We start from the raw sequence: 71,030 nt of genomic DNA, 5'->3' as shown, positions 1-71,030 counted from the left end.
TTCTGACTGAAGTCTGCATAAGCATTGGAGCAAAGGGAGGCATTTGAAAGGGAGAAAGGAAGCAGAGCTTTCACTATGAAGCAGCGTTGTTGTCAAAGGCCTATAGAAAATAATCTGGTAATTCCAGCCCATAATCATCGCTGCTGCCTTTGACAGCAAAGGCCTAAGGCTGAACAGACTGGTGGAAAGGTTTGGAGTCCCTCCTCCTTCCCAGCAATAATGCTGAGAGTGCTGCAGCTTTTGAGCACTGCCTGGTATCTCTGGGATTGCTAATTAAACCATCAGTCTCTGTATTTTCATGGTCACTGTGGGAGGCAGTTAAATGTTCTCGTGTATTTCATGGCCAGTGATAACTTTCCAATTAAGGATTATGTTCAAATCTGGTACCATAGTCACTCCAACACTAAGAGCAATCATGTATTTCTTGCAGTTTTCATTTGGTAACAATTATTCTCATCTTCTTTGATGAAGAAATAACTTGCATGTTGTGAAATAAGTCCTTTCAGAGAGGGTTAGTTTAATAAAGTCTTGACATGGCATTTGATGTCCATTATGGAAAAACAAGAACAAGCAGTTCCAGATTAAATAAGTCATGAATGCCTTGGAAAAGTGGTATGTAATGTTATAACTTAGGACATCTATAATTTATATTATTAATGGAAAAGTAAGCAAAATCTCCAAGGCAATGACTGTTGAACTCTTGGTTATCACTAAAGCTTTTTATCACACAACATTCATATCTTATACAGCTGGTTTTGTGGAAAAGAACATATTCTTAAAAACCAGAATGGAGCTAAACTGTTTTGGTCAGTTCTGTTCTAGGCCAGGTTCTGCCTGATGTTGCCTCCAACCCTTGAGACACTTGTGGAGAGATGGCAAGCAAAGTGCCTCTGGTGAAGTTGCATGAGAGCAATAAATGTGCTGGGAGGAACAAAAGCCAGCTTAGGTTTGGGATGGGGATTGACAGATTCTCCTATTTAGGGATAAACCTCGGCCTTATTTAACCCTGGCTTTACAAACTGAGGGGCTGGGCTCTGTTCTCACAGGGCAGCTCAGTTATTCCCTGTGCTCTGGGAATAACTCCACTCATTTAAATTGTCCTTGGATGACAAAGGAGGCCTCCAACTGTTATTTTGGAATGAGAATTTCCATTTTCACAATGAGAACCTTCTCACTGGGGATGGGTTGTGAGGAAAGGGTTTGGATCATGCCCAGATCCCAGAGAGGGTCAGTGGGTAGGTTCCCCATGATCCATCAGTCTTTATTTCAGATCACAGGACATCCTGAGCTGCAAGGGACAAGGATCAAGCCCAACTCTTCAGTGAACATCCAGGGATTGAATCCACACCCAGGGTGTTGTCAGCACCACGCTCCAACCAACGGAGCCAATCTCTTGGGTGGGTGTTGCATTGCTGGGTCCAGAGCAGCTGTGGCTGCCCCTGGATCCCTGGAAATGTCCCAGGCCAGGCTGGACAGGGCTTGGAGCACGCTGGGACAGTGGAAGGTGTCCCTGCCCTGGCAGGGGCGGCACTGGATGGGCTTTAAGCACCCAAACCATGCCAGGATCCTGGATTCTCCAGCAGCCCCGCAGCTGAGGCTCTTTCGCCGAGGTTCTCTGGGCCAGGGGAGGCACCAGCCTGTCCTCGGTGGCATTCTGGTGGCTGTGGTCCCGGCTGGCCGTCCCCGGAGCCCCGGGATGGGCAGGATGCGGTTCCACATTCTGGAGTGCCATCTGCTGGCTCCGCACCCGCCGGCAGAGCCGGCACCGCCGCAGCCTCCCTTTTAATAAACCCCACTCCATTAATTAATTCATTAATTAACTGCCTTTCATTTTCACTGCTGTTTTATCAACAGGAAGGTTTTCTTCCACAGGAACCCACTGCAGTCTTTGCTTTTCCATCACAGGTATTGTTATCCCAGTTTTTACATGGAGCCTCATTAGAAATTTATATATTTTCATGCTCCATTAGATGATAAAACTGCTTTATTAATGTGTGTTAGTCATAATTTATGATACTTTACATTAATTGGGTATTAAAACACCCTTAAAAATTGTCTGGAAATCAGGGCTAATATTACAAAAATGCAAGAAATACTTGGTTTCTCAGGAATATAGAGAAATAACTTCATTATCACTTGCTAAAAAATGTGTCTTGACATGGCTGAAATGGTTTTGTGCACTGCTTTCTTCTCAGTGTATTTTAGTGTTCACAAAAGCTCCTCCTCTGACCTCTCTTGGGACTGAAATCCTCTATTTAGCCACAGAACATGAACATCATGAGCAGAGGCACTGCAAACTTCCTCCTGTCTTGCATCACTTTCATCATAACATCACCTTTATTTTCAGCTGCCCTTTAGCTGTTGCTACACTTCCTTGACATCAAGAGTAGCTTTTCTACAAAACAGGTTCTCTAGATTACACATCTTGTGGAAAAAAGATCACTTTTTGCAGCTCTATCCAGAGTTTAAAATGCAACTGAAGTGTATTAATGTCGAAGAAATAATGCAGAAAATTAACCAAAAAATATAATTCTTCTCCAAGAGAATTCCACTGATTTCAGTGAAGACACTATGAAGTTACAACATGGGTAATTTCTTCTCATAGAAGATGAACTTTGTGTTCTTTGACTCAGACTACAAATGAGCAGAGAACACTGAAATACTTTCATATTAAGGGAAACAGGATCCTCTGTTTTCAACCTGTTTGTTATCACCAAGATGTTTAGAGTCTCCCAAAGAGCCCCAAATAAGAGGGAATGTTCCCATCTGGAAATCCCCAAAACAGTCTTCAAAGCAGAGATACAAGTGATGCCTTGTGAAGGCTGATCTAGAGCAGGAACTAGATGGAGTTACAGAATAAAGTAGGGATTTATCAAAAGGATCTCCTCCATGGATGCACCTTGGGCAGCACCAGAGCCCAGCCAGGGCTGCACCCAAGATGACCCAAAATGGCCCCAAAATGCCCGGCCGGGCACGGGGTCTCTCCCTGGGATCAGCTCTGCTCCATTCCCACCTTGCAGTTCATTGTCCCAGCCCAGCTTTAGCCCAGCCAGTCCCAGCCTTGTTTTTCTCTCTCCAGCCCACGGGGTTTGTGCTCCTGGGCTGAGATTGGGATCATTTGTCCTTGGTGCCCAGCTGGAGCAGGAATTGTTTTGTCTCCCTGCTCTGTGCAGAGCTCACCATGCCCTGATGTGAACCCAGACCCACACACTAAAGCAGCACAGAACCTGAAAAATAGAAAAGCCAAACCTGAGGCATCACAAGAAGAAAGTCCCTTGAAGGCAGTGCCAGGGGAAGAGGCTTCCACCTTGCCAAGGAAGTTTCCATCTGGGGATTTGTGCCACCACCACGAGTCACAGCTTCCTCCCCAAACAAACTTCCTGAGGACACAGATATTGGGGTAAGTCTTCCCTTTAACTGCTGGGAAACACAGAGCACAGGGGCCTCCTCTGCTTCACTGATCTCTTCAGTTTGCCACCACCAGTTTGGCAAGCAGGGGAAAGCTGCAGACAGATCCTTTGCTATCATTTTCCTGCACAGAATTCCTCCAGGAACAGCTATAAAGTTCTGCTCAGTTCAGAACTGACTACAGGAACTAAACTAGGGAGAAACAGGGAAATACCATGCAGCAAGCACTCTGAGCCTCTCATGCAGCTTCAGAGGGATCCTCTAGCACTGTGCAGGCAATTCTATGCTCACAATGGATTCACTCTCTTAATTCAGATTTCCATGACATGGAGCTTACAGTACTGACAGTCACAGGGTCAGCATGAGAATTTCTGAGGGCAAAACTGGGCAATCTCTCCCAAAATAAGTTCCAGCTCGACAGAAATCATCTGTGTGATGGCAAATTTATTACATGTGGATCAATGGCCTTTCTTTTGTAGGTATTATGGAGATCAGACTAAATTTTCAGAGCTCTCCTTTTTGACCCTGAAATCATAGGAATTTTAAAATTTGAGTGCTGCTAACTCCAGCTCCTTTTCTTTGAGGAAAATAAACTGTCAGAATATTTATTACTACAATATGTTTAATTTCCTGTCAATACATCCATATTCATTTATATACAATATCATTGGTATTTGCCTTTCCCCTTCCTCTAGTAAATATTATGGAAAATATTTATTTGATAAAAATGGAATAAATGTTCAATGTACTTCCTCTGCAAGAATCACATAACAACTTCTAAGCAATAAACCATCTGCTTCTCACTACATCAGGTAAACTATATTACTTTGGGGAAAAAAAACCCCAGTAATAATGGAAAACTTGACAACAGTAATAAAATTTCCAAACTATTGATACCAGATTCCCTTGCAATTCATTATTTGCTGGCTGGAAAGTTGGCTTTGAAGCACAAGTGCCTGTTGATTTTCCTAAAGCATTCAGAGAAACAACGGAGAATATTCAGTGATTCTGTGAAACTTGGGCTGTATATTCTGTGTGACATTTATGGTGTGAAGGAAATACACAGCAATGTTGGAAATGGACTTGTTTTGCCATTGAAGGACCCTCAGCGTGGTGGGAGAGGAGGGACAAGTTCATGTTCAAGTGTCCAGGAGAGCCTGGGTGCACTCTGGGCAACGATGTGGAGAACCATTCCACTGAGAAAAAACACTTTATCCTTTTGTGTTCCATCATTATCTCCTTCTCCACCATGCCACAGCAAAATGTGCCTTACAGAAATGTCTGAGCATGGACTTCAATATTCAAAGAGTCATTTTGCCTTGCAGAGATATCTGATGGGGTGACCCAGGATGTGCTGGCACGGGCAATGTCAGATTCATAAAATTGTGACAATTATTATCATCCCATCTTCATTTTCCCCTGTGATTTTCAGTCCAAGCTTGTCTTTCATGCTGCCAAGTGACTGGTGACAGCAAAAGCTTTTCTTCAAGGCATTCTCAAGATGGCTTTTTCTTTATCTTACCATCTCTGCAAAGCCCTGCTATTATTAGGTCTTCCTAATGCCTTGGTTAAAACCTCAGAGATTATGCTCCTGCTGTATATTCCAGCAGCCTCTTCATTCTCCATGTTTAGTTAGACTCAATATTTGCTTGGAGGACTGGCTGTGACTACAGAGATATTCCCAGTGTGTGACTGGAGCCAGGTTTTGTGTTGCTTTAATACTGTGAGCAGAAATTGAGATGCAAGAATCTGAAAGCTTGAAAAAGAAAATTCGTGTGAGCCACGAATACCTGCCAGGCTAACCTGACATGAAAAGATCTGCTGCAGCCTTCACCATGGGCACTGCAGAGAATTTAGTACATGAGGCTTCCTGTCCTGCCCTTGATACATCTGGGAATGAGGAAACCTCAGCTCCAAATGCAGAGCTGGACATTTTCCATCCTTTCTGCAGCTACACAGAGTTAAACATTGATATGAAAGAAGGATGCAGAATAAAAAGGTCTCTTCCCTTCAGCCTGTCTCTCCAAATTAACTTGATTTGCTGTTTAGGGACTGAGGAGATGATGGTGATGTGTCCTGTCGTGTTTTCCTCTGCATCCCAGCAGCATGCCCTTTGCTCTTAACCAGGAGCTTTGCATCAGCAACCCGCTTTCCTCCTGTAATTAATTTCTCAGGGCTCTTCCCCTGCTCTTTCCATTCCAAACAACTCTGCTCTCTCTTACATGCAACAGTAACTTTATTTTCAAAGGGCCTGGCAAGCAAACAACACGATGTTTTCCTTTTGGACAATGTGAAGCCATGTTAGATGGTGACAAGGCGTGCTCTGATCAAGCCAAGGAAGGCATAAACTAATTGCCAAGAGCTGGGAAGCTCTGTAGCTCGGCTTCAGAACCAGCTTTCATTTCTCTCTCACTTTCTTGTCGTCACAAATTGCACCAGCTCAGCTCCAAAATAAAGGCCTGCCATCCAGGAACCTTGTTTGTAGGAAGGGCTGTCAGAACCCTCAGCCATCTGCAGCTCCTGCTCCCCCTCCTGCTCCCGGCACTCCTTCCTTCCTTCCACATCCCAGCAGCTCTCGGTCCTCCTTTCCCTGGAGGGAAGGACAGGATGTTCTGCAGCCACCAAACACCAACCACAGCCCTGCCATAAAAGTCCAGGGATAGATCCCTTGGTTTAGGGGTTTTCAATAGTTACTGCAACAGCAGTTCTTTAAATGCTCTCTGATTTCTGACATATCAGATCCACTGTGCATCTCCTCAGGATCTGCATCCTTCAGGCCTTCCAGCAGCTACTCTCTCCTTCAGGTCTCCATGAGGAGTCTGTCTTCTCTTTTTCAGCCTCTTCAGAGTGAGAAAGACCTGCATTTTTATCTCTTCCCTTAGTTGGGCTTGTTTTGCCCGTGAGTATGATTAGAAATGCACACATCAAAATATTTCACCCTAAAACAAGGAGCCAAGGCTTTTAACACAAACATGACCACGACCAATCCTTGCCCTTGGAGTCTCCTGCACGTCCACCAGCAATTCCCCAGCTCACTGAGTTTCACCAGCTTTGCTCCTCAAGCTTCTGTTCTTTCCCCAGCTGAATCCAGTCCACCAGCTCCAGGACTCAGCTTTTCAAACCTCTCCTGCAGTTTGAGCTGCTGTGGGTTTATTTTCCGTGCAATAGCAGCAGCAGCAATTTCTGGCTACAAAGGCTCTCTGCAGGTGTTACTGCTGTGAGCCAGGGCTGGGAAAAGGTGAGACAGGTGAGAAACCTGTTAAGGACTTGCCCTTATTTCCTGGTCCCTGCAGGCAAGGCCCTGTGTCTTCTGCCTGGAAGAGCTCGAGGATTTTAGCAACTATTTCAGCTTATAATGTTTAAATAAAAATCAAAGTCATATATTCCAACATTATTTCCCTCTTCCCCATAATTCCTCCAAGGCTCATCTTGGGATAATAACTTTCCATCATGTGAGCTACCCAGTTAACATTTTCTTAACTCTTTGGGGAAGGGGCATAACTGTGCAGCTGTCTTAAATTAATTTGAAAGAGTTAGAAAAAAAATTGGTTCCATTAATCTATCTAAAACTATCCATATTATCTCCATCTATTATTTATAAATTCATTTTGCATTCTAAACTAAACCCCACACCGTCACTTATGTTTAATGCTGCCTGCCCATTTTCCTGATGAAGTGCCACATTTGCTGCATTTCTGCATCACATCTTTTTAACAAATGTCTAATTTCTGCAATCATGTATCTTGCTAAGAAAGTTCTTAGTCCTTTTGTATAGCTCACCAGTTTTGCTGTATTGCTGCTCTCTCCCAGTACATCATCATGAAACTTAGCAGGACATTTCTCATGTTAATTGAATGTTCTGCCCAAATATACAGATATTTATAATCTCCTGGGGGAAAAACTGTTTTAGTGGCTTTTCACAGCACAATTCATTTTCTTATTTCTACATATTCACTGAAAATTTTAGGATTAAAGATAGCTTAGGCTGAAAATTTTGTTGAAAGCTTTTCCCCCTAAAATTATAAGTGACATATTTTCACACTTAAGCAAAATTATGTATCATTAGCTGTGAAAAAAGCTACATAAAAAAGAGATTAATTTTTAAATATATTAACTTATTGCAAAAAATTTTGTACAATGTTTGTTAATAAATCTCTGATTAACTTTTCTGGTTGGGATTCCAATATGCAGACTAGAATACAGAAGCTAATTATTTTGCTGTTAAATTGCCACCAGAATCAAAACTTTTCAGGAAATATGACTCACATTTTCCTCTCTTTCCAGCTTTGGGTCACTGCTGGCAGACTGTGACCCTGTAGATTGAAAGAGCATTTTCAAATTCTACTATTTATCCCAAATGTATGTCTTGGACACTAAAATCTCCCCCAGGCAAATAAATTTTTTATGTTGAATATAAGCATTCCCCTTTGTACCATTTGATCTGTACCAAGTTAATAGCTCTAAAATGTGACTTGATTTGAATCTCAATTTCCAAACACTGCTTTGCCAGTGCAACACCCAGAAAGTGATACAAAATCAAGGTGAGCTTTCACAGGGATGTGACAGGGAGAGGATTGACATTAGAAAGCAATACAGAATCGAATTCCCATTTCCTGGAACTCAGTTCACCACTCTTTGTGGGCCTGTTGAGTCACTCTTGTAATTAAAAGCCAATCATGATTATTTGCATATTCCTTTTGAGTCAGTTGTGTCCCTTCTGTGCCCCAGAAATTTCAGCTGGATCACATTTCTTAGTTGGCTCAGGAAAACAACATCATTCTGTATTAAAATTGATCATAGCAAAGTTACATTTATGTCCATGAAGAAGGGACATTAATGTCCATTTTGTTGCCTGGGATAAAAACCCCTTTGGACTCGGAACTTTCTCCTCCTACAGACACAAACGTGGGGCTGTGGCAATCACAAAGAATTCAGGTATTAAACCACTTAAGCACAACATAAGGGCCTGCTCTGACTTGGAAAGTGGTTATGTTAATTAGCTGAAATTTGCAAGAATTTGACTAAATAGGAACAACTTGACATTTAGTTTGAAAGGTCTAAATGTTTCTGGAGAGTTCAGACACCAGTACTGCAGGTAAGGTATTTCTTTTTTATTTTTCCCTTTCCCAAATGAAGCCAGGAACACAAAAAGTTCATTTGCAAATGTTTACCCAACATAAAGGACTTACAGGGGGCCTATCAAGGAGGCTGACACAGATCCTGATTAAGTCGAATCCCTGGCAATAGACTCTGCCATGAAGTTGGGCTATTTGCTTTTCTTCAATCCTCCCTGGCTTTAGATGCTTTCAAATCTTTCCTAATCCCTGCTGAAGGGCACAGCTAATTAACCTGGGAAGGGGCTGCTGCTGCCCTTGCAGCCTCCCTGACACACCTGCACAACACCCAGGTGCCTGCAGATGCTCGAGGAGCAGGGCCACATCCAGGTTTGGGGAATGGCACAAGGGCACCTTTCTCACCCTGTCTGAAGCCCTACAAAGGACAGAGATCCTTTTCTGCTGCTCTCTGGGCTGCAGCTCCCACAGCCCATTGAGAAGGACACATTCATTCCTTCCTTTCCTCGTTTCACACTTCCAAAGCACATCCTGGACGTTCATTGCCCTGTTTCACTGCCCTCTGCAAACCAAGTGATATCTGGCATCTCCTTTGTCCCCCAATTTTCCTGCTGCTGTTGAAATGCTGCTTTGAGCCCCGCTCCTCTGAAACTGTACAAGTGACCACAGCTTCCCTCCCTGGTTTTTAATTCCCAGAGTCAGAAATTGATTAGTTAATGGAGCTTAAGCTCCGTGGCTTGCAGCACCCTGCACCCTTTCATTAGCTGGGAATCCGAGATAAACACAGTGATTTAGGGCTGCTGAGCAAATCCATCAGCTCTGTAGCATGACAGCTCACTGCTGCTTTTGCTCTGGGAGCTTTACTGAAATACACTGCTAACAGCTATTTCCCCCCCCCCCCCATATTATATCAAAAAGCTTTTTTTATAGGATGTGTTAAGGCACATTGGAAGCAGCTGCTTCCAGGGAGCCAGGAGTGGGTGCTCCCACAGAGCAGGGTCACAGCCAGGACTGAGGTGGCCCAGGGGGGCTGGAAGGGGGTCCTGGAAGAGGCTATGGGGTTGGGAGAAGAAAGACCCCAGAAGAACAGTCTGGGGGCAAAATGAAACAAAATGTCCCTGAGAGTGTAAAATATATTATTATAATTTTATAATTAATTGTATGAAATATATATTTTTCATTGGAAAATACAGAAACCAAAGTCAGTTATTGATACTGATGAATGCTGAGGAGTAACGTTAATTAAAGTTTGATAACTGGAAAGTCTCTGGTCAGCAACACTTTGATACTGTCAGGAGACTCAAATCCCACAGCCCATCCTTGGTGCACTAAAACATGATAAATGCAGCATTTCTTTCATCTCAAATACTGACTGCTGGAATTCCAGCTGTGGGGATCACTCTCTGTGGGAGTTACTCCTGTGCTCTAACACAGAACACCCACCAAAAAGCCAGGACTAAAATGGCTTTTGATATGATCCAAGAGCTTTGTCCTGAGTTCCTGTGCTCTTATCTGGCATTTAAAAGGAGACACCTCTATTTGTGCCCCAAATGCTGCCCCAAGTGCCTCACCCAGAGCTCTGCCTCATGGGGACAGCTGGGTGACAGTGGCTACACCTGCACCTGAACCAGACTGGGCATTTTGCCTCACCTCAAAGGAGATTAAAGGCATTTCCTGGGTATGGTTGTTCCTGAAGAAGCATCCATCAGGAACCCCAAAGTACAAACTGCATCTCCAGGGATTGGGAAATAACCTTCCCCTCTTCTTACAAAAGCTTCCCTTTAATGTCACATCATTCCATTTTATCTGGGCTGAGATAAAAGAAGATTAAATGGAGAGGAAGTAAAACAGGTTGGAAACAATAATGTAGTGTTACCACAAGTACCACTAATTTCCTTCATTTAAGGAAATTACTTAAACAAATAGTGATTCATACAAAAGCTGTCTTCTTTCATGAAAGAAATAATTTGCATTTAAACAAATTCCTCTGTAGATGAAAGAAAACAAGGTTACAATAAAAGGGAAAATATTTGGCATCAAACCATCGATACTTCAGTTTTATTGTTATCTCAAAGACAAAGATGGAAGATTACTTTGTAAACATATTTAACAGGATAATTCTGTAATGAATGATAGCAGTCACTGATAAACTTACAAAGTCTTGTAAAATAAAAGTGGTGTTATGGGACTGAATAAATATTTGGATATTTTATCTACAAAAGAGAGTGGCTCCTTCCTAAGGAGGACACTTCCCCTGACCAGGATTCTCTGCAACTCTTTGCCTTCTCTTGAAACCCCACCTGCAAAGTGATGGATGGATCAGCCAAGCAGGGATGGGAATTGTCTCATGGATTTCCATCCTTGCTGAAACCTGGCACTGCCAGAAGTGGCATTTTTAGCTGCTCTTGTACTTTGGGAGGTCCTGTGAGGAGCATGTTTTCAGCAGGACACCCAAAGGGCTCCCAGGGGGGTCAATATTGAGTAGTTCTGTGCTTTCCTTTCACCACTGGTGAAATGATTTCCTTGGAATCATTCAGATCCTCACCTTTCCTCTTCAACAGGAATGTGGAGCTGTTGAGGACCATCAGGTGCTTTGTGCTGCTATTTTATTTGTAAAATTGATTCCAAAGTTTTTGTCTTCATCTCTGCTTTTAAGGCACTGTTTCCTTTAGAACTAAACCTACATTTTATTTTATTGTATAATTTCTTTCCCTTACTTTGACTTACTGTAACTGGGGAGAAAAATGAGCTTGACTAAATCAAACAAGGTAAGAGAAGCAAGGAGAAACACTTGAAGGAACTGCTGGGTGATGGTTATTTTTATTCCAAAGGATTAGGGACAACCACTACATTAAAGGGGAAAAAACCTCACTTTTCAGGCTCTTTCAGCCCAGTCAGGGGTACAAGAGAAAAAATAAGGACTGGCAGCAAGGGGGAAAGGCACAAGCTTTGGTGGAGATGGAATAAAGTGAGGACCCACAGGTAGAAGAGAAGGAACAGAGAAATGTTTGATGTTGGGAGACCTGAGCACATGGAAAAACCATCTTAACCTCGGGAGAAGTACAAGTCAAAGAAAAGCAAAGTGCTGCCTAAACTAATAAATGCTTTGAAGATTCCAACTCAATGTTTTCTTGGCTGCTTTTCTAAAAAAAATCATGGGAAATAAGAATTGCTTGGACATCACCTTTAGGTGAATCATCTCACCAATTTTATTGTAGGGGAAGATAAATGATGAGAGAGGGGCTGTATATGTATCTTTTTTTAATGATGGTTCTCTCCCTGGTTCTTTGCCTCCTCACGCCTGGTTTAGTTTGCATTTTTATTTTAAAAATATTTTAACTTTTTCTTTTACTATAAAACTCTCTATGCTAGGAATACTAATGAGTGAAAAATAAGCACACAATAATTATCTCCCTCTTTGTAAAAATTTTTGGTGTATTGCATTTTGTATGTTCCTCGAGTTCATCATTTCCCCTGCTCAGTGTGTGAAAAATTATCAAAGGCAATAAAAATGCAAGGAAACAGCATCCCTGATTTTCTTAAAAATATCCCAATAAGATAAAAAGTGGAACAAATCCTTAAAATATCTACCCAGCCAGGCTCTTTTCCATTTTTTTCCCATAAGCACCAGCTGTTTTTTCCATACCAGCACAAAGGACATATTTACAGATTCAGTTTATGGGAGCTTTGTTTATGCACTGGGTGAGGATTAACAAGTAATTTTAATTAATATGGCAAAACCAAGTTCAAAGAAGACAGAAAATTTGTAAATCTTGTAAGACCACTAATTCTGGCTGGGCTTTTAGATGCAGAAAATGTGCTGCATGGAATTTTCCATATTAACATTTTTCCTAAGGTTTACAAACTGTAATCCTTTCTCCATCACCATTTCACACGGAACCTCCTGATTCAGTAGATTTTTAATTACACCCTTGTACTCCCAATATTGAGTGTGTCTTTATAATATTTCTGTAAAATGAGCATTGCTGCTGTCATTTTGGGTGTTCATTCAGCAGAAAACCTGGGAAAGAGCAAGAACCTAAACCAAGAACTTGCTTTTCAGAGCAACTATTCCCCCTGGAAATCCAATGGCATCACTAGGAAAAGAAGGACATGCATATGTTGGTGGAAACAATTTGGATTTTAAAGAATAAATCACTTCAAAGTTTCCTTTGTGGCAGAATAAGGAGCCTTGTAGAGATATGAAGCAGTAAATATTACATATCTTGGCTTTAGCAGGGTTTTTGGAATGGTCAGACACATTCTTGGAGGGGACAAAGCCTCAGAACTGCCTGAGGAGCTCCTCGGGGAACTGCTGATACTCTTTCCCAACAAAATGAAAGGACCAGTGGGGTTTTCCTGTGGCCACTCTTGAACCTGAAAGTTACTAAATCTATTACAAGGGTTGAACTTATCAAAGATTCAGGATGAATAATAGCAAGAAGTTCCCAAAAGGAGCTTGGTCAAGCACCAGATCAATTCCAGGTTTTTCCACATTGGATTCTCCATACATTTTCCCAAGAACAAGTTGGACACTTTGGGGACAGATTCAATCCAGGTCCCTTTTTGGCTGATGCAATGCATCCCCATGATTTCATGCCTTGGAGCAGCATCACAGCCAAATCACTCAGTGGGATGGAGAATTGCAAATACAAAAATTCCAGGTGAAAATGGGCTCTTTTCCACCCTGCTTTCACTCCTTTTTGAAAGACCTCTGACTTTATAAGTGAGCCCAAGGTCTGGTTTAGAGCTACATTCTAAAAAACATCCCCTAAATAATGGCATAATACGTCTACATCCTTTAAAACATCACCTCGAGAATGGCATCCTGAAGTGAGTCAAGCTGTCCTGGGAAAGGGTTCTGTGGAGTGGGGTGGGTTTGCCCCTGTGGCTGCCTCAGGTTTTTCCAGACTCCATAAAAAGCCAGAGAAATGGAAATAGCAGCTGTTGCTCTAAATTGTGTGACCAAAGCTGTCACACAGCAGCTCCCAAGTTCTTGTCCAGGAATTCTGAGCAATCCCTACAGAAACTCCTCTCACCTGCTAAAAGTCTGAGAACCTACGAGCTGCTGGAAAAGGGAAAGGTCTGGAACATTTGTGTGATCCTGCAGCTGGGTTCCTGAAGGTGGAATCTATTCCCTGGTGCACCAGGGAGCGATGCAGATGTTCCCAGCTGTGGCAGGAAATGCCCACAGCCAGCCCTGGCCCCAGGGCAGAACCACACGGGGTAAGTCACTAATGGTGAGCTGGGCTCATCAGTTTGATGAGCTCCTACACAGGAGCTGCAGCACAGTCTCCCTTTGATGCCAACTCCCTCATGGAAGGACTCCTTTCATGTTCCAGGCTGCTGTTTAAACCACCAGACCAATCTGCCAGCCCCTGTTAATTTAAATCTGTCATTAATGAAGGAGGAAGCATTTAGATCTGGTGGCAGGTTTATTTCATCCTGAAATAGTTTTTTCCTCAAGGTTTGGCTCCTTAAGAGGCATTGCCAGGGAAGGAAATAGATAACATGAGATTCTTTCTGGAGCTCGTCACTCCTCTGCTGCAAACAGCAGCAGCTTTGTTAACCTGTACATTCCTTTATTGTAAAGAACGTTACTGTGATCAATAAATCTTCTTTTGGGGCTACAAGTCTGCAAACTGGTTTCTTTGACAACTTAACACCTCATGTCTCCTTCAAGAACGATTCTATGAGTTTTTTGATGAAAACTATAGAAAAAGCACCTGTAAGCCCATTGATAGTCAAATTAGAGCCCTTGAAATATTACTTTCTATTATTCCCCATTTTAAAGGAGTTCAATAAGCTGCGTATTATCAAACACCACTATATTATTTTTCAAGGGATGTTAGAGAGACTCTCACCGTTTTTGTTTCCCAAGCTGCAGATAATGTGAGAACAAAACATACCAAGTTTCTTAGGAATTGTTCCATAGACAATTCCAAACCAATTATTTTCTATAAAAGCAGTGGTGTAGAGGTTTTGTGGTTGCTGTATTTAATTTTTACAGGGTGAGTGTTGATGGCATACAGAGGAAGGGAACATATCCAGGAGACAAAGCAGCACAACAGAAGATTTAGGGTTTAAATGTATGGGCTCTCCCTAAAATCCTGTTACTAAATTCAGGATGTTTACTACACCATAGAAATATAGAATGGTTTCAGATGGAAAGACCTTACAGATCATCTGTTCCCAACGCCCCAAAGGGAGGCCACCACTAGTTCAGAATCTGTGTTAAAATTTTTAAACCATGTAAACATCTTCTTGCAATTTTAAAATAAACATAAACAGTCTGCTTTTCTCCTCCCCACCTACAGAGAACCAGCAGCAATTCTTTCATTTCAGTCCTGCAGAAATATTTACTGGTACTTCTGATTAAAGCATCGTACAAAATTCATTGCCCGTTTAATATTTTAACATCGCGACTTTCAGAGGAAACTATCTGGAGTAGGGATATGGCCTGTCTGGAGGCTTTGGAATGACCACAGGTCTCAAATCTGATTCTGACTTCTCAGTGCTCCTACAGATAAGCTAATAAAAAGTGATTTTAGATGATTTCTACCACAGAATCCATCAGAATGGGTCAGCAGTGTGCTTCCTGCTCCTTTGTTGAGGAGGTTTCCATTGGAAGGGAAATGGAGCCCGAAGGAGGGCTGGCACTGGTGCACCTGGCAGTACCTGGTCCCTGTAAGGACACAGGAGTGAGGGTGTGCTGCTTGAGCTGTCATCAACTCCAGCCGAGGGCCTGAGGAGGTGTCTGGCCCCACCTGCCCTGCACTGCCCACCTGGACACACTGGCATTTCCTCCCTTCCCAGACCAAATGTATCCATCCTGGGAAAGAATTATTTTATTTCTTGAGTGCCATAATATTGATGCAAATGAAGCCCTGGTCCTTCATGGAGCTTTTTGGGTTTCACTGGGCGGTCTCCTCGTGAGCCCAGGCTGCACAATGCAGTGGGGGCACAGGGACGGCCACCACAGAATCACTGGATGGATGGGGCTGGAAGGATCTGGAGATCACCCAGCCCAAGGCGGGGTCACCTGGAGCAGGTGGCACAGGAAGGTGTCCGGTTGGGTTTGGGATGTCTCAAGAGAGGGAGGCTCCACACCCTCCCAGGGATCTGCCACCCTCATGGAAAGAAGTTCTTCCCGGTGTTGAGGCGGAACTTCTCGCGTTGCAGTTTATGGGCACTGCCTCTTGTACTGTCCCCGGGCAGAGCGCGGCACCAGCCTTCGGGGGACATTTACACGGATTGCGGGCTCATTCCCTGTCTCTCTCCCCCCCCGAAATCTCAGGGATGGCTTTCCAGAAGCACTCGCAGGGTGATGCGGCCCGGCCGGCGGTGCGGGGGCGGTGCGGGGCTCCGGGGCCGCAGCGAGGCCGGCCCTGCGGCCGCCCCGTCCCCTCACGGTGCCGGCGCTCCCGTGCGCGCCCCCCCGGCGGGCGGCGGGGGCGGGCGCCGTCCGGGCCGCGCTGATCGCAGCGCGCCATTGGCCGCTGTCTGCGCGCACGTCACGATCATGATGAGAATTAATGATCGGGGCCGCTGATTTCATTGTGTGACGCCGGGACCGACCCAGCCGAGCCCGGCCGAGCCCGGAGCCCCCGCGCCGGCCCCGCGCTACACGGTAAGCGCGGGGGAGCCCTCCCGGAGGGGGGGGAGCGCGGCGGGGCCGCCAGCGGGAGGGGCGCGGCGGGAGGGGAGGAGGAGAAAGATGATGATGATGGTGATGATGATGATGATGGTGATGATGATGATGATGATGATGCCGGCGATGCCGCCCCCCCCGGGCCCGGCGGTGGGGGTGGGGGGAGGCTCGCGCGGGCTCGCGCGCGCGGACCCGCCCGGCGCGCGCAGGCGCTGCTGCGCCTCCCGCCCCCCCCCCGGCGCGGCCCCGAGCCGGGGGGAGAAGCGCCGGGCACGCGCCGGGAGCCGCCGGGGGAACTGCGCGTGCGCGCGCAGCCGCTCCGCGCGCGCCGGGGGAGCACCCGCGCGCCTGCGCCAAGCGGGGCAGCTCTGCGCGTGCGCGCCGGGCCCGACAGCGGCCCCTCAGCCGCGGGTGCCTCCGACAGAGGCACAGGGACATGGCCGTGACAGAAACACCGCGGGCACGCAGCCTGGGAAACACCCCGGCATCCCCAGCACAACCTGTCACCGGTCACCGCCCCGGCCGATGAACCACGGCACTCAGTGCCACGTTCAGCCTTGCCTTAAATGCTTCAGGGACGGGCACTCTGCCACCTCCCTGGGCAGACCCTTGCAATGTCTGACCACTCTTTCTGTGCAGGAATTGTCTATTACGTCGATCCTAAACCCCCCCTGGCACAGGTCCTGTCCTCGCTAATTTCCTCATTCCCTGGTGCAATCACAGAATCCCAGAATCACTGAGGTTGGGAATGAGCTCTGAGATCACCGAGCCCAACCTGTGCCCGATGCCCGCCTTGTCAGCCAGCCCAGAGCACTGAGTGCCACCTCCATCCTTCCTTGGACACCAGGGACGGGGACTCCAAACCTCCCTGGGCAGCCCCTGCCAATGTCTTATCAGATGTTCCATGAAGAATTTCTTCCTAATGTCCAACCTTAACCTATCTTGGCAAAGATTAAGACTGTGTTCTCTTGTGTCATGTGTGCCTCAGTCCTTAGTGCCCCGGTGTCCCCAGGGGCTCAGTGTGCCTGTGTTGACAGGGCTGTGGAAGAAGATGGACTTTAAGGTCCCTTCCAACCCAAATCCTTCGGTGATTCCACGGTATTGGCCTGCTGTGGTGCCAGGCACATCCAGTCATGGTGGTTGGACAGGGAGCTTTGTGCTGCCAGACTTTGGTCCCTCAGGTCTTTGAGGATGAGGAAGAGGAGGATGTGTACTGTGCTCTTCTGGAGGTCTCACCCCTGGAAGTGCTTGTGTGGCATTCACCTGCCTGAGCAGTCCCCAGCCCTGTCCTCTGTCCTCTTAGCCTGGGGTTTCTCATTCTGTGGATAACATCACACATAACTCACCTAAAGCAGTGCTGTGTCCTCCCAACTGCAGTCCTGAAGCAGCTCACATGTTCAGACTAACACTGCATTCTAATGTTTCTTCCCTTTTTTCTGACATAGGTCTTACAAAACATGTACACGCTTTATTTAAAACATGTGGCTAATCCAGCTGCAGTCAGGAGTCTCATTTGCATCAGTAAAGGAGGATGGGATGCATAAACCTGCAGTGTTGTGGTCATGGGTTATTATGTTATTAAGTTACTGAGGGCTGTCTAATTTGTCCCTAATAAAGGGCTGTATTTTATAGGTAGGGCTGTAATGCAATCCTACAAACGCTGTACTTAGAGGAGAGGGAAGCAATTATGCTGCGAGTCACGGATATTTAAAAGTAGTTTTACACGCTGGTGTGTACTTTACACTCACCCAAGCATCAGCCTCATCCACTGCCCTTGGAGTGAGTAGTTGTAACTGGTTTGGCCTGTGTAGGAAAGAGGCACCAACCTACAAATTCAGATTATTAAAAGTTGTTGCTTGATGTGCGTCCAGTATCTCCACATAGTGTGTAAGGTGGGGGGTTGGTTGGTTGATTTTTTCTTTCCATTTGGGATGTGCAAAAAATGGTGAGTTTTTGGCAGCCATGGCAAGTGAATGAGATGGTTTCAGTTCAGGTTTCTAAAGCTGGAGGAATAGTGTCACTACTGCAGTCTTGTTTTATTTATGTCTATAGTAGTTTTCTTTCCATAGTTTCAGTTTTGTCTCAGATTTATATCGGCACTAAGACTTGTTATTTTTTGCCACTGGAGATCTGTGGAGGGAACAAAAAACCCATGAATTTGGAGTGAGCCAATTTTCTTGTACCTCTTACAGATGGAGAGACTAAAACAGAAATAGTTTTTGTAAGGTGACTTTTTTCTTAGGAAAATGCCTTTTTGGAGCTGAAGTTAAAAAAGAAAACTCTCAGAAACTGATTGTTCCCTTTTATCACTCTGTGTTGATCCCTGACAGTTTTAGAATGTGTTATACCATAAATATTTTTATGCTTAGTTACTTCTTGGTGGCTTGTACTCTTGAGTTAATTGATTTATTTATTATTTATTTGACACCTAAGACTAGTTTCTATTGCTGTTTGAAGTGAGTATAATTATGGGTTTGTTTCCTATTTTTCAAGTTAAGTAGTATTAGCATAAAGATTTTCCTTGTAAATGTTTACTTGATTCAGCAATCCAAACATTTAAGGACTTTTGGAGAATAAGACCATACTGGTGTACATTGTAGGCAAAAATTATTTTTCCTTCTTATGCTGCTCCTTTATTTTTTCTTTATTTTTCCCCCAAGATCTCTGAAGTAATTCCAGAACAGCTCAGTAACTCCTGAATTACTTGATTACGTTATTTTTCCCCATTTCCTTATAGTTGTTCTTTCTTCTGTGGCACTCCTTGACATCGACTTGTTTCCATTAGTTGCTAAAAAGGAATGACCTGGCTTCCCCAGGTCTCCCTGGAGAGATTCCTGATTTGGGAGTGTGGGATGAAGTGAACGGGTTGGAAGGGCTGGATTTGCAGCAGACACTGGGATTGTGCACTGAGTAGCTGTTCCATGAGGCAAACCATGGCTTCAGGAGCCAGCTCTGCTGGAGCCAGCTCTGCTGGAGCTCTGCATGCTCTCCCCTCATTCTCACTCTTCCCAGAGAAGGGATGGAAGGGAAATACTGGGGAGAAGTTGCTCAAACCACTAAAGAAGCCTGAAAAAGTTCAGCTGTAAGAACAACCCCAATGTCATCTGCTGGGGAGCTGGTGACAGTCACAGGGTGTCCATGGAATTGTCCTTGGGACAAACTGAAGGCCATGGAGTTCCCATCTTTGTCCTTTTCAGTCACAGCCTGGGATCTCCCAGTGTCCCCAGTGCCTGACAGCACTTGGATTCCATTTACACCTCCCAAACCATGACACAGCAGAGGGATCTTACAATGAGCAGAGTTTTAAATTAGTGTTCAGTTCAGAAAGGCAGTGAAAAAACATCTTTATATTGTTGGGTTCACAGCAGGCTGAGGGGTGGGAGACCATGGGAGTGCAGAGTCAGAGTTAGCAGTGATGGTTGGCCTGGGAAAAGTAGCAGGGGCAAGGGGAGCCTTGGAAAACCTGCTTTTTCAGCTGTCATGGGTTATTTTATCTCTGCACTGCCAGAGACACCAACACTTGGCCATGGCTGCTTTATTTTATTAGAGCAGGCAGATGTTAAATCCTTAAATACATCTTTGCCACCTCTGTCTTTTATTAAAGTGGAAATTCAGCTTACATTCATGGAATTTGTTTACATAATGCTTTACCTGATTTTTATTAAATTTCACAGAGTTCTTTTCTGTAACAAACTCTCCTTTCAGTGCCAATGTGTTGCCAACCAGCTGGACACCTAGCTTCCCAATAGCTCACATGCTTGTTTGCTAAGCTTGGCAAGTCAAGATCAAAATGAAATTATGATAAAAATCCATGTGGATTTCTAACTTGGAGTCTGAGGTTCAAGACAAAGGTGAGAAATCAATGACCTGCTCGTTCCTTTCACACTGATGCCTCAATGTTCAGTTAATTTAGCACTTTGCAAGTTACTTCCTGTGATAAAGAAAATGTAAGAGCTCATATCTTGTTCTAATTATGAAAACAGATGCTGAACATGTAATACTTCCCCAAAAAATAATCAGTGTAGTCCTTTGATGAACATATCCTGTATTAATTTGTCTCAGAGACAGTAACATTCTGTTCTCACAGCTGTGTGAATACTCAGTGGAGGTGAATTCCCAGGTGTGACAGACATGGGCAGTGAGCAGAACCTGTTGCCTGTGCAGCTGGGATGTGCAGAGATAATCCAGCTCTTCCTGGATTAATGGGATGGCTCTGGACTCTGTGGTTTTTCAGGGGAGATCCCAAACATCTATCAGTTGGTCTGTTCAACACAGTGTACTGCTTTAGATATTCAGAATCAGCACTTAAGAACTGCTGATAGCATCTGCACTTTACAGGTGACATAATAATAATCAGAGAGCTTTGAACCTGCCAGGGACAGAATATTGCCAGCTGTCCTTCCACTGGTGTGAAATTGGTGGGAGGTGGTACAGAACTGTCTGTTGGCTGAGGTTTTGGTATATCCATGACACAAAAAGCTTTAATAAATCTCACCTGCTTGTTTGAAGATGTTGTAATGTAAACTGCAGTTATGACTCAGTTCATAGCTCTGTGGCTGGAGGATCCTGTAATCGGTTTATTTAAATCAGTTTCTAATGGTCTCTGCAGGAAACCTTTGAGTTCTGCTTTACTGGATTCAAGGCAGAGGCTACCAAGGAATCTTACCAGGACTTTGGTTGGCAGGTGTAGTTCATGAGTGATTAAAATCCACTGTAAAAATGAGTTATTAAAACAGAGCATGACCTCTCCTGAGCTTAGCTGGGCCAAGCCTGTCATGCAATGCTCAAGGGTTTATCTGAAGTTCAAGTGATTTAATCAAAATGCTCCACCCTGTCTTTATCTAAATTACAGATGTCAAATGCAGCAATGAAAGTATTTTAACAGAGAAGTGACCTTGGATACAGAAATCCACATAATTAAAAAGCATGTCAAGGACCTGACATGGGTCTTCCCTCGCAGGTCATCGTGTCTGGCTTTAAAAATTTATCTTGCCAATGGAAGAGTCTTCACAGCAGTTGGTGAATTGTTTGGAGAGCATGGTGTGATGGGCCTGTGTATGGGAATGCTGGAGCTTTGGGGTGACTTCAGCAGGATCTGGAACGATGGAAGTTTCAGAACTGTTTCTGATGAGGTCATTTGTGGGAACTGAGCTCCACTAAATAAAAGAGGAGCACTGGTACTGAAGGAGGAGTAGACAGGAATGGAAGCTGGGGCCTGCCAATTGTGCAGGAGGAAAAAGAATCACAAAATTAACTCTTCTGTGTTCTTTCAAAGTGATGTAAATCATTCAGTGGCCTTGTCATTGTGTATCCAGAGGGGAGATCTGAAGGCAGTTCTCAACATGAGAAAGTAGATTATGATGAACTTTATTGATTTGTTAATGGACTAATAATTGTCTCCTCTGTTGCTTGCTATAAATTTCTTTAAGGAGTAGATTATTCAGAGCAAGAGTCTCCTCTGGCTGTGAGCTCTGCTTGTGACTGAATAAATGTTCAGGGAAGCAGAGCTTGGGCAAACCTGACTTGTAATGCAGCTGGTGCTGTGTTTAATAATGCACTGGATTGAGAGGGTGAATAAGAGAGCAGAAGTAAAAACGTAATTGAAAAATCATCTTCTATTTTATCTGTTATTTCAAAGAAACAGTAACTTTTGCAAATTGGTAATTACTGATTTTTCTATTGCCTGTTGACATAGAGAGGAAAGTAAACTCTGAAGTCAAAGCTCTGGCCTACAAGCATTTTACTCGAAATTCTAGTTTATTTGCTTTATATTAAAGCAGCTCTTGTGCAAAGATTAGGTAGATCACCGCTCTCGTCCTTTCCATTCAGAATTTTCAAAACTGCTTGCCTACAAGGGCTTCCCTCATCCCCTTTATTTTCCTACTGGATGTTGGCAGGTTTCTGCTCCTTTGGTTCATTCTGTACTCTTGTGATTTATGTACTGCATTAAAATAACTTGTGCCTGGTGACGTTTTTGCTTCCCAAGGCACCATGTTGGATGCAGGCTGTTCCTGGCTGGCACTTGCATTGTCTAGCTGGTGGCCTCCTGTCAGGGACAAAAAAAGGCCCTGCCTTGGAAATCTGTGATGATGAAGCTGTTCTGATATCTGCCCAGAGGATTGCATTCTTTGCCTGTGTCGATGGTGTAACAAGAGCACCAAGCTCCAGTTTGCCATTAGGATTCTGCTGTGTGCTTGATAATATTGATAATACTGCCAATAATGTTTGCCTTTCCCAAGCCAGGAAATGAATTTTCACACATAACAAAGCAATATCTAGTTGAATGTGTTCATCAAAGTGCTGCCCTGTCCAGGCCACCTCCTGTGTCCTCACAATGAAACTCAGGGGGACCCAGTGCTGGGAACTGACCTGAGGAGTTGCTGCTGGCCTGGGAGGAACCTGGGCCTCTTGTCCTGGTTGACTTCCTGAGCACTGCTGCATAGAGGTAAAACCTTACAAAAGAAAGGCCTTGTAAGATCAACCCTTGCTATTTCAGCTGAATTAACAGCTAGCCTGTTAAGTTCCCATGAGAAAGAATCATAAGAATGGGAATCAGTTTGCATAACAAGGCAGTTTGCATCTGTGAAAAATAAGAAGTCTATCCCATGAGAATCCACAAAGAAAATATGTAAACACTTGTGTAAAGAGAGAGCCTTAGCTTGTGCACACACAAGGACCTTCTAACCAATGAATTGAGTGGCAAGAAAGTTCCTAACCAATTAGAATTAAACACAATAACTGGGAAAACTGACTAAAAATAGGCTGTAACATTACAGTGGTGTTTTTGCTGCTGGAACTTTGAAGTGTTCTGCCCGTTGTTACAGAACACCACTTAGGACAAAGCCAAGGAGCAGGAACACATCCCAAGGTTCTGAAGCCAGCATTGGTTATATCCCAGGAAAACAACCCTTACATGTTCTTAAAAATCCAGTTTTCTAGCCTTCAGGAGATGTCACAGCAGCAGAACCTTTCTCAGCCTGGGACATGGGTGACCCTCCTCTGTTAAACTGGGTGGGCAGCACCAGGGCTGCCCAAAGCCCTTCCTTGGGGGTTTTTCCCCAAATTGGTCTTTGGTCCTTGATCCTTGTAACTTTGCAGCTGGAAGTGCCAGTACTGACACACCAGAAGGACTGGCTGTTGTGGAGTGCAGGAATTGCTGAAGTCGGAGACACTGGAAACTTTACTTGTGTCAGTCACCTTGATTTTGTACCAGATTGTGTCTGTTTTTTGTTGTTAGAGGTGGGAAACAGACCTGCCAGTATTGGAGCTGCTCATGTTTCTCTGTTTTACCTAATGCCTTTGTTTCATTTACATTTTTAAGGGAGAAACTTTCTCTTTGAAACTAGAGCCTCATGGGCTTAGCAATACCATGTAAAATTTATTTATTTGTGCAAAGCAGTCGCTGTTGTTCCAAACATCCAGTTCACCTGTTCAGCTTGACACAGCGCTGATTGCAAGAGGCTTTCTTGGAAAGTCAGCAAGAGTGTTGGTAAAAGGTTCTGTAGAGAAAACATGTCAGTCCTCAGCCTTATCAGAGGCCCAGATGAGAGGCTGTGCCTCCTGCACAGTTCCAGTTCCCACCCAGCTTTCAGAGTGTCTCCTTTTCCTTTCAGATGAATCTGCGTTCTGTATTTACTGTAGAACAACAAAGGATATTGCAGCGTTACTATGAAAATGGAATGACAAATCAAAGTAAAAATTGCTTTCAGCTCATATTACAGTGTGCACAAGAAACTAAGCTGGATTTCAGCGTGGTCAGGGTAAGTACAGAGGCCTCCCAAATTTGTTAAGCATACACATTTATTGCTTTACATAAAATATAGAGAGGTCTGGAGTCTCTAACTTTATCCTTGTCTTAAATCAGATTCCAGTGTGTGTGTGTGACATTCATTTTTACCCAGTGAGCCTATTTAGAGTTTGTTTTCACTGAAATATCTTCACATGACTGTTGAATTTAGCAGGGGCCTGGGTTGCACAAGGAGTGATTTTTGTTGTCTTTTGTTGGAATTTTTTAAGTTGTTATTTATTAAATTATAGGGTGGGTTGCCCTATGGAAACTTTGTATGATGTATTATATCAGAGCAAGGTCACGCTATTAAGAAACTATTTTTAAGCTAAATAAGTTTCTATCAATTATTACATTTAGGGGAAACAATTGTGGAGCTATTTCTTTTGATGCACTCTGTCACACTTGTATTCCACATCACAATCATAAATATTGTGGTCCTTTGTGGTTATTCACAGTGAGGACATTCTTTTCCTATAAAACAAGAATGTCCCAGTGCTAACAGGAGCTCTTCCAGAGTCTATGAATTGCACAGAAAGGGAAATAATAATCCCTTTGTGAAACACTAGACAACAAAATGGCTGTTGTCCGAGAGGGAGCAGAAATAGAAATCCTGAGGCATGAGATGGAAAAATAACAAAGGGTACTGGAGCTCCCAGGAGCTGCTGTGACACTGGACACTGAAGAGGAGCAAGTGGGACCAGTCTAGGTTGGTTTTTAATTGGTTTAACAGTGGCACCTTGAAAATAACAACCCTGCTCCCAAATTCTTACCTGGATTCCCCTCCCTCAGAACACTCTGGAAACATTAAAAGTTACTTTCTCAGCTGGAGGTGGTAGAAGCTGTGAAAGTCAGCCAGGGGTTCAGGCTCCTGGGGCAGTCAGGCAGTTGTAACAGGAATCTGGATGCTGATGGTGCAGCCAGGGCTGGTTTGCTATTTTTGTGCTGATTGAATGTCCTAGAGGAGGCAGCCCAGCTCCCCTCTCATTGCAGTTCTCTCCATCTTCATGTTTCCCTTCCCTCTCCATTTTCCTTCCTGCAATCAAGTATCATTCCTCGTGTTTTCTTCTCTTCCTGAGCCCTGATTTGCAGCACTTCAACTTTTTCTTACTTAGGAAGTGCAATGGAAACAGATCCAGTTTCTGTCCTGCATTTGTCATATTTTAGCATGATCTTACCTTTCTCTTCCTTACACTCATCATTTCTGCTTCTCCTAATGCCCCCCCTTTTCCCTTTTTTACTTTTTATCCTATAAAACTCTTGGTCAGTGATTAGTTCTTTGCAAAATGATACTTGAGTTGCAGCTGGCACTTGCAGATAGCATTATAATAGGCACATGAATTCCCTAAATACAATTGGTCAGGAGAACGGGACTCTCAGCAGAGGCAAAGCTGACCAGTTACATTTTACTGCATGTTACAAATTGTGCCTCAAATTAGACATTTTGTAAAATTTGACAAAAAATTAGTTGACTAGAATTGTGTATGGCAGGGATGGTTTTTTCCCTGTGTGAAATTAGTCACAGTGGTGTCAATGAAATAAATATTGAGGGTAACTTCAAGACAGGAGGCACGAGAGTCTCAGGATTTTTGAGAAGCTGGGGTTTTGGAATTGAGGCTGGGGTTGTCCTGTGTATGAGTTGTGGATGCCAAAGAGGAGAGGCCTGCATCTCTACCCTGTATTGTTCAGGCCTGTATTTCCACCCTGTCATGTTCGCTGCATAATCAGTACATGATTTACATATTTGTAAACTTACATCTCAACTCAAACGCTTAACATGTCATCAGACCTGTTTAAAAATGGAATTGCTAATTTTTTTCTGCCTCTTTGACACCTGGTTTTGTGTTCCTTGTCTTGTTTGCAGACGTGGGTTGGCAACAAGCGGCGGAAGATGAGCAGCAAGATCGCCGTGGAATCTGGGGGCACCCCCCCAGGCACTGCCCCTGCCACTCCCTCCGTGCCCCCGGAAGCAGCAGTGAGAAATGTGGTAAATATTGCTCGATCCCAAAGCCAGCAATCCTCTTGGACCTCTTCTAACAATGACGTGATAGTGACTGGTATCTACAGCCCTGCCGGCTCCTCGGGCCGCCCGGGAGCCGCCAAGCACACGAACGCCTCCGTGGCAGAGCTGCACAAAGCCTCCATCCCGCGGCTCCCGGGCAAGAGCGACGCGGACTTCCAGCAGCAGCACATCCCTCTGGGACGGCAGGTACCCCACTGTAAAAACGCTTCCCTCTTGGTGGGGGAAAAGACCATTATTCTATCCAGGCAAACGAGCGTGCTCAATTCTGCAAACTCCATCTACAGTCACACGAAGAAAAGCTACGGCAGCTCCTCGGTGCAGACGGCGGAGCTGGTGTTACCTCAGAAACCCATGATTTGCCACAGGCCCTGCAGGGCCGAGCCCTTGGCGTGCCAGCGCTTGCACAAAGCCGAGCCCGCGGCCCTGGCGTCGCACGTGGCCCCGGGGCCGAGGGCTCACCCCAGGGACCCCGGGTGCGGCACCCAGAACCTGGAGATCCGCGAGGTGTTCTCGCTGGCCGTCACGGACCAGCCGCAGCGCCTGGTGCCGGGCGGCGCCGCGCAGAAAGCGCCCTCGCTGGAGGGCAGCTGCCTGTCCATCGCCATGGAGACGGGAGACGTGGAGGACGAGTACGCCCGCGAGGAGGAGCTGGCCTCCATGGGGGCGCAGATCCAGAGCTACTCCAGATACTGTGAGGGCAGCGGCTCCGGCCGCGGGGACAACCAAAGCGCGGCCGCGGCCGGGCCGGGCCGCAGCGGGGGCTGTGGGGCACAGCTGGGCACTGCCAGGGACGGGCCTGACAATCTCCTCTACCACAGCAGAGAGTTCCACCTGCCTGCACGGACCTCATTGCACACAGCATCCAGCACGATTTATAACCCTGCCAACGCAGCCAGAAGTACCTTTTCTCCTCATTTTACATCTTCAAGTCAACTGAGGCTGTCACAAAACCAAAATAATTACCAGGTAATCCCTCGGTTTATCTCTGTCTTCAAGCCTCAAAGCCGAGGTTGTAGATGATTGCTGTTTCCTTTCCGAGTTGGTGGCTATTAAGCAATAGGTTCACCTTTCTGCAGGCTGTGCTCCTTTTATGCCTTTCAGTGGAGATAATTCCTTCTCAAACCCAGAGCAGGCAGCACTGCAGTGTGGTAGCACTTCTAGCACTTCTGTCTAATTGAGCCCCTGGTAGCCATATATTGAAGATCTCATGAGGATTTCATGGATTCCAGGGCTAAATTTTGGCTGCAGGAGGGTCTTACCCATGAGCTGGTGGTTGCTCAAGCCTGTGTTGTGTTGCTTTGGCTTTCCAGCACGTTCCATGGCTGTACCCATGGGTATTCTCCTGTGGACACACATCACACCTGGCACAAGACGTGGTTTCAGGCTGACATTTTTGTATTTGCTCACCCCATTGGTGTCAGCTTGGAATCCCATACCCCCTGTGCAAGTGGCAGTCTCTGTGTTCTGTCAGGGATTAGGATCCCCTGTGATGGAGTTAACTCAGCTTCCTTTCCCACAGCATCTAATTCAAATAATCAGTTTTACATTCAATCCCTTTATTCCTTTTCCTGTACTAAAATCCCTTTAGTGATACTGAGGGGAAATTAAATGCAGATCATTGAAGAACTAGAAGATGTTCAGGAGAACTGCAGCACTTGACACTTGACATTTTTTTAGTTTTTGGTATTACAAAGGGAGAGATACTTGTGCAGGAAACATCCAAACTGGTATTTTTCATGGATTTTTACACCATCTGGCATGACATAGCCTGGAGACACTGAGCTAAAAGTCTTTTAAGGCTGACAGAATGTGATTCTGTGTGTGTCACCTGCATGCATTTGCCTGTTATTGCCTTTTTATTTTCTTCTGAAAATAAATCATGTCGACAGCATATCAGCTTTTCCTGTGCTTTGCTCACCAGGGTAGAGAACAAGACTTTGTGAATCATGGTTTTTTAGGTTTTTTTTCATTTTTCTTTTCCTTTTTTCCTGACTTGTTCCTATCTCATGTGACCATTTGAAGGAAAACTTCTGAGCCCAAGTCAGTGCCACTTTTCACCTGAATTATTACTTCTCTGGGTAAAGTGGAGGTTTGATGCACAGAGGGTAAATTCTGGGGAGTAGATGCAGATCAGATGAGCTGTTCTCTCCTTTACTCTCACAGTCTCTCAGTGTTTGCTGTTACTTTTCTTACTTGGTCATAGAATTCCTGAAATGCTGTTTACCTTTGCCATCCCAGTGTCACAGGAGAAGGAAAGCTGTAAATGTGCAGATCAGTCCAATAAAGGGTTGGTGAAAGTGCTGACAATTGAGTTAAGGACATTTTATAAAGTTTCATGAAGGGAAATCCATTACTGATGCCTCCATCAGCTGTGTGCTCATGGTGCTTTATTTCACTCTTGAAAAAGCAAGAGAGAGATTGATTTATTCTATTTTAATATTTTTAAAATGAAATTAAGAATAACTTTGTTTGGGGGTTTTATGGGGTAGGAACTGAGTCTTTTTGAAGAGCTAGAACAGTTCACAGTATGATATTTTATCTGCTTGTGTGGTGTTTTATGGATCAGAATAAGATCTCTGGAGTTTTGTTTGGGGTTTTTTTTTACTTCCCCCTGTTGTAACAACACATCTGGTTTTCTGGTAAGTGAAGAACTCATCTGTACCCCAGCTGATCTCCATGCCTGTCTCAGACACCCTGCTCTTTGGATTTGTTGTGTGGATGGAGGGAGCTTCTGTTTCCTGTCATATCCCTTGTCATTCCAGAGTTTTAAACCTTGGAAAAGCTGAGCAGGAAGCTGTTAATTCCCTTATTGCTGTGAGCATGCACCCTGTGAACCCCTGAGGTGACACTTCTGGATATTAGAGACTTTCTAAGGTGCTGTCTTGAATCCTTTTAGGCTTGTACAGGATGACATTTCATTTTTTGTAGTCAGTTTATGTTAATTTTATTGCCCATGTTTAGCTAATTTATCCATCAGCACAGAGATGAAAATCCTTAAACTTGGGGAAATCTTCTTGAATTTAAAAGTAGATTAAACCTGAGCTAAATGATTATTGGAGTAGTTGAACATCCAAGCAGATGCTTCTTCAAAGTCAGGACTGTGTGATTCATGTTTTGATGAAGCAATTACTGTCATATATTGGTGGGGTATCTAATTAGCAATTAGTTATAGCTTCCTTACTGGTTCAATTAATCAAATTCATGTTAGTGTAACTTAAGACTAAATTTAATTAAGTGATCAATTTTAATGCCTGAGCAGTTTCAGTAAACAAATTCTTCAGCCTACTTGCTTGTCTTAGTTTGACTTTGAGTGTGTAGGAGTGGAGAGGTTACCTGTGCTGTCCTCCAGGCTGAGTTGGGATTTAGTCTTGGTTTCTTCCCCCAACCCTAAGGGACAGGAACACTGTTGAGAATCTGTGTTTTTATTTACTCTGTTCCCAAGCCCAGCCCTGGTGCCTGTTTCACGAGGGCAGCTCGGAACAGTGCCATGCACATTGTACTCCAGGGAGTTCTCTTGTGATGAACTTGGCTGGTTTGGCCCTGTCCCTGTCAGAACTGGCTGCATTTGTCTTCCCAGCAACCCTTAATGCTCTGCCAGGTAGATTTTGCTTTATTCCCATAGAAAATCACTTTTTCTTTTTGTAGCCCCCTTTAAATGAGTGAAGAGGAGGCACCTGGCTGGTTCCTCAGGGTGCCTTTGCAGTGGATTCTGTGGTGAGGGATAGAGGGTTATAACAGACAAAGAGAATTTCTAAAATGTGTGTGTGCAGTGCAGAAATTAATATTTTAGGCTCAAACCCTGATGCAGGTTGGCCCTTGGCGGGGGAGGGTGCTTCTTTCATCCCCCTCAACCCTCTATGTGCTGTCATGAGAAAGTGTCTGACTTTGGGTGACCTCCAAGTACTTCCAGCTAAAAGCTTGAAGGATAAAAGTGTTTTATGTGCTTGTACAGCAGCCACCTGTACCAGGGCTGCTGTGCTTGTGCTCATGCTGCAAGAGCCTTCAGTGAGAACTCTGCAAATACAGAAACTCTCCGAGCAGTTTGGGTCAGTCAGCAGAAGTGCCCAGGTTTTTCCCTCACAGGTGACTGATCTCTCCAGAGCTGTGTTGAGTCTCTGGAGCATTGCTTGTCTGCAGCAGAAGATGAACATGGAATCTTAAATAAGCCTAAAATATTCCAGGCTATGACATCCCTCAGATGATCAGGGAAAACTCTGAGAGGTGTTTTTATGTAATAAAGTCTGACCTCTGGGAATGATGGAGAAGCCATAGGAATGGAAGCAGCTGTCCTTTGCCTTCACACCCCTTCTCCTTCCTTCTGCATCCTGAAATCCCTATAATTTCTGCTGGTACTCAAATCTTTAACATGAGACATTGAACAGCTCAGAGACAAACATTGAGAGCATTTTTTTGGAAGTTGAAGTGAAGCAATTGAAAAAGATGTGAGGGCAGCTCAGTCCTCAGCCCTTGTCTGACTCCAGTCTGCTCATCCTGCCGGATGGAAAGGGAAACTGCTGTTGTGAAATACGAGTTTTGGGGTACCAAAAGTACAGAAACACCCAAGTTGTCACTGTGTGTCACTGTGTGTCACTGTGTGTCACTGTGTGTCACTGTGTGTCACTGTGTGTCACTGTGTCACTTGCCCTCACCCAAAGTAACAGTGTTTTATTCTTGGCAGTAAAGGTGAGTGTGACTTTGGTTTTCAGTCTTAACCTGTTTACAGACATTGGTGTCAGAATTGAATGCACAGTGCTGAAATCTCAGTATTGGCTCTCACAGCAATTTAAGCTGCTCTTGTTTTCTGTTCTGTTTCTTCCTTCCCCTCTGCAGATTTCAGGAAACCTTACTGTGCCTTGGATTACAGGTTGTTCCAGAAAAAGAGCAGTAAGTACATTTCCATTTAAAGTATCTAATGCATCAAGTGAAGCAATGAAAAGTTGATAAAAATGCATTTTTGAAAATGTCAGTTCTATTTACCTTGGGTGGGTTTTTTCCCTTTTTCCTTTGATCCTAACATTATCTGCAGGTGCAGTGTTTCAGTTGAGGTGAAGTTGATGTCTGACTTAAAAGGGGGTCAAGGTTGTAATCCAGTGTGAGGTGATGCCCAGGTAGGAATCATGCTCTTAGCTCAAACACAACATCTGAATTGATCAGGACTGAGAGTTTGGAGGTCAGAATATGTTTTTTATATTGAAAGTGAAGTGGTTGTTAATTGAAGTAACTGAATGCTTAAGAGAGTAACTCCCTCTGCAGCTTCTCTGCACATACACAGAATTAGTGCTGGCTGTAGGAACTTGATCAAGTCTAATTTTATCCACATGAATGTCATTGCACAGTAGCAGAATCATCCAGTTTGGTGTCCTCAATTCACAGACAACTCCAAAACACAAGGTATGAAACAGCTTTTGTCAGGGGAAAAAAAAAAACCCTGCCCAACTCTTTTGTTTAGTTAGTGCTCAGCATTTCCAGCTTGTCTGAAGAGGTGTCAGTTGTGCCTCTTTACCAGCAAATCCAGCCTCAGGTGGCATGGTACAGCCAGGCTCTCCAGGGCTGCTCTGTCACTCCTGCTCTGTCAGAAGCAGCAACTGGGGAAGTGTCTGTCATGGAAACCAAGCTCCCCAGTCTGTGGAGCTGGCAGTGCCCTGGCAATGCCCTGGCAGTGCCTGCTCTGTTGGCAGTGAGGTCTAGGCAATGGAAGAGCCTTTCCTTGCTTTCTCCTGCTGTAACCAGAACATTTTCCTTTATTATTTTCAGTTCTTCAGTCTCCAAAAAGTGTGAGTGTGGCAGTGTTTCCTGTATAAGTAGGAATCTAAGGACCATCAGTTAATGGTGTTTTCTCTCAGACGTTTTCTAGGTCTGAGCTGAAGCACTTCCCATTTCTGCAGAGTTTGGTACAATGACTTACTTCTTTTTATACAGAGAGCACTTTATAAGAGCATCTCCCAGAGGAACTGGTACTTTTGTACAAATCCTGTTGTGCTCAATCCATCTTCTTTCTTTCCTAAGTGCTAATTCTCTTGAGGAGGCTTTTTAAAATGCAGCTCTTTTCTGGAAGGCTCATTCCCTCTATCACTTAATGACCTTTTAGAGCATCTCACCAAGGAGCTGGGGAGTGTCCTGGGTAGAGTTTCACAGCTAAATGGGGAGGTTTTAGCCAAGGTAATCCAGGTCGGGTGTGTGACCTGACAGGTACAAATTCTGCTGCTGAAGTTGTTTTTAGAGTTCAGTGCAGTTCTGGGGGTCAGGTGTGTGCCAGAGCCAGCTCAGATTTGGCAGTGGGAGCACAGGGCTGGGAGTGGGGTGATGCTGGCCCCTGCCTGCAGCCCTGGGGGGTTATTGGGTGTTGTAATCATGCTGAATACCTGACCCCAGCAGTAGAAGACATTACTGGAGTAAAATCTAAACTTTCAAGGATCTGGAGGTGCCTGTTCATTAATCATAGAGTCCCTGAGGTTTGAAAATACCTTTAAGGTCATTGAGTCAGCCCAGCATCAGCATGGTCACCACTGAGCTGTGTCCCCAAGGGCCACATCCACACGTTTTGTGAACATTTTCAGGGCTGGTGATTCCAACACTGCCCTGGGCAACCTGTTCCAATGCTTTACAGTTCTTTCAGTGATAAAATATTTCCTTATATCCTGGTTTCCAATAATTCCTGATGTCCTGATTTCCTGAGCCTCCCTGGCCCAGCCTGAAGCCATTCCCTCTCCTCCTGTCCCTGTTCCCTGTGGGAGCAGAGCCTGACCCCCCCAGCTGTCCCCTCCTGGCAGGAGCTGTGCAGAGCCACAAGGTCCACCCTGAGCCTCCTTTGCTCCAGGCTGAGCCCCTTCCCAGCTCCCTCAGCCCCTCCTGGGGCTCCAGACCCTGCCCAAGCTCCATTCCCTTCTTTGTCCCCAGCCTCTCAATGTCCTTCCTGCAGTGAGAGACCATTAAGGATGGTAATTAGAGAATTCTTTTTCCTTAGTCCTTTACTCTTTTGTCTTTTTAATCAATAAAATGCATAAACCCCATTGCTTAACACACTCTGTTTGACAACATCTGTGTCCAGATTTGTGGGTGCACTTTCCCAGCCTGAGTGCAGAATCAGCCTCCTTCAGGGGGCAAGTTGAGGACTTGGCACCCTGAAACTGCTGTGTGCACCCAGGGGTAAGACAAGCAAAGGAGAAAAAGCTCTACTTCCTAGAAACTTTGATTTCAACTGCGAAATTCTTTAGAATAAAGAGTGTGAGGGAACAGAAATAGAATGGATGGAGTTGTAGAAGTGCCATTATGGCAATTACTGCCATTCAAACAGGAAAAAGGCTAATCTGTATTTTGGTTAAAATGGAGAAGATTGTCTTTTAGATGCTCTGAATTTTTAATCTTCTGCCTTGATGTTTTGTTTCCCTTGCCCTGTCCTTCAACTGTATCAGGAGAGAAATAAAAGCTGTGCAGTTCTGCAGAAACTCTTTCTTGTCTGCTCAGCTCTGCTGTAGGATGATGTAATCCTGATTGTTAATGAATATTAGTCTAGAAATATCACCCTCTCAGTAACTCATGAGAGTGTCTTTGGAAATGACAGAGTTCTGTGTTCTGTCCTGGTGCATGTGCAGTGGCCTTTATGAATGCATTGATTTTTGGTTTTTCACAGGGTGGTGGAAGGATAACAAGGATTCAAAAATAGCAGTGAAGGTACCAGTTCAGGAGAATTAAAAGGGAGAAAATATCTGCACTCTGTTCTTAGGTCTTGAGTGTACTGACTGTGCTTCAGCTCTGTGCCATCTGAGGTGTGAGCAGAATGGGCAGTGTTTGGGGTAGATTTAAAGGTACTGGTGTGCTCTGGGGAACATTTGTCACACAGGTGCTGGCTCTGGACAAACTGGGCCTTAGTGGTGAAGTTTCATTTTGGGGGAGAGGGGGGCTTGTCTGCCCTGAGCTTCACTTTGGGGTGTCTGGGCTCTCAGACTGTTGCATTTGGGGACAGGAAAGACCTGAAATGGGTGGAGAGTGCTAGATGTTGATTTTTGTGTCACTGTTACACAGATAACTCAAAATTTCCAGAAAAGTGAATTGTCAGTTTGTGTGGTTTGAGGGTTGGTTTGGAAATCAGAGTGAGATGAGGCTGGGGCTTAGAGTGTAGTTTCTTTGCTAGACTGTTCATTGCATTGATAAAGCTATTTGGTTTTTTTAATCTTTTTAGTTGAGTTTGATTTAGAAACAGATATTAACAGAATATCTGTAATTTTGGCTCCATGCTGAAGCAGTTACAGCTCTTCTCACAATGGGGTGCTATGAAATATTTATCACCTCTGCTTCCTTCAGAGCAAACTTCACACTTACCCAGCCAGTGGGGAAAGATGCAAAAAGTCTCTGCTGCAGAAACCTGGCAGTGTGTGAGCAGCAGGAGTGGAAGGGTGCCTTCAGACACCTCTGTGCCTGAGTTTGTGCAGCTGTGTGTGAGCAGCAGTGTCCAGCCTAAGCTCAGGATGGCTGTCACTGACAGGGGGCAGCTTTGTGGCACTGGTGAAACCTGAAGCTGAAACCTCGGGCTGAAGGAATGTGTAATCTGGAACAGCTTTAATGAGGTTAAATATCTTGATGTGTTAGGGGAAGATGCAAACCTTCAGAATTTGTATGTGGGAAATCAAGAAATAATAAACTGAAAAGTAAGAATGATACTAAATGGTGTAGATGGGAAAGGAGAAACATAGTGGAATGATTCAGAAATCACTGTAAATACATATAAATAAGATCCTGAGGTGGAAATTGATAATCCTCTGAAGAAAACAGATATTAATTCGTGTCAGGGTTCAGAGAGCTCCATGCTGGTGTCACTGGGAAAGGTGAATAAGGCAAAATGACACTGTGCTTGGACAGAAGAATCTGGGATTTGTTCATACCTTGAACACTTTGAGTGGTTCTGATCTTCCCTTTCCTCCCAAAATATAACAGAGAAGCAGTGACAGGGATCAAAGGCCTGGCAAATTTGTTTGTGAGAGGTTTGTTTGCTAAAAATAACCATTACCTCAGCCCATTTCATCACCAAGTATCAGAACTGAATGTTGATTTAATATGATTTCACTGCAATTGAAATAACACCACACACAGTGCTCAGCTGCAGCATCAATGCAAGTTATGTATAAAACCTCAAGTTCTTCCATTTTTTAGCATGTCTTTGATTAATAATCTGATATTTGTGTATAGCTTTTGTGCACGTGGCCTGAAACATTTTCAAGTGCTGCCTGACAGCCGCTGTGAAAGCGCAGGCTCTGAGGAGAGGCAGGATGAGGACACTCCACCCTGTGCAATTATTCACCCCAATTATAGACACCGGATTTGCACCACAGAAATTGCTGCACGGTGGGGGGGATGAGGGGCTGGCAGAGAGCCAGGAATGTCTCTGATAAACTGGGTCATCTCCTCCAAGGATGGTGGTGTTCCACTTGGGAGGTCGGGGATAAGCCGGGTTTAACCCTGCATGGCACAGCTGCGGATTCAATTTGCTTTTCCTTGGGAATGGATAGGCTGGATTCTGCTGGACAAAGCCTCTGCTGCTTCTTAAACTGGGGCCAACAGAAGTGGGAAATGTAAAGGATTCAGCCAACAGCCAGCACTGTCAAAGCCAAGCCTTGGATCAGCAAGCTGGCTATCTGAAGAGAGGAAATGAGAATTGTATTCAGAGCTTAATGATGTAAAAAATAAGAATTGAATTTCTGGCTTGCCTTCACCTATAAGTATTGTCATAAATATGAAGCTTTCCAATATTATCTTCTGATATTTTGTCCTGTAATGATGAATATTATGATATTTGTAGGGCTCTGAGGTTTTCCTCTTGGTCCCTCATTTCCTCTGATGATATTAAGCATGAGAAGGTTATTAACTAAATTGATGGAAGCTTAGTTACATGTACAATGTAGAAATTCCATCCTTTATTTTCTGACAAAAGTCATTATGTAATTTTTAAGCAGTTTATAATGCAGGAGTCAAACTTGGGTATGATCCATGTCAAGGGGATGATCCTGCAATTGAAGGTGGTTTGTGATTTCCCTAAGAAAGTGCTGATAAGGCCCAAGGCACAGCGTGTCACATGAAGGCAGCTAAGCTGGAGCTGAGCTTTGGACATGCTCAAGTGTCATTTACATCTACTGAGCTTAAGGAGTGACACTGATCCATGATGCTGGTGCAGCTATTGAGAGCAGGGTGTGTAAATGATGATCCTTCAGGATCTCTGAGATCCCACAGAGCTGCTCACTTGGCCGAGCACAGGGGCTCCTCGTGCTGGCCTTAGCAGAACAAAATGGCTAAAACGAGACAGAGCAGAAAATATAAATTATATTAACATTATTATTCAGCAGTTATGAGGTGAAACTCATTGAATAGTGATGTGTCTAATAAGATTTGTATTGAAACATTTGCAGTAGGTCATCAGAATTAACTCTATCCTCTAAAATGAAAAAGATCTGACTCGTTTTTAAGGAAAACTTTTGAAGGCCAGGTGCTTTTGCTAAATTCTGCTTTTTCCATCTAAAGTCTTTGTTTTGAGTAAGTAAAAGGTAAACAGGCTCTGCACCTTCCTGAGCAGCATCTCTTGGGGAGCTCGAGGCAGGCCCTGGGTGTCTTTAGTCCAAGGCAGGATCTCTTGCAGATCACTTTTCCTGCTACCCAGGCCTTGTCCTGGGTTCTTTCAGGAGAGAAAGCATTTCTGAAGAACTGAAAACCGTGTGGCAAGAAGAAACCTGAGCTCCCTACAGCAGCAGCTGCACTTCCTTTGGGTTTTGTTCTAATTTAGCCAACCCAGCCACCGGGGTGGGAGAAGACAACCTGAGCAAGGTTCTCCCTTACCTGTGCTGTAACACCTGACTCATTTCCTGGTGCCCCACAGAATCCACAGACTGTCCTGAGCTGGAAGGGACCCCACGGGGATGGTTGAGTGCAGCACTTCAGTGAATGGGCTGAAATGAGAGAATTACACCTGGGAGGGCAGATTTGGGTGTTCCGGGGGGGTTGAGGCTGTGGATTTTAAATGTTGCACTGGGAGCTCTGTGAGTTCACTGTGAGGGCTTCAGGAGGTGAGGTGGCCCTGAGCAGTCAGGAATGTGGAGAGGCCAGGGTGCCTTGTGCAGTCTGAGTGTTGCTGTCACCCCTCTCTGCCTTCCCTCTGCCAGTGCTGGGCTGCAGAGCAGAGCTCTTCCCAAGTCCCAGTCTCTTTTGCCAGCAGCTATAAAAGGAGCTCTCTGCAGTGATCCAGGCTGTACTTTAGTTCCTTGAACACATCTTGGTGTCAGGAGGAGCTCAGGTCGGGCGTGCAGCGAGAGCGGCGGCAGCTCCGGGTGCTCGGCTCCGGGGATTTGGCTGTGCCCGGCTCTGGAGCTGCACTTTGCTCAGCCTGGAGCAGCCTTCACTCAGCCAAGTGGATTCCTGGTGGCTGAACGGGGCATTCTGCCCAGGAGCATTCCTGTGCTGGGCTGCCTCGGGCTGTGCAGCAGCTCAGGGGTGCCCAGGGTGCTCCTCAGCAGCCCCGCTCTGAGCCGGCACCATCAGCTGTGGCATGGGCAGGGTGGGAACAGCCCCTCGAATCCCAGGCTGGGATGGTGGAACTACAGCCTGGAAAAGCTCTGAGTGCCTGGTGGGCACTCAGTTAATCATGGATTCATCAAAGTTGGAAAAGACCTCCAAGGTCAGCAAGTGCAACCAGAGCACATTTGAATTTATCTGGGGCATCTTTTTACTGGGGTTACTTTAGGAAGACAAAGGTTTGATGCCCCTATTTTGTGTTCACACATTGAGGAGACTCAAGTGCTGCTAACATTTTGAGAAATAGTAATTTTTAAGAGAAGAAGATTGCAACAATTACAATATCCTGAAGATTAACAAAAGCTGGAACTGGGAACTGTACAAGATTGTCAAATCAACCTAGTTCTGAAAAATTACTTTCTATTCCACTTTAAATTATTTCTTGCTAACTTTTAACAGTTTTTAAATGAGCAAACACATAATTCAGCTACTGAAATCATGAACCCAGTTGAGCTACTGAAATAATGACACATGTGGCACATGGGCTACAAGTTACCAGTGCAGACTTTGTGGTTGATTTTCTGCTCTCTGAATAGCAGGAAAAGTGAAAAACATGGGTTGGTGTAATGAAACTGTAGATTTTAGATAAAATTCTGTATGAAAAGCTTTTGTTAAAGCTTGGAAACTCTACCAGAGAAGTTCGTTCTGTGCTCACACCAGTTCAAACAGTGGTAAGATGTTTAGGAATTCTTTTTCAGTGTTACTCCTTTTATCACTGATCCACTATCACATGTTTTGATAAACGTAGACAAAGAGTTTGGGAGCTCACAGATAAACAGTGGAACCAATTTAAACTCAAGCTCACCACATAAACATTAAAGTATTCCCTTTAGGAAGTCAGAATCCTTTGAATTATGCATGTGTTGTAGTTTGCAGTAAGATAAAAGAACTTTAAGGGGGGAGGGTGAGAAACTTGAAAAGCCTTTAAGGAGTAATTTGCATAAATTGGGTGGAGAGAGTAAACAGCACAAGGGGGAAAAAAAGTTATTTTCAGTAAGGCCTTATAGAATGAGATAAAACAAATTACCAAAGAAATCAGGTGGAGTTAAAACAAAGCTGAAGTGCCTTAAACTTGTGGTAATGCTGCCACTGCCTTCACAGCAAATCCCAGGGAACTCTGAAGTGCCCTGGATAAAAAAAAAAATCAAAAAAACCCCAAATTCTTAAGAGAGACTTAAAAGAGAAGAAGAGCCATGGAGACAGTAGAACGTGTGTGTTACTGAGTGGGAGACCTGTGGACATGAATGCTCAGGATAAGCAGATTTTTTTTCTATCTAACAGTATTTTTTTTATCTTGCAGTTACAGGACCGCACACAATTTAGTGACCGAGACTTAGCTACCCTAAAGAAATACTGGGACAATGGCATGACCAGCCTGGGCTCAGTCTGCAGAGAGAAAATTGAAGCTGTGGCTGCAGAATTAAATGTTGACTGTGAAATAGTTCGGGTAAGAAATCCAGAGTCTTCCCTTATCTTGTCGCAGGAGCAAAAATAGGACAGATGAAAGGCTTTAAAAATTTCATGAGGAAGCTTGAAATAGATTTCACGTATTACATAATGAATGGCCATGTTGGGAAGTGCTCTCCTGCTCTTTCTGCAGTCTATATTTAGTAAATGCCCTCAGGTCAGGGTCTTATTGATCAGCAGCAGAAGCAGCACTAGGAGCTGTTTGACATTCTCTTGAGTAAGATTTTAAGTAAAAGTGTTACATTTTTGAGGGAGATCCTAGAAGACTGAAAGGTACTATTTACATTGCTAATAAGATGCCGAAAAAGGGCTTTTCTAAAGATACAGGGAAAATACTTCTCATTCATGCTTATAGGGAAAATTGCATGAAAGAAAATGCTCCAAAACACGAAGAAAAAATACTTTACAAGACTGTCTTGAGGTTGAGGTGTGATGGAGGAATTCTGGGTCAGCTCTGTTTGATGGTTGCTGTAGGTGGCTGAGGGAGGCCCAGGTGTGCTGGAGATGACCTGGCTCCCAGAACCTCTGCACATCATCTCCTCCTGAGGCTGGGGTGTTGTGTCACTGTGTCCTGGATGAGCAGACACCCAGCAGCACCTCTGGGGTCTCTTTGCTCATCCCAGCCTCAGGAAATGACCCATTCTTTGCAGTCAGACAAGGACAGGAGCCTTCCTTTCCCTTGTGACAGGTGTGACAATTGGGATTATTCCTTCCAGGCTCATCCTCTTTTTGCAGCTGTTTCCTGAATTCCTGGCGGTGCTGCAGCAGCAGGGCTGACAGCCCTCAGTGGAGCTCTCCTGCTGTGGAGACCTCTGGCTTGGTGCATCCACATGCTCCCAAAGCTGCTTTCAGGGCTGAACAGCAATCTGGTTGTTTGTTTGTGTGGGCACACAGGAATTCTAAAAAGCCCAGTTGTACTTTTGGAGGGTGAAGAGAATCACTTTTCTCTGTAGAGAGCAAAGCTGCTCCTTGTTTTCCAAGGGCTTCCCTTTGCTCTCTGAAGGTGAAGCTGTTCCCCCTGCCAGCACCTCCTGGACAGCACAGTGACACCCAGGCTGCCTTGGTTTGTTCCCTTGGGGACATCCTCACTGGCACACCAGGGGTGTCACTGTGGAGTTCTGTGCAAACCTTTCCTCCTGCTGGAATGTTTCTGAGCTCAGGGCAGAGACCAGGACACCCAGGCTCTGGCATCACCTGCACCTGAACAGACCACAAATGATCCCATGCACTCACAGACCTTGCTGGAAGTGTTGGAGGATGTGTTTTGGGGATAAGGGATAAGAATGTATTTTAGGGATAGAACTCTCAAGCTGATTTCCCACATGGCAATTGCAGTCTGCTCTTGCCCTCACTGTTTTGCTGTTCCAGAATGTTCTCTGTTCAGCACAGCACACAGGATGTGGAACCTTCTCTTCCCCATTTAATTTGAGACACTATCAAAACATGTTCATCTTCTCTGACATTCTCAGTATGTTGAATGAAAATTTTTCTACTTGAAAAGCCTGTGAAAAGATCTGCCTTTCCCAAGTGCCTTCTTTACCAAAAAAGAGATAGATTGAATTTTAAATTTTGTTAGCACTGTTTGTTAAAATCACAAGATGATGGGGAAATTTCAAGAATGGCAATACACTGCTTGGAAAAAAGAGACCCAGATCTCAAAGGGCTGCTTTTGTGGGGGTTTTCTTTATTTTTTTTTCCCAAACTGTAGGTAATAGAAAAAATGATCTAGGTAGTTCTCTACATAGCTGTTGTGCATTCTTCAAAAAGGAAAATCAGCAAGCTGGGAAAGCAAATACCAGCCAACAAAAAAGATTTGCTAAAAATAGTGTTCAGCATGTTATCTTCTAGCTTGTTAGAGATGCAGCTTTAAAAGAGTTGTTGTTTTTTTTCCCAAGGCTGGCACAGCATGAAACTGTGTTTAGTACTTGGGACTGCTGTTAATATTCCTTTACTTTTTTCTCTTTGCTAATCAAGGTTTTATAAGCAAAAAGTTTTTTATTCAACTTTCTCAGAACCCTAGGAAGAGGAACAGGGCAGGTATTTCTGAAATAAGGCCAGAGTGATGCTTAGTGCGTCTTTAAAGAAAATCCTAAAATATTTTAATGTCTTGGGGTCCTCATTTGGAGCAGAGGCCTCATGGAAAGGGTGTGCATTTTGCCATGGCCTGATCATGTTTTCAAACCCAGGAGCTGCTGCTCCTATTTCTGGGGGTGTGGGTGGTGGGAAGGGGGTTGAGAGCCAGCCCCAGGGGAGTGGGAGCAGTTGGTAAAGAAGTGGATTCCAGGCTCTGGGAAGGATTTTTGGTTACCAGTGGAGAACTGATTTGATGGAATGAAGGGTCTGGGGTACAGGGACTGTTGAGCAGAGTTGAGATGAGATAAGAAGTTGAAAGCCTGAGTGACACAAGGGACAGGATAGGCTCAGGAGGTGAAGAGTTGCAGACAATTCTTGTTACATCATGTTAAAACTCTGAATGTTTAATAATTTTTTTGTGTAAATGTTTCTTCATCAGAGAAGGCAAATTAACGACCAGGTGCACAGATCCACTCGGAGAATTTAGAATGTGGGTCTTCTATTTTTTTCTCCTTTGAAATTCAATTTTATTGATGTAAGATGAACTTGAAGCATCCATCTCCATCCCACCATGGCAGGGTTTCCAGATTCCCTGGGCTGGTTTCATCTCCCAGACTGTTCCCAGTGTGCTCCTCTGCACTCACTGCAAACAACTTTTCCTAAAGCTCTGTTTTACAGCCAAAGGGGACTGAAGGATGACCTGCTCTGAGTTTTATTCTTCCAAGTTCCTTTCTGTCCTCCAAGGGGAGTGCTGTGGATCTGTCACCTTGGCCAGCTCTCTCTGTGCTGTAGGAAATCCTAGAACAGGGGAGATGTTTGGGCCATCAGATGCTTCAGTCTCCTTATGGAAGTTGCAGAGTAGGAGAACCTGGATCAAAGATCTTATGTTGAATTTGTTGAATAATTTAGGGGGGCAGAGACCTGACAAAGTCACCTAGTTCTGCTCTTTATCTGGAGCAGGATTTACTTTGGATTCAAGTCAGGTTCTCAGGATGTTGTCCAGGGAAATACTGAGTACCTCCAAGGCTAGAGCTACAAAGGCTTCTATGGACAAACTGTCCCTCTGCCTCACTGTAAAACATTATTTTTTCTTTTATATTCTCAGTTCCAATCAGAACTTCCCTTGCTGCCATTTGTGCCTATTGCTTCTTTTCCTTTTGCTGTGCACCTTCCTGTTTCCTTTGGAAAGCTGAACCTGGACACAGGATTTGGGGAGGCAGCCTCAGGAGGGTGAAATACAGGGGAACACCCAGCTCCCTGAACTGCTGGCTGCACCCTTGCTCCTGTAGGCCAGATGTGCTGATGTCACTTGGTTGGGGGCCTGTTGCTTTTGTTATAGTTTCTGATCTCATTCATGTTTATTTCTCTTACAAGACTTGGATTGGGAATCGAAGACGGAAATATCGTTTAATGGGGATTGAGGTCCCACCCCCTAGAGGAGGTCCTGCTGATTTCTCTGATCAATCTGAATTTGTTTCTAAATCAGCACTTAATCCTGGAGAGGAAACTGCTACTGAAGTGGGGGATGATAATGATAGGAATGATGAAGTATCAATCTGCTTATCTGAAGGAAGCTCACAAGGTATTTGGAATGCAGTTACTACTGTGCCTATATTTTCAATTTTGTGCAGTGTGCATGCTTTGGATTCTGTTGTACACATTCAAAAACGTCTGACAGTCACAAGTGCTCCACCCCGCCTGGGCTGAAGGTACTGTTTGGTCTCTTTCTTCTGCCTCTGTGTCTCTGAGTTTTGTTTGGTTTGTTGTACAAAGACTGGAGAAACCTTTGATCATAAGAGCCCCATGTCTGCCAGATTCATCTGAAATGAAGTCAAGAGTTCACGTTTTGCTGGTGCAAGTGAGAGGCAGATTTAGAAAATGCTCTCTGCCAACTGCTCAGTTCTCCCCAGCCAGCTGGAATGGCCATTCCATTTGACACCCATCCCTGGAGGTGCCCAAGGCCAGGCTGGACGGAGCTTGGAGCAGCCTCCAGGGACAATGGAGGGTGTCCCTGCCCATGGCAGGGGGTGGGACTGGATGAGGTTTAAGGTCCCTCCCATGATTTCACAGTCCCATCCCCATGATCCTGAGCCACCCCTGGCACTGGTGGGGCTGGAGCTGAGCTGCTGGGACTGTGCATTCCCATTTCTCCTGGCAGGGAACCCCTCAGCTCAGGCTGGAACAAGGAGCTGCCCAGGCCTCCTGCTGCTCTGTCTGACAGGCAAACACAGCCAGCAGATCAAAGCCAGGAGCAGGGGACAGCCCAGGAGCCTTGGAACTGCACACACAGGGGGTGTCCTCAGTAAACTGCAGGATGTGGAGTGGGAAATGCCTTCAGCTGAATTCCCTTTTCCCCCCAGGGGCCCATGGGATCGATGTCTCCCTGCCCCTCCCGTCCATGAGCCCGCACATCCCCCACTCACTAATTGCTCCCAGTGCTTCTGCCTCCAGCAGATCAATGGAGCCTTTGCTCTCCAAGCTAAAAGAGAGTCTGACCTTGGGCCTGCTGCTGTGCAGCTCAGTGTGCCAGGCTGGGTCCTGTCATTGCCTCAGAACAGTCTGAAGGGAAGAGCCAGGGGAACGGAGGCGGCTGGGAATGAGTTTGGGAAAGCTTTGTCATACTCGAGTGCAGAGGGAATAAGATGATAAAGAAATGGGTCAAGTGATTGAAAGCCAAGTGAGATGAGGGATCTCAGAGTCCTTGATTTGCCTGAGGTGTGGAAGGAGCTGATTTAAGTCAGATCTGCTTGAGAGAAAATGGTGACAGGGAAGAGTCTGAAGTGTCTGCAGTTCAAGGGAGGAATAACTCCACGTTGGCTGAGCCAGGCTTTCATCAGGCAAGGTGAGGCTGAGCACTTGGGTGCATTATTAGTGTCAAAGCCTAAGGAACTGCAGGGAAACAACGGGATTTCCACAGCATCCAGGAATCCCACCTTCACTCCTTTATTCTCCCACAACAATTATTTCTGTTCATTTCTCCACTTCAAAGGAGGAGCTCAGCTGGGCTTGAACTTCCTGGAATATATTTCCCCCAATAGCCATGGGTTATGTTCAGTCCCAGATAGGGAATTGTTCCAGTGTTTGAGAACTGTAACTTTTGGTCCTAATTTATTAAAAAACCAAAACCACAACAGCAAAAAACCACTCTGAAAGACAGACAAAAGCAATTTTTAGTCACCTAAGTAGAGTGATTAAAGTTGATGGCTTCTGCTTTTAAAATGTAGTGTGTAAATATTTAAAAAATTAATTGTGCTGTCATGCAAAATGGATCATTAAAGCTCTCATATTGCCTCACCTTTTTTAATTGTGTGTTAATTGAATCCCCAGTGTGTAGGTGGAGGCCATTAGGGCTGTGCTGGTTCTGGGAGATGAGGATGCATATTTAAGGAGTTGGGAATGCTTTTTCCTTCAGCTGTGGAATCCAAGGGGTGACTGCCAGGATTACAGAGTTCCTGGTGCCCTGGAATGTCCCTGAGGAGTGACCTCACCCTGTGACCTCCACCCTTCCCTGCTCCCTCTGATCCCACGTGCTCCTGGCACAGACTGTCCTATGGAGCTGTGACCACGGGCACATTGAGTTCATTTGAAACAATTCCCAATCAAATTTTGCTCAGTGTAGAGATTTTAAACTTAAAAGTTGTTTAAAGCCATGAACTGGCTCTCCATGGTCTGGCCTAAACATTTCCCTGTCTTTGGTAATCCCAGGGAAATCCTGTTATCCCTGGGTCTGTGTGGAGGTGACAGACCCTGGAATCACCTGACCCTTGCTGCCCCTTCCCTCTTTTCCTCTTTATATATAATATGTTTCACAGATTTATGCTTTAATATGCCAAAGTCAAGTAAATATGAGAAACAAACTTCAATTTTAGGGGTAAATAGACTTACCTTTCTTTGGGGTTTGTGTTCTCCTTGGCCTTTAAGGTCAGTGGAATCATCTCGTGCTTTGTGGTTGAAATATCAGGGTAAAATCTGCTGGTTTGAAGCGTTTATACATAAAAAAGCCTTTAGGTTTACTGGGGATAAGCATTTGCCATAATCTGATCAGTTTTTGGTTCAAAACCCATCAGTGTCTGCAAGAGGGAAGTGGGATTTAGATATGTACCCCAGAATTTCAGGGAATGCAGGATTTTTCATGTAGGCATTAATTTTCATTTTAAAAAACCCCAACTTGTGCACATCTCTGATGTGAAACTCTGCATCAGCTTTGAATATTCCAACCTGAACCTAAAAATGGGAAAGTTTTGGTGCAGAGAATAACTGAGAGTTTTGTTGTTGTTTCAGGTGGCAGTTGGTTTGATGTTGGCCTGAAATGCTTGTGACAAGATGTCTTTTTAATAAGGCAGATATTCTGTTTATGATTAGACATTGATACTGTGACTTTGCTGTTGGATTTAGCAGCTGTGACATTTAGTGGTAAACACCATTAATGGTCCTTCAGCATAAAATTGGAATGAAATCTGACAAAACCAATTTATTTCTGCAGAAGAGACAAATGAAGCTCTTCAAAATGAAGAAATTGGCCACAAAGATGATGACCAGAATCCAGTGTCCACTGATAATGTGGTATGTTTACCTTTCCTTTTCCACCAATTAATAACTCCTTAATTAATGACGAGTTTGTTGTCCAGCACTTGTGCTTTCCACTAGGTGACAACTTCAGTTGTGTGTGTTAAAAGTCCTTCCTATTTGAGCTTTAAAAATGTACTAAAAATTCTAAAACACAGCAGGAAAAATATCTCAAACCTTCAGTAGAAATGGTTTGGAGAGATGGTGCCCAAGAGGCTCAGCTCCCCAACCTGCCTGAATTTTTTCATTTGATACAATAATGGAACAAAACCAAGGAAGAGTTTTTGCATAGTTTGTTCTGAAACACTGCAACAAAACTTCTTAAAAATGCACTTCAAAAATTGGACTGAAATACATTGTACTTGCATAAGAGGTTTTCCTATTTGAAATTCTAATCTGTTCCTTCCCCTCCTATCTTAAAAAGTGTGTCTAAGAAGGGGATTGTGAATGTTTGGCAGTTATTTAGAGACTCTTTCCTCAAGCTGAGTCTGAAACCAAAAATATTTGAGTCCCAGTGATCCTGAGGGTCTGATGGAGCAGCAGAACCCGGGGACATCAAAGCTCTGAGTGTTGTCACTTCAGCTGGGCTGGCAGACACTGGAGCACACAAAATGTGCTTTATCCTCCCTGCCTTCAGCACAGGCTTGGGAGCCTGGTGGGTCCTGCCAGGGAGAGCTGGGACTGTCTCTGGAAAGATTTCTGCTCAGTGATTTCAGGGAAATTCCTGGTGGGCAGGCAGGAGGGACCAGATGCTGCAGGAAAACCTGAATGAACACCTCAGGAGTGACCCATGGACAAGGACTGGGTCCCCAGAATTTTGTGAATTAGGTGAAAATGTCCATATTTATGCCTTTGGAAGTGTCCTTTGGATCAGCACCCCTACAGCTAAGGGGATGTGGCCAGGCAGGGTCAGAAGAGAACTCCTTGATTTCTTTAGGGCAGGAGTAGCTCAGGACTTGCTGTGATGGCTGCTTTATTCAGAGGGATCAATTTCCAGAGCCTCCTTTGCAACACCAGAGCAGAGCAGGGGCTGTGAGGGGATAAATGTGCAACTTCAAGTCAAAAAGCTGGGCCAGGGAGCTCCTCCTCTGTAAACAGCCCGAGTCTCCATGGCAGCAGCTCCCACTGGATTCCTGCTGGATCTCCTGGCTGAGGTGCATGATTGCCATCTAATGGGGCTGCACAGCTCAGAACTGCTCAGGAGCCAGCACAGAGCTCTCCTTCCTTCCTCCTTCATCCCTCGTGCCCCTTCGGGATGTGGATCCCCGTTTGTTTGTCTCCTCTGTGTGTTGGAATGAACTGTTTGCTTCTGTTTCAGAAAATAGAAATTTTAGATGATGAGGAGAGTGATCTGATCAGCAATTCTGAAGTGGATCAGATGAGTTCTCTTTTGGATTACAAGGTGAGTGATTGGGCCATGTCAGGGACAGTGGGATAATCCCCAGGGAGTTCAGGGGGTGGATCTGTCAGGAATTCAGCAAAAGCCTGTGGGATCCTGAGCTCCTCTGCTGTTTCCCCAGTGTGCTCATCATGCCCTCATCCCACCTCCAGCCACTTTATCCATGTTTCAACCCAAATGGGTTGTATTTCTGAGTCTAAGTTTGGCCTTAACACTGTGCTTAAGGTATCTTTAGAAACTCAGCATAAAAAGCTCCCCAGATTTTTGTGAATTAGGTGAAAATGTCCATATTTATGCATTTGGAAGTGTCCCTTGGATCAGCATCCCCTAGAAAACCCCATTTCTGCAGAGCTGCAGCTCCCTCCATGTGTCCCAGCAAAGGCATTTATGGAGCCACCCCAGTGGAATTGTCCTTGGAATGCTGCAGTGCTTTTCCTGCAGCGTGGTGCTGCCAGCTCTGGAAGGGACTGAGCAGCTGGCAGTGCTGGAGTGGGGGGATCTGAGGAGAAGGCATTCCCCAGGGCTGCAGGGAGTGCTGGCTGTGGGAGGGAGGAGAAGCACTTGGACCCTGCCAGCTCCTGTTTCCTGCAAGGCTGAGCTTGTGTCTGTGCTGCTCTCCAGGAGTCACCACAATTCCACCTTTCCCTGAGATTTTACCTCCAGTGCTGACTTTTTTCCCTTAGAAACCAGGTCTGTTCTCCTGATAATAATCAATTACCAAAATAATAAACAGATCATCTCTTCAGAAGAGAAATTCCTCCTTCCAGCAGTGTTTTCCTGGGAAGGGCAGTGGGGAATGAATCAGGAGAGGGAATGACCTTTTCTTAATGTCACCTGTCAGCACAGTGAGAGGCTTGTTGTGACAGTGCCCTGCAGAGCCAGGCCTTTGTTTGACAGCACTGATTACTCCCTGAGTTTTCTGCCTAAATCTGAATTCTCCCTGGGCTGGGCAAAACCCAGAGCTAAACAGGCAACTGCTAAGTATTCATAGGGGAGAACTCAGCTGATTTTTTATGGAAGCTTCAGAATTGCAGTCCAAATTTTCCTCTCTCATTCCCAGAGCTGTTATCACCTGGAACAGTGTGGTGAGCAGTGCTTTCACTGAAAAAAATGTGAATTTTCTGGGAAAAAAACCAACAAAAATATAACCATTTTAAAAGGTTTGTTGCAAACCTTTAGAGCATCATGTAGTCACAGCTTTTCATGTCAGCTAAAGCTGAATTCCAGTGTGAGCATGAATACCATATTTTTTTCATTATTCTCTCATGAGTTGGTGCTATTAAGCAGAGCCCTTCTGCAAAAATGAGCAATGCCTTTGATCTTGTAACCTAAATAAGCAGTTTGATTTTTATGATCTTTGCAAAAGTGAATAGCCAGAGAAAATGAATTTTAGCTCTGCAGTAATCAACAGGTTTAGCATTTTGGTCCAATAAGTTGGAAAGAGAAGAGATACTTGGAATAAATGGAAATACTTACCAAATCTGAATTTTTAATTAAGAGATTTGCAAGTATAGATTGGGAAAATGCTTTTTTAGCCAGAGCACACAAATTATTGATATTTCCTCACTTTGTAATATATTGCATCCAGTTCCCATAAACAACTCTGTGGAGGTTGGAACTGAATGAGCTGTAAGGCCCCTTCCAGACTGTTCTGTCACTCTGATATTCCTGTTTATTCTGTAACCCGAGGGATCCTGAGGAGCTGGGTGAGCTGACACTTGATCCACATCAAACCCAGCTGCTGGAGGATGTTATCTTTTAATTTGTGGTAGCTTTGAGGAGTTTTCAAGTAATTTTCCCTGGTTTTGTGTCAAACCTTCTGCTGCAATAATGGAATTTATTTGCTGTCTCTACTCTCAGCCCCCTGATCAATTTTAGGAAGAGATTTGGGCTTTGGTTGTCATTGTCACTAAAATATTTTAGTTTTAACCCAGGGCTGTTTAGGTGTGGTTATTCCAGTGCTTTGTCCTGTCCCCATTCCTGCAGGGATTTAAGGGACACATGGATGTGGCACCTGGGGACATGGTCAGTGGTGGCCTTAGCAGTGCTGGGGGATGGTTGGGTTCAGCCTCAGAGGGCTTTTCCAGCCTGAAGGATTCCCTGGTTCTGAGATCATTCCCAGAGCTCTCTGGTTTCCCCCCAGAATGAAGAAGTCAGGTTCATCGAGAGTCAGCTGGAGAGCCACAAACAGAAATACTTCGAGCTGCAGACGTTTACCCGGAGTTTGATACTTGCAATTAAAGCAGATGATAAGGAACAGCAGCAGGTAAATCCTGGAGCAGCTCTAATATCTGTCTTTAATATCAGAAGATGTTTGTCCTTTTGTGCTGTGTCCCTCCCTTGGGTTTATTCCAGAGGCTCAAATTATGATCGAAAAACTCAAAGTGTGAGAAAATTGTTTAAACCACTGCTGACACAAACCCCACACCTGAGAGTGTATATAGCAGATATCAGATATGTTTTTCCCTTGTAGGCTCTGCTTTCAGACTTACCTCCTGAACTTGAAGAGATGGATTTCAACCACACCTCCCCGGAGCCCGACGATACCTCATTCAGCCTCTCGTCGCTGTCGGAGAAGAACGCCTCCGACAGCTTGTGATCCCCTGCTCTGGAGAGACAGCACAAACCCCAGCGAGGTGCAGGCTGCAGGAGAGACACAGACACAGAGAGGCTTTTGCTCTGCAGTGTTCTCAGCCCTGGCTCCTCACAGCCTTGCAGTGCCCAGGAGTTGGCAATGCTGGCTTTGGAAAATCAAAGAACTGGGTGAGGGAAGGGTTCACTGGGAGCAGCTTGGCCTTGGGTAGGATTAACTTTGACTCTCCAGAACAACTCTGGCTCTGTAGCAAAGTCTTTTGGAGCAGGGATGCAAGAGTGGGAAACACACACAGTGAATTCTCCAGCTCCACCTGCTCCCCAGGCCTGTTTATTATATTTTTCCCCATTTTTACTCAGGTAGGTGGACTAAAAATTGGGGATCCAAGTAGAATAACGGGCTTTCTCTGAGTTGTGCTTGAAAACCTGAAATTAAACTGAAGTGTTTTTTGTTTTCTGATTTGAGATTGTTAAATCTTCCATTTTTCTGACCAAAATAGCTGAAAAAACCTTGAAAGGCTAACCGAGAAAATTGAATTATCATGAATAAATTATTAATGCAAAGAAGCAGTGATAAGTGTTGGAAGAAATGAGGTGGAAATGGGAACCCTGATAGCTGCAGGACACAACTTCCTAATACAGTAGCAATGGGATTGGATGTTTACACTCTTTAGAGTTTAATGATTGTAGTCACAGTTTTTATTTGTCAAAGCCTGAATGCTAAAGTACTGCTTATTATTTTAATTCTTGGGTATAGATTTTTCCACAAACTTTGCTCCAGTTTACCCAGCCAGTCAGAATTCCACAGCTGTCATTGCATCCTGGGAGGTTTTCCAGTGTTGGAAGTGAGCTGTGCAGGTCTGCTTTGAAGCCCTGCCTGGTGCATTTTTTGGCAGATGCCATTTCTAAACTGTGATCTGCGTTGCAGGCAGGGGCTGAACTGGATTTCTTCTTCCCCAGAGCTGTTGGCACTGAGTCCCCTCAGTCCTGTGGTGGGATGGCTGTGCAGAGGTGTTCAGGTGGATTCAGTGGGGTGTGCTGGTGTCCAGGCAATGCCTGGCCAAGGCAGTGGTGCTGTGGCTGAGGTGACAGGGTGGTGACCAGGCCAGGGCAGGTCTCAGTCCTGGAGCTCTTCTTCTCCAGGATGGTTCAGTGGGATGCTGCAGGTGCCTGCCCATGGCATTGATGCTCCAATTCCAACCTGGATATCCCTCAGCAAGCATTTTTCACACAGATACTTCAGTCTGGTAAAAAACCTGATCTTCCCATTTTATGCCAAATAATAATTGACTCTGGGGAACCCTTGTTCATGCAGTGAGTTAACCCCTTACTTTCAGTGGGAGGTCCAAGGTGTAGCTCAGAAAATCCAGAGTGTTGGGGAAATAACATCTTTTTTTTCCTTTAATACTGGGATTAGACTCAGGTTTTAGGGTTTTCTCAGTCTGATCAGTTCCTCCCTAATCACTTGAACAGCTCTTTCTGTTTAGCATCAGTAGTGAGCTCTGTTCTTTCAGGTTTTCAGTCTCTTCTCTCCCTGGGCACGGGGAGCTTTTAGCAATACTGTCAAATACCAGCTGCAGAAAGAGCAGGAACAGTTTTAAAAGGTGTTCTGAAGAACCAAAAGTCCCCCAGTTCTGCCCCCTGTACAGTTCTGTAAGTTGCCAACAGAGCCACCCTTCCACAGGGAAATCCCAGAGTTCCAGGCTGCTGGGCCTGTGTGTGAGCTGAGGCATTCAAACTCCCAGTGGAAATGAGGTTTGTCAGCAGAGCTCACAGTGCTGTCCTTCACAGGGAGGACAGAGCTGAGCTGGAATTCTCTGAAAAACTCATTTATAAAGGGTTTTCTGTGCCAGGCTGACAATGGTTTCTGTTGCTGTTCTCTTTAGACAGGAAATCTCTGCCACTGACAATGAAACCTCTTGTTTAATGTGAAATTAACATAAAATAGTGCTGGGAGTTGTCACTATTTGGACCCTGTTTTCCTGCTTCTTCCACCTGAATTCCCATGACGGAGAGCAGGATACTCTTAACAGGAGTTCTCAATTTCATGGTCAATTACATCATCTGCCTTCCTGCAGGAAAACTTCCATTGATGATTCCTACTTTGCTGTCTTGCTGCTCTTTCATATCCAAACAAATTGAAGGAATGAATTTTGAATGAACTGTTTGCTAGCTCCAAGCAATGATGTCAGTCCCTGTTCTCCAGGGAGCTGGGATCCTCTGGGATGTGCAGCTGAGATGAGCTGCAGTCAGGGCCCACCCCATCCCTGGGGACACAAAACACAGCCTGGCACACTTGACAACACTACAGGACAGCCAGGGAAAAAAAAAAAGAGTATAAATTCTATCTCTGAATGACAAAATCTGGGGAGGAAGATGCTCCACAGCTCCTTGGCTGCTTTTTCCATAGCAGAGTGTATTTCCCACAGAAACTGAATGACTGTCACCGTTAGTGGTGGTTGAATGTTGGTGGAGAGCAGTGGGGTGGCTCTGGGGTGGGTTTGGGTTCAGGGTGTTTCCCTGGCTGTAGGATGGTAACAAACACCTGCAGAAAGTGCAGTTCATCACTCCATACCCTTCCACAGGAGATGAAGCCCATCCTGTGCTTTTCAGGGTGTCAGAAATCAGCCCCCTGGCTGTCCCAGGGAGTGACTGTAATGTGAATTATCACTGCAGCACAAGGGCCTCGTCTGGGTGGTGTTATCACCTTTCTGTGCCAGCTGTCAATGTTTGACCATCCTGCAGAGTCTCTCTGTCCATAAACAATGACTTCCCTGGCATTGTTCATTCCCAAAGCATCCATGGGAACGTCAGGGATGTCTTTTTGAAGAAACCCAGGTGGGAAGGTAGCCCAGAACAGACCCTTCACGGGCTTTGGATGCTGGAAGGTTTGCTCATGGTTAAATCCCAATTTCCTGGAGCTCTGCCTGCTTCCCTCTCCCTGCAGGTGATGCTTCAGTCACATCCATAGGTCTGACAGGAGTAACAGCAGCAGGAAATACTCCAATAAAACAATAACTACTCCAGTAGGTGAATTTGGGGCAGGTTTAAAGGTACCTGAGCACGAGGTTGCTGGAGTGCCCAGGCCTGGAGGCAGCTCTGCACTTTAATCCCTCCAAGTATTTCTTTTCTCTAAGGCAATAAAAAGTGTGAAATGAGGAGTCTGGGGCTTTGCAGCCCTGTGAGTGAGGAAAAGAATGTCCTGGTTGTGTCCTCCCCTGAACTGAGCAGCAGCTTTAGGAAGCCTGCTCTCCCAGGGGAGAAGCTGAGTCTGCTGCTGGGCTCAGGTGAGGGGCTGGACCCAGCCAGCAGCATCCTGGACATCCTGCTTGGGAATGGGAATCCCTGCTTCAGATGGATCTGCCCTCCCCTGGGGCATCTCCTGCACTCTGTGTCCCTGGCACTGAGCACAGGCTCCTGCACACCCTGACCTCCCTGCTGGCCTCTGCTCTCAGCCTGGGAGGAGGGACAGGAGAGTGCCCCAAGGGAATGGCACAGGAGCAGTTCATAACCTGTTCCACCCCAAGGCTTGATGTCCCACCTCCAGCCCTGCCCAGCTCCCCCAGAGCAGGGGCTGAGGGGCTGGAGCCTGGCCAGACTCTGCCTTTTGTGCCCCAAATCCTCCAGCTTGGCTGGGAGGTGCCTGAGCAAAGCTCAGAGTGGTCAGTGAGCAAACTGCCCCTGGCTGCAGAGAGCACAGCTGGATTGTGCTGCTTGGTTCCTTTCCTCAAGAATGTTTCACCACATTGACCAAATGTGAAATCTGAAAAGTTTCGGGGGGGAAAAACCAGTCAAAGCAGCACTACAAAATGGGTGTTTTCCATGGAAGAACAGGAGTTTAGAGAATGAATATTTATTGCTCTGAAAAACAGCAGCTGCTTTGGTCAGAAGGCAACAGAAACAGGGCAGAGCCTTGGGCCTGTGGGGCTCTTTCCCACAAAGGAGCAAATCCTCCTGCCTGAGGGAGGTGTTCAAGGATGGTCCTGAAGGAGAACAGGTCAGGTCAGTGCTTTGGCTCTGGAGCAGTTTCCCATGTTACTGAACTAAGTCACTAACTCTTTTCCACTCTCTTTTACATTTTACACAATGCTACCTCTGAAACGTGACACCCCTTAAACCCACACAGAAAATGTGAACTTAGGAATTTTTTTTAACCTTTTATAGGCAATAAATTATTCCCAACATGCCTCCTTCAGTTTGTGTTTGGTTTTTGCTGAGTGTGAGCCATCAATTTGCTTTTATTTTAATGCTATTTTTTCTGTATTTGTGCTCATCACAATCTGTGGAGAAGGAAATAATGGGATATTAGGGACAAAAGCTTAGCCTGTGTTAATGGGAGAAAATATTTCTGTTAGAGCTGAAGGATGGGATGGCTGTGCTGCTTTTGGTGCAGTTACTCTGAGAAATGGGAATTATCCTTAATTCTGCTATTAATGATTGTTGGAACCTTGCTCAGTGCATCAGATGACTTAATCTGAGAGAGCAGTCAGTGATCTCAGCACTGTCAGGAAAAGGTTTTACACTTTCTGAGACATCACATTCATAAATACCTCCACAGATTTTTGTTTCACTTGTTTCTTTTTTTTTTTGCCATAACTTTATAGAGACCTTGTAGAAAGAATTTTGAAGTGTTAAATGAAAATGGGTCAGCAACAAACTGAGGTCAAATGTAGATTTAGACCTTGTTTGTATTGAAGTTTCATCTGGAAAGAGTTCCTTGAATTTCCCCGTGACATTTCTCTCCCTGGAGCTCAGGGAAGGGTGGCAGGATGCACGAGGGGGATGGAGGGAATGGGGCACAAGGAGGCAGAAATGAAGGTTCTGGGTTTTAGGAAAATTCCAATAAAGGAAAAGGTTTCTGTGCTGTGGAAAACAAGAGCTTCTGCTTTATCTGCAGATTTTCTGAAATACAGGTCAAAAAGTCATTGGCAAATCCACTGAGTTGTGCTGGGGGAAAATTGTGTTCTCCAGTAGGAATTGTATAATTTCTGGGATTATTTCTGGAATTCCTGAGTGTGTGTGAACACACAGATGCAGATTTGCAATGTGCACAGATACACTGAACTTGATCACAGTAGCTCTACAAAGGTATTTTAACTTGAAATATTAATGGAATTCTTCTCAAATATATTTCATTTACTCTGTTTTTTGTGTCTTGCTGCATATCAATTGCATACTTCTGAAAATTAGTCAAACACATCCATACAAATATGGTTTATTGTTTATGTCCTTGCACCTGGTAACTTTTAGGCTTGGAAATTTATGAAAATGCCCATAATAATGATTACTTCTAAGTGATCGTGGCAAATAAACCAACTGCTGTATTTATGAAGAGATAATGAATCTTCTGCCGTGATAATTTCTGCTTTATTTTCACTGTAGGAATCAGTTTCATTTAAAAAAAAATATTCTGAAAATTTAAATATTACTGTATAACTTGGATGCTTTCCTTCGCCTGCAAAACAGGATAATTGATGATTTTAAATCTTCTATCATTTCCTTTTGGGCCAATTCCTTAAGCTTTGTAACCTGAGCATATTCCTAAGTTTCTGTGTGAAAATCACTATTTATATTTCATTTTTATGATTTGTATCAGTATGTGTAGCAAAGAAACTACTACAAACCTTCAACGGAAGTACCTCCACTAAGGTCCAGGACTCCTGATCTGGGCATTTTCAGTGCCAGATGCCCAGAGAAACAGTCCAGACGTTTGTATTGAGTTGGTTTTCTGTGTATATAAAGGGTATTTATAATCTTGTATTAACAGAGTCACCATTGGAAATGCTGATTTCCTGCTTTAGAAGCCTGCTCAGCTATTTTTATATAAAACGTTGGTCTTCGCCTTAATTTTTTTTTTTGGTGAAAAGTTGTGCCATAGATATTTTAACTTATCCACAGATCCTTTACAGAGTTTGCTTTGACTTCTCTTAATTAATTTTTTTCCCCTGAAATTGTCCTAATTTGTTTTCTCCTCCAAACGCATCTCAAGGTTGGTTTGCTTTCTTAATTTTTTTTTTTTTTTTTGAATTTTTGGAAGATCCCTTCATCTGCATGCTTTGGTAGCTCAAGTTTTTCCTCTGTAGTTTATTGTTTATAGTTTAGAAGAACCTTTTATTGAAACCCCCTGAAGTAATGCTTGTACAAATGTATTTAGGGTGGCCCAGATGGTCAGAGAAAAGGGCTATTTAGCATTGGTAAATTTGTCTACTGACTCAAGGATATTTTTCTACGTCTGTCAAGTTTGGGACTATGGAGAAATGAAATAAAGGTGAACTAACTCCTTTTCCTATATGAACTTCTCTGGTTCTGTCTTTATTAATGGCCTTGTAAATGTTCTTTTCAGAGCAGCAAGAATTAAATCCACATCAGGGCTCAGCCCTAATTCTTCAGTTCCCACCATGTAAATTAATTTATTATTTATGGAGTGGCTTTTCAGGATTGGAGTTTTACAGAGAACTTGGAGCCCTCTGGCCCAGGGGCAGTGAATGTCCCTTCCCAAAGGGGGATTTGTGCTGCGCCCCCGGCCCCGACCCAGCCCAGCTCACCCCAGCGGGCTGAGCTGGTTTAGAGCTGGTTTTAAGCTAAACCTGAGCTCTTTGTGCTCCTTTTATCCCATCCCTTGGCGTTTCTCAAGTTAAAAATCTCCAGAGCTGAATCCCGCGACCTCTGACCCCCGCCCCAATCCACGGGGATGGGGCTGGGGAAGGTTCCTGGAGCTGGGGCTCGTTGGCTTTGGAGCGATTTGGGGCTGGAGGAGCAGCCGGGCTGGGCTGGGGACGGGACCGAAACAATTCCAGCCCGGGAGCGGCGGGAAAGAGCCCGAAGGGACCGCACGGAAAAGGGTTTGGTGCGGGCAGGGTACGGGAGCCAGGTGCAGTTCCAGGGTCCCCTCCCGCATCCCGCAGCTCCCGCATCCCGCAATTCCCGGATCCCGCAATTCCCGGATCCCACTATTCCCACATCCCGCAATTCCCGGGTCCCGCAGCTCCCGCATCCCGCAATTCCCTGATCCCCGCAGCTCCCGGATCCTGCAATTCCCGCATCCCGCAATTCCCGGGTCCCGCAGCTCCCGGATCCCGCAATTCCCGCATCCCGCAATTCCCGCATCCCGCAATTCCCGGATCCCCGCAGCTCCCGGATCCTGCAATTCCCGCATCCCGCAATTCCCGGGTCCCGCAGCTCCCGGATCCCGATATTCCCGGATCCCGCAATTCCCGGATTCCCCAATTCCCGGATTCCCCAATTCCCGCATTCCCCAATTCCCGGGTCCCGCCCTTGGTGGCCCCGTCCTGCCGGTCCCGTGGGCTCGCTCTCCCCCGCTCCTCTCTGCGCTGCCGATTTCCACAGTCCTGGTTCATTGAACTCTGGACGCTCCAAAGTCACCCAAACTCCGCGTTCAGCCCTGTCCAGCTTTGGAATTACGGCTGCAGAGAGGGAGGGAAAAACCAGAGGGAACGTGGATGGAGAGGAGTTAAATCTGTCTGAGCCTAAAGATTTATTAACAAACGCTCCCGGGACCCTGAACTCGGGTGTTTCGGGAAAAAACAATTCGGGTTTTTGGGAAAAAAGCGAGTCGGGCGGTGCTGCAGCTCCATTGCCACCTGGTGGCAAAAACCCCAGGAAATGGAGAAAAATGCCTTGAACTGTCCCCGTACTTCATTTTTCAGAATGAACAATTACTTTTATCTCAATGAAAAATCAAATATTAAAATAAATCTGGCATTTAGGAAAGAGGAGACTGAGATCAGACTGAAGGTGCAGCCATAAAGCAGGAGCATATTCCAGTTTAATTTCCCCACGTGGATTAAATTTGGGGACACCAAAGCTGCTCGGTGGGATGAGGTGATGTGTGACCAGCAGGGACAGCTGGGGTGGCCACTCCAGCTCCACGTTCCTGCTGCAAGCAGTAAGGAAAAGGAACATGGGAGGAGAAAGAAACTGGGGGAAATGGTGTTTTCTGGTTATTTACTTGCAGTTGTTATTTTAGTAGGGAAGGAAGTGGGGAGGAAAGGGCAAGAAATGTGAAAATTTTCACATTTTACCTACTATTTGATCTTGCTTTTTGGTTATATCTTCCTGGCAATCTGGAATAATCTTGGCCTGAGTAGAATTTTTTTCACTAGAAAAAGCTCATTTGACTTTTTTTGAAGGAAAAATTCTGCCCAGCCTCAATCTTCCCTGGCAGTCTCATTTTTTCTGTTAAATGTGATATTTTCAATTAAAATAATTTAATTTACCTGTTTCTTCCCAAGGTTTTTGGGCTCAGTCAGAATTCAGGGGAGTTTGAAGTGAATTTGAAGGAGTCACCCAGCAGGTCCCACCCCCTCAAGGATGGACAGAGCAGGAGAGCTGCAGCCACACCAGGAGAGCCCATTTTGGAAAGGCCAAATCCTTGGAGTGGCACCTGGGCACAGACACCCCATCAGGTCAAGGACCATGGGTTAATTACCCTGAATTTAATGTTCTGTTAATCATTTCACAGTTGCAAACCCATTGCAACCAACCCACCCCAGGCCTTCATTCCCATAATAGTAACAAATGGCTCACTGTGATCTGAACTATAAACAGATTTCATGAATTCTGCCAGAAATTGAATATTGAATTATTTCTCTATGCCCACATGTCTTTCCTGGTTTGCTTAATTCTGCCAAATATTTAGCTCAGCCTTCTCTTCTCTCAGCAACCCACACTCTCCCAGCTACATCTTCCCATTTCTGGGCCATTATTTAAAATTTCAGGTTTTTTCCAGAGCCTGGCCAAGGAATCAGAACTGATCAGGGAGGAATGAAACAGCAGAAGGAGTTCAGCTCCTGGGTGGGGCTCTGGTTGTGGCTCCTCACCAGACACCTGCACAGCCAAGCCGCAGGGTGTGCCCAGCCCAGGCTCCCTGGCTCAGCCCTTTTTGGGACAAATCCCACTGGAATGTGTCTTTTGCCTAATCTGGGCCATGGGAACAGGATGGACACATTTTTGCATGTTCTACAACCACACTTCAGAAATAGATGATTTTCTGAGTTGCTGTTCTTTAAAATATTAATTAATCTATTTTTTTTTCATACAAAACCCCGGAGTGTGGGGCTGGAAATGCCATTTCTTGCTGCCATGGGAGGCTGTGAGCTGGCTCGAGGCTGCTCTGATCTGTGTCCTCAGCAAGAAGCAGGACTCACAATTTTCAGAGTAAGTGCTGCTGGTGGCCTGGAGACAGGTAGGAAATACTGACAAAATAACATCAGCAATTAGCAGTAAACCCCCCAAATATAAATAAAGGAACCCCCCCAAAGATTCCCAAATAAAGACTCCTATCACCTTTGCAGATTATTTTCAGTCAGTTTTCCCCTCTTTAGTTTAGAGCTGAGCTGATGTGAAGCCATGGAGTGCCCTCCCTGCTCCTGCCCTGGGGTGCCCTGTCCTGGGCAGCAGAGGCAGATGGGGCTCCCAGGGCCATTCCCTGCCGTGCTCCCAGCCTGGGGACAGGGATGGGGATAGGCTTGGGACAGGCTGGGGACAGGGACAGGGCTGGGGACAGGGATGGGGATAGGGCTGGGGACAGGGACAGGGCTGGGGACAGGGATGGGGATAGGGCTGGGGACAGGCTGGGGACAGGGATGGGGACAGGGATGGGGACAGGGACAGGGCTGGGGACAGGGACAGGGCTGGGAACAGGGACAGGGCTGGGGACAAGTATGGGCTGGGTACAGGGACAGGCTGGGGACAAGTATGGGCTGGGATAGGGACAGGCTGGGGACAGGGATGGGGAGGAGGACAGGGCTGGGGACAGGGATAGGGATGGGCTGGGGACAGGGATGGGCTGGGGAGAGGGCTGGGGACAGGGACAGGGACAGGGCTGGGGACAAGGATGGGCTGGGTACAGGGACAGGCTGGGGACAAGGATGGGCTGGGGACAGGGCCAGGGCTGGGGACAGGGCCGGGTGGCAGCACCAGCTGCTCGCTGCTCCCACGCCGCAGCCGCGTGTTGATTCACTGTGAAATTGATTTGGGCAGCTCGAGGCACTCGGTTTCCAAGATACCACATCCCTCAGATATTTCCAAGCCCTCTCTCCCTGGCAGGGTATTATATTTAAATGTCGATGGATGAGGCGGGTGTGTATTTATAGCCAGCTCAGATGGGCTTGGGGAGTGGCTGGCCAGGGAAGGGTGTGTGGCTGGAATTCTGGGGGGCTGGGGCCCCTCTGAGTCACCCCAAAATCAATTTCTCACCGTGGGCCAATGCCTCAGAGGTTCTGCTGGCTCCACCACATTGGGGTTCAGGGCAGCTCCAGTGAGCAGCCAGGCCATCAGCAGTAATTAGAGACTGATTGCAGATTTTCCTTCACAAGTGATTCCAGGTTTGCCACCCAGGGGCTGTGACTGGTCCAGCCAGGTGAGGGACGTTTTGTTTGCTGTTCCTGTTCTTCCTCACCACCACCATGGCTCACACAGGGATCACTCCCTTCCAGCAGTGAATGTTTGCTTCTGGATAAAGGAAATTCCCAAAGAAGAGAGAGGAAACTGCTGTGATCTCACTCTGGATATCCAGGGGAAAAAAAAAAAAAAAAGTGGAAATATTGGTTAAATTGGTTGAGTATTAGGAGACCTGGAGCTGCACACACATCTTGTGAGCTCAGGGTTTCAATGCCTGGAAAGAAAACTTGTGTATGTAGAAGAGGGTGCAGCTCTGAAGCAGGCAGGAGAGGCAGAGGTAGCCTGGGAGGTGGCTGGGGACAGGGACACACAGGTCACCCCATCCTGGAGGGGCTCTGCAGGTGCAGCTCTGAGCAGAATGACTGGAAGGGCCTGGAGAGGCAGAGCTCCCAAACTCCTGCTTTGGGCTTCTCCAGCAAGAGGAACCCAAACCCCGAGGCCTGGCATGAGCCCGGCTTGGGCAATGCAGAGCTTGCCTTGTTTTAGCCCAAACGAGCTGTGAAATACTCTAAGAATGGAGGTAAAACAAAGGCTTTGCCACCATCATGGTTTGCACTTAGAGGGGGCATCCAAGACCCAGGATCAGCCAAAGGCTGGACTCATGACTCAGAGCTCTTTTCCAGCCTAGAGCATTCTGTGAAATCTTCCTTTCATCCAGCCCTTGGGTGTGTGGAGCCTCAGGAGGCCGCAGCAGGAAGGAAACAGGACCAATCCAGCTGGGAACTGCAGGTGACAAAGGTTAAACGGAGACACAAAGTGCACATGGAGAAAGGGGAGCTGGCAAACAAGGAGAGTTGGGAACGCTCAGAGTGCCACCATGGACACCCAGGGCCTGGGGCAGAGAGGAGAGGCAGCTGGGAATGGGAGCAGAGCACAGCAGGGCTGGGGGGGCCTGGCTGACCCTTCAGAAGGCTGGGAGCAGCCACCTGAAGTGAAGTGTCACCTGAAGTGTCCCCTGAAGTGTCACCCGGTGTCACCCGGGGCCGCCCCGGCGGGCGGGATGTGCGAGCGCTGCCGGCGCTGCCCGTGGGAGCAGCTGTGGGCTGGAGTGATGGGTGGGTTTTAGCTCAGTCTGGAAAAAATAAAACCCAACCTTCTTTCTTTTTTTTGTTTGCTTCAAGCTCACTATGAGCTGCATATTGTGGACTTTTCACTGGGATGTTTAAGGAGTGGAGTGCGTGCAAGGAGAGGAAGATCCGTGCACAAAGTAATGATTTGTATTAAAAGCAGTGTGGTAACAAGCAAAAATTAAAATCCAATCCATTAGAAAATCCCCTGCTTAAGAGGTTTTAAAAGCTGTTTTTACCTTTCTCTACTAATATTGTTGAGTTACTTTTTTTTTTCCATATCCTCAAGGTTTTCCCATGACGAGCATTTTTGCTGGAAGCATTTCTTAGTCCAGTGTATGAGAGCTTGCACAGATCCCACTCATGCTCTGGATAAACTGAGTCATTCCAGCTTTCTCCTGCCAAGATCTGACCTTTGATAACTTAAATTTGTGCTTTTTGGGTGACTCCTTGAACTGATTCAAGGTGTATTGTCATTTACAATATAACCACTGAGGCATATAAATGTGTTTAGGGCTGCTGGTCAGCAAGGGGTTAAGGTCACCTGTAAAAGTTCAGACCATGATTTCCAGCTCAAAAACATCTTGAGGGAGGAGGGGATAGAGTCCTTGGGAGGTGTCAATAGGACACAGAATGGGCTGGGTTGGGAGGGACCTTAAAGCCCATCCAGTGCCATGGCAGGGACACCTCCCACTGTGCCAGGCTGCTCCCAGCCCTGCCCAGCCTGGCCTTGGGCACTGCCAGGGATGCTGGGGCAGCCACAGCTGCTCTGGGCACCCTGTGCCAGGACCTGACCCCTCCCAAAGGGAAGAATTTCTTGCTAATATCCCAGCTAACCCTGCCCTCTGGCAGTCTGAAGCCGTTCATTCCCCCTGTCCTGGCACTCCAGGCTCCTGCAGTCTCTCTCCATCTTCCCTGGGGGCTCCCCCAGGCTCTGGATCCCCCCAGATCTCTCCTCCAGCCTGAACAACCCCAACTCTCCCAGCAGAGCTGCTCCATCCCTCTGCCCACCCTGGTGCCTCCCCTGGAATATTTCTGTGCTGTTGAGCTGCAGTTGTTCTGGCAGCTGCTTTTCCCAAAGAGCTTTTCCCAGCCTGTGTGAATTCCTGTGCCAGGAATGGGAGCAGCAGCCAAGGTGTCTGCATGGAGCTCTCCCTGTTTTCCAGCTCTATGGAGCAGAGGTGTCACTGTGACAATCCAGCAGCTCTGAGAAAGCTCTCCCAGAGTCTCCAAGCAAACGGGGTTGGAGTTAGACAAACAGGCAGACAAACAGGGAATGACAATTTTGGGCTCCCCTGAGCTTTCCACAGCTCTCAGCAGATCCATCAGAGTGACACGAGGGGAGTCAGAGGGAAATGCTGAGCAATCAGCGTGGCATTTTATGGAGGAATAATTCTTTGTGGAGAAAATATTTATGGCAAAATGTTCTGTACAGAAAATTGATACCACGTGTTTATCCCATTAAAATCTTATCTAAGGGGTCTGGGGGTCTCCTGCTGATTCTGTGCTCAGGTAATCATCTCCCTCACTCAAAAATTGCCATTAATTGAGTCCATTGGGTGCTAAAAATGCCATTAATTGAGTCCATTGGGTCAACTGAGTCCAAAAAACTGCCATGAATTGATATAAAATGGGTTCGTAGTTTTATTTGTAGCATTAATACAGATGGAATCATCTCTGAGTGAAAACATCTTCCACCTAGAGTGCTAAAGAACCAATATTAATAGCTTGGTGCAACATAAAATACTTTATAATTGTCCTATTAAAATGCATTAAGCAATGAGGACTTTGGCATAAGGGAAGAAATACATTACTCCTGTTGCTACCAGCTTAATGACTGTGCTTAATCACCCATTGTTTGGTGATTGAAAATTTGGAAAGGTGTTTTAATTTAAATTTTGAAGCATTCTCAGAGTTCAGGTGCCTCTGAAAGGCATTGTTGGAAGGCAGCTGTGGCACTCACAAAGGCTCAATCTCCCAGTACATCCAAGCTGCTGCTCTCCCAGCCACACGCTGCCTCCAGCCCTTGCTGCTGAGCTCAGGGACAATTTTAGATATCATTTAACAAGGCTGACTTCTTTCTTTGAGTTAATTTGATCTTCAGCCCTTGATCACCTGCCTCTGTTTATGTGCAGTTATCCATCCTTGAAAATTTTCAAAGTAATATTTCGCTGTGAATATTGGAAGTATTTTAATTCTGCCTATCTCTTTCAATGGTTCCTGTAATTACAAGGTACGTCATTCATTTGAGATTTAAATCTGCGTCCTTCCCACACAAACCCAGCATTATTTCTTTTTTCCTCGAGATTACTGTTAGCAGATTTTAAAAGTGAGGTTTATTAATTTTTGGTATTAAAAAGCAGATCCTCCTCTTTTGAAGAGTCCTGCCCTGGTGCTCTTTGCTGGCCTTCCAGGGGAGGTACCACACTGTGCTTGTTGCAGGAAGAAAAATCAGAGATTGTTCCTCCTCCTTTTACAGGGTAAATATTGATGCTCAGAATTACATTATTTGAACTTGCTTCAAAACACCAAAAGCTGGGGAAATGTAATTAGGCTGGAGCTGAGGTTTTGTAGCTTGCTTAGGGAGGCTGAGGTGCCCCACCAGAATTGTCCTTGCTGTTTCCAGGGGATTTCTGCTCAGCCGTGGCTCTGAGCCATCCTTTACAAGTCTGACCTCATCCTGTGAGATGTTTCCTCCACTGAGTGCTCCTGCTTCTCACTGAAGCCAACTCACAACATCCACTAAAAACCCTCCCTTTAAGGGCACTGAGGATCTGCCTCTCCCATGGGGTGGACTGGGTTTTTTTCCTGATCCCTGGAAGTCTGCTTGTCTCTCAGGTTTTTACCCCTTTCAGCTGTTCTGCCACAGCTCCACCTGTGCCTGTGACAGCTCCTCAGTGACAGGAGAAGCAATTCTTTCAGTGTCAAAGCCAGCTTGTGGAAGACTCTTGATAACTGCTCGTCCCTGTAGATTTAAGGGAGGAAATAGGAGAGAGAAGTGGCAGTGGTGGTGAGCCCTGTCCCTCCTTGCTCAGCACTCAGCTGCCCCGTGGCTGCTGTTGGTTATTAAGAGCAAGGTAATGACCTGCAAAGTGTTTTGTGGCATTTCCCTGTAGCAAAGACACCGATTAAAGATCCTGGAAATTGCTGCTTCAGATTTGTCCTGGAAGTGACTGGGACAGTGTTGACTTTGCTGGCAGTGCTGTGCTATTGGATAGTGTTGGAGGATGGGCAGTGAACTCCTGCAGAGCAGCTCAGGCTCCCAAAATCCCTGAGGCTGGGATTCTGGGATTATGGAATCCAGCCTGGGACCAATCCCCACCTTGTCACCCAGCCCAGAGCACTGAGTGCCACATCCAGGCATTCCTTGGACACCTCCAGGGATGGGCACTCCAAACCTCCCAAGGCCTGGCCACCCTTTCCATGGAGAAATTCCTGCTGTTCTCCAACCTGAGCCCACCCTGGCTCAGCCTGAGGCCGTTCCCTCTCCTCCTGTCCCTGTTCTTGGGAGCAGAGCCTCCCCCTGGCTGTCCCCTCCTGTCAGGAGCTGTGCAGAGCCACAAGGTCCCCCCTGAGCCTCCTTTGCTTCAGGCTGAGCCCCTTCCCAGCTCCCTCAGCCCCTCCTGGGGCTCCAGCCCCTTCCCAGCTCCATTCCCATCCTGGACTCTCTCCAGCCCCTCAGTGTCTTTCTGGCAGTGAAACCAGGAGCAGGCTGGAGTTCTGGCACGTTGACATTCTGTATTTAATACACCTGGTAAGCCCAGCTGAGGGAAACATGAGTTAGAGGCAACTTGCTTCGTTCCAAAGTCTTTTCCACAACCCCACTGTGGCTTCAGAGGCTTCTCAGCCTAGTAAAGAATTTCAAGTTAGTTCCAGTCACTTACCTGCTCATCTGCATATAATACTGTTATTTGTCTAATTGTTTCTATTCTTGTGTGTTTGCTATGTAAAAATGCAGTAAAGCCATTATGCAGGAAAAGAAAAGTGGTTGAGATGATTATTCTGTTATCAGTCATGACTAAGATGAAGAGAGATATACTAGCAAGACATTGTTCCTAAAATAGATATCTTGCAAACAAGAAATGTCAGTCAAATGAGGTTTAAATTAAATTCCTGATAGCAATTACTTACAGAATTATCATGCTCCCATTGAAGTTATTATGAATATTGTCACCAGAGTTAATGGGAAAAGAAGTTGGGCTTAAGAGACTGATTCTGAAACCTATTCCAGAATGTGCTCGGCTTGTGTCCTGCTGAACCCAAAGTCACAGGGCTACAAAGAGCATCCCTGGCTGGAGAGTGGCTCCAGGCTCAGGGCAGTGGGAAGAGGTGAAACTGAGAGCTGGAAGTATTGAATGGCCACAAACGAGTGACCTCACTGGGAGCAGAACTGATGAAGTGCAGAAATGTGATGTGAGTTCCAAATAAAGAACTGATGAGTCAAGTTGTGCCCCAAGTGGAGCAGGAGCAAAGTCAAGGCGGCTGGAAAATAACCTTGATTGTGGTGGAGAAGAAGGAGCAGTGGAGCTGTGGTGACCCCCAGGAGCCCCAGAGCAGCAGGGGCTGCAGGCTGTGGATCTCTCCAGCCGTGGGGACCCTCTCAGCTCTCACTGCTGCTGCAGCAATTATCTGGAGAGCCAAACTGATATCCCTCAAGTGGCATTCAGGACCTCCTCCCTGCTCCAGCAGTGCAGCTATTACTCATCCAGTCAAGTCCTTTTGTTACACAATAAGGAGAAAACAACTTCTAAATATATAATTTTAAATTGGTGTCTTTATACTGCAAGACACAAACAGCTACTGCTGAATTATTTCTGACAGATACTAAGTTCCTATTTAATCTTTCAGGTTGAGGCATTTTTCTAAGCATGGCTCAGTAGGAAGTTAATTATAATCTTCCAAAATGGGAAGAATTTTCACCTGGGATGATTAGGATACTGGTTTGAGGCATGGTATGTGGGCTCCTAGCTAAAGTTAGGCACTGGCAACATCTTTGGCTCTCTCTCACTGCAGAAGTAACACCTTCTGCTGTCACAAGAACTACCCTGAAGATGGAGATCACGATGATTTTGGATGCAATCAATCCCTTAAGTATTCATCATTGTTGATACATTTGCATATTGGAACATCATGGTGGTTTATTCTGCGCTCTGAGGCGGAATTTGCTCTGAATTCCAGTCGGAGTTTTCAAGCTTGCTTTCAGCTTCAAGGATAAATCAGGTTTGAAGAGCTGTAACGAAGCAAGTTCTGGAAAAAGACAAAAGTATGTGAGATGCAGTTTTTTTAAAAAAAGGATCAATTGCTTGTGGTAGATTTGCCATCTGTTGGTGTGTGCACACTGCTGCAGTGATTTATTTCAGTATTTAATTACGTTTTCTGACTGCACTTGGCTCAGCTAACCTTGGGAGTTTCTATCAGAAATACACTTGGTCATGTTTTCGTCAGTGGCTTTTGGAAAGAGATGAATTACCAAAGAAATTCTTGTTGATGAGTCCTTAGGAGGAGCTTGGACAAAGCTGGGCCTTGGGTTTTCACTGAGTGATACGTGGAGGCTGCAGGATTCCTGTGGTCTCTGCTGGGCTCTCCTAAGTCAGGCTCCAGAAGTGCCCACAAAGCCTGAGTGTCCATCCCTGCAGTGTGAGTCATGGCTGTAAAACCAGCCCCCTCGTGGGTGTAAAACCAAACCAGCCCCCTGGTGGGTGTAAAACCAGCCCTCTGGTGGGTGTAAAACCAGCCCCCTCGTGGGTGTAAACCACCCCCCTGGTGGGTGTAAAACCAAACCAGCCCCCTGGTGGGTGTAAAACCAGCCCCCTGGTGGGTGTAAAACCAGCCCCCTCGTGGGTGTAAAACCAGCCCCTGGTGGGTGTAAAACCAAACCAGCCCCCTGGTGGGTGTAAAACCACCCCCCTGGTGGGTGTAAACCAGCCCCCTCGTGGGTGTAAACCAGCCCTCTCGTGGGTGTAAAACCAAACCAGCCCCCTGGTGGGTGTAAAACCAGCCCCCTCGTGGGTGTAAACCAGCCCCCTCGTGGGTGTAAAACCAGCCCCCTCCTCACTCCCTCCTTGCTGTCCCTCGTGGTGTGCTCTCAGTCCCCTGTCCTTTCCCACAGGACCTGGGGAGCTGCTCATCACTTTCCTTCTCTTTGTAATTTGTGCACATTATTGCCAACGAGTTTATGTTTATTCCAAATGAGCAGTGAAAATGTGTGCAGAGAAACAGGAATTTCCCCACTCCAGCCCTGAGTGAGTGACCAGCCCAGGAATGCAGTGCCTGGTGGGAGGGTGGAGGTGGGATATCCACCTGTGTGAAATCCCAAATGTCACGGGGGGATTAATTCCTCTCCCTTGCAATGTAAAGCCAGGGAACAGCAGATCCAACTAAGCAGCAGGCTCAGAGTGAGGTACTTTGGTGATCAAGGTGGAATTTGTGAGGTGTTACAATCACTTAATTGTAGATATTCAGGAAAACTTTGGCAAACAGATAGAAGAAATATCCCACAAGATTGTTCAGTGCAGGATTTCACCCCTGGTTTATGAAACCTGAATTGCTTGAGCCTGAACACAAATCTGGAGCTGTATTTTTAGCTATTGCTTATCCTGTTTGTAGGTTCTGTCTGGCATCTGCTTTCCTGGCCAGTGTGGAGAAAGGATACTTCATCTTTAATTTATATTTTTCTTTGAGGATAGAGAAGAATTGAGATGTGTCAGTTGGCTGGTTTGTAGCATTCACTCAGTTTTGGGGGGAGATATAAACTGTAGGACATTTGATTTCAAAATGAAGGAAAACAAAAAGGTTTTAAGTAAAAACAAATCTAGTAGGATCTTCATTCACTGTGCCTATGTGTAGTTTCCATCTCCTACTGTCAAAGCACTGTAATCAGCAGAGATAAATTCATTGTATTTTCCATATGGCTGAGATATGTCTTGAGCTCATTTTGGACAAATGTGGCAAAATTTGCTGCTAAGTCTGTCCTGTGGTTCCAAAATATCCCCCCGGTGAGAATGAAATAGTAATCTTTCTTAAGGTGTTGATCTGGGAGCATCATCTCCCAATTGGTTTCCTTTTTTTATCCCTAAGTGAGCTTTTGAAGCCTTGCTACAGAAGCACAAAGATGAGATGGGGAGACATAAAGAAGCTGAGGCAGGGACTCACCACGGGCCTCTTCCCTTACCCTTCTCACTCTGACATAACCACAACAGAGAGGTTCTGGCTGCTCCCTCGCCTGAGTGACTCCTCTCACCTTCACGCTGGGGCAAAGCACACAATAAACTATTTAACAAGTTCACACTGCTTGTATTCGATACCACCTCCCTGTGCATGCACATACATGAGCTTGGCTTAGGTGCATATTGTAAATATCAGAATATGCAGGGTGGGATATGGGCTCTCACATTTCTGTTTCACACTCACACTAACACGGCTCTGACTGAAGGTTTGTCATGATGCTGTTCCATGACTCAATCTGTATACAGATGTTTGGTGTTGAGATATCAGTGTCTACAATGGTGAAAATGTTGCTGTGTTTACCTCCTTAGGAGCTGAGCAATTTCCTCTGTGTGGAGAGGATTTCCACATTTTAGAGGCCACAGCTGTCCCACAGAGCCCACAGGAGAGCTCCCCGGCTCTGTGTGGAGCAGTCCCTCCTCTGGAGCAGCCCTGGCAGGGACCCAAGGATACAAGGACACATTTTTGTTGCATCAGGACAGTTGTTTTTCCTCCTGGTAGGAGAGCGAGTGGCACGAACAGGACGCGCTTTGTACCCACGAGCATTCATCCCCACCACAGGGAAGGGCTGTGCTGCTCTGACTCTGAAAATGAGCTGAACTGTGTGTACAACAGATTAAAGGTGGAATGATGATGAACTGGAATAAACTCACCCTGAGGAATTAATTGTATCCCCCCAAACCAGCTTCACAATCAATCCTAGAGCTCAGTTTGCCTTGAGCTGAATCCCCCGAGCCAGATTTGTACCTGTTCCCTTCCAGGGCCTTACCAGAGCTGTAAAAGCAGAATGAAACAAGCAAGGGCAGCGTCCTCAAACTCTGCTTTTTGCAGTTTCCTTCCGGAGCTCTTCCAGGGGAAAGCTCTGCTGCCCTTGCTGTGGTTTGGGTTCAGGGTCACTAAGCTGGGGAAGGAGGGGAGCAAAAGACACTGGCAATATTTTTATTTTTCCTTTCCTGGAAAACTTGCTGGGTGAATGAACACAAAATTTACAAGATTCTTCTGAAATCTGGTTTAGGGTAGCTGCAGATTACCAGAAAACTGGAGATGGAACTCAGTCTGTAATTGGCCTCTCTTAGAAGTGTCCTGCTGAGAAGGACACGCAGGAAATGTGCAGGGGTTTTTGAAATCCATAAAAAAGGTGTCGTTCATATGTTCAAGTGTGTGATTGATGATTTTCAGGAAATTGAATAAGTAAAGTAAGTATGGATGCTGTCAGGTGGCTGCAGGTGCACAAAAGGGACAACTGAGTGCTTGGATTTCATGTTACTGATACTGAACAAGCTGAATTTTGGCTGCAGATCCCATTTATTACTATATTATTTTTATTTTTATTCCTTTCCTATTAGGCTCAGTAAAATACTACTCTCAGCAACTTTACCATGCTGTAGAATTAATTTTGAAGCGAATCTATATTAAGAAACTAATTATTTTGAACCCTTCATCTAATCAAAGTCCCTCAGAGGTTCTCATGCTGCTCCTACAAGGACCTGCTGAGGGGTGGAATGGGCAGGACCTGCTGAAAAGATGAAGGTGCTGAAGTGTCAGAAATATTCAGCTGCAAATTGCTCAGCAGGGATGTGATACCCCCAGCTGAAACCTGGGCACCAAATGAGATCTGATACTTCTACAGGCAGATTGGATGCTCTAGAAATAGGAGCATATAATATCCAGGTATATAATATCGAAATATTTATTTGAAACCCAAGACATGGGGCCCTGCTCCTCCTAAAAGAATGATTTGCTAATGTATTTTTGATGGTTTATTTCTCTGTAAGAGAGCATTTGAGGGGGATTTTGCTAATTTTTTTACATTTCAGTGACATACTGTTGCCTTTTTATTGAATGCCTGTTGCTTGTTTGGTTGGGAGACCTAGAGTAACAGAAATTCTGAATTTCCTTTTTCTTATATCTACATACATAATAATTTCCCCTTTCTAGCCTTTGACACAAATAACAATCCTAACTCCTTTAATTATTGCTTTCCTCTGAACTTCTCAAATCCCTGGGGATGCAGAATACTTGTTTGCAGCCTGTTATTATTTGGAGCATTGGGAGAAGTCAGATGCAGGAAAACAGCATCTGCCACAGGAGTTTCAAACACAAGTTCTTGTTGAGCACTCCAAGAACTTTCAAAACTCACTTCTCACCTGATTTCCTTTATACTTAAATTAAGTGCCTGATGGTACCGATGAAGTATGTGCAGATCTAACATCACAGAAGATTTGGCCACACCAGTGTCACCAGTGGAGGCACTGGGATATGGCTGTGTGCACCCACAGCCTGCAAATTCTTCCACAACAAAAATAAAGTGACTCAGCCTGAACAATTCTATATTTAAAGCATAAATTCTCTGTCAACATCAACTACCTGTGACTTTGCTCCTCCATTTTCTCACCTGATTTTTATTTTCTGGATTGCAAGCATTCCCGGTACACACTCCAAAACATTTGTCTTCTGTGCTTGAGTTCCAGACCCTTAAAAACAGGCTTGCAATGGCAATGCTGAGGTGCCAGCTGGCTGCTGCTGCAGTGACACATTCACAATACAATACTCACTCTTCGTTCACCTTTGGGGATGGGCACCTTTGGGGGACTGGGAATGGGATCTAATCAAGGAGTGGAGCAGTACAGCATCCTGCACTTGTCTGCGCACTGGCTGACTTCTGAGCCAAAAAAAACAGTATGGAAAGTGTTTGAGCTATGGGGTGCACCAGATTGTTCCCTTGTT

General features: G+C 45.4%; 1 protein-coding gene across 3 annotated transcripts; it reads left to right on the top strand.

Annotated features, from left to right (window-relative positions):
* Nucleotides 1–15,978: 15,978 nt before the first annotated feature.
* On the top strand, nucleotides 15,979–55,855 carry HDX (highly divergent homeobox). Of its 3 annotated transcripts, none has more exons than XM_030228927.2 (10): nucleotides 15,979–16,110; nucleotides 23,745–23,891; nucleotides 25,782–26,906; nucleotides 30,771–30,824; nucleotides 38,794–38,940; nucleotides 42,408–42,615; nucleotides 45,517–45,596; nucleotides 46,918–47,001; nucleotides 49,142–49,264; nucleotides 49,472–55,855. In XM_030228927.2, the coding sequence occupies exons 2-10, from the start codon at nucleotides 23,745–23,747 to the stop codon at nucleotides 49,595–49,597; spliced, it is 2,094 nt and encodes a 697-aa protein (XP_030084787.1). In that variant the 5' UTR covers nucleotides 15,979–16,110; the 3' UTR covers nucleotides 49,598–55,855. The 3 variants fall into 3 exon arrangements, with proteins under 3 accessions (XP_030084787.1, XP_050830381.1, XP_050830383.1); XM_050974424.1 differs by lacking the exon at nucleotides 15,979–16,110 and adding an exon at nucleotides 19,865–19,982; XM_050974426.1 differs by lacking the exons at nucleotides 15,979–16,110; nucleotides 30,771–30,824 and adding an exon at nucleotides 19,865–19,982.
* Nucleotides 55,856–71,030: the final 15,175 nt, after the last annotated feature.

This window comes from Serinus canaria, chromosome 4A (genome assembly GCF_022539315.1).
Source record: "Serinus canaria isolate serCan28SL12 chromosome 4A, serCan2020, whole genome shotgun sequence".
NCBI lineage: Eukaryota > Metazoa > Chordata > Aves > Passeriformes > Fringillidae > Serinus > Serinus canaria.
This window is presented reverse-complemented; position numbering and strand designations above follow the sequence as displayed.

Coding starts and splice junctions, on each gene's coding strand:
- HDX (XM_030228927.2), top strand. CDS start 23,745: ATGAATCTGCGTTCTGTATTTACTGTAGAACAACAAAGGATATTGCAG. Junction 23,892..25,781: donor TGGATTTCAGCGTGGTCAGG/GTAAGTACAGAG, acceptor TCTTGTTTGCAG/ACGTGGGTTGGCAACAAGCG. Junction 26,907..30,770: donor AAAACCAAAATAATTACCAG/GTAATCCCTCGG, acceptor TCCCCTCTGCAG/ATTTCAGGAAACCTTACTGT.